Raw genomic sequence first — 66,478 nt, forward strand, 5'->3', positions numbered from 1 at the left:
GCCCGCCGGAGGCTGCGAGGCCATCGCGGGAGGGCGCTGGGGAGAGAGGTGAAAGATTTTCAGCTGTTAGGGATTTTGGTGATAGCCCATGTATTGTACTAACAGTGGATGCCAAGAGAAATTAGGCGAGAGGGAAGTTGACTCAAACTTGGAAGAAGATTGGGGTCAAAAACGAAGAAGCTATACCTGGTGACGGAAGAGTTTATGATCAGAAGACTTAAGATGTTTGGGACATTAGCAAAAAAATGATGATAGCACGACCTGGTTTCGATCCAGGGACCTCTGGGTTATGAGCCCAGCGCTCTACCCCTGAGCTACCGTGCTTGTTGCTTGTTGAAAACTTGTGAACCACAAGTGCCCTAAGAGGTGACCCAGTAGAGCGTGTTGTGACTCACCCGTGGGTCGGGTTTTGCTTGCTGACCGAGGACTTACCGAGCTACGCACCTTGGTAGCCTGGCCCGTAAATGGGAGAACCTCTGAGTGTCAATTCGTAGATAACACAAAGTCTAAGTTCCCATTTCAGAGATCGGTCGGAGTTATGAAAGAGAAAAAAACGATATATCGCGAGACGTTGCCGCGCTGAGTTGACGAGTAGAGGTGGAGAACATGCATCGGCCGAATCAATAGAACCCAACAGCTCGGGCCAAAGATTAAGACCCACCCGGAGAAGGCGACCCGGGTCAAGGGATCAGGAACAGGACGGACATCTTGTGGCCAAGATGACCCCGAGCCACGTTTTCTCCCCGGATAATTGACAGATAGTTACCTAATTGCCAACTCGTCTTTATCAATCTGCCGAACCACCTTTGATCTTGGACATGTGGGTTTGCGGGGTTTCCAAGGCCGACGCTTATCTTGTGCGGATCCGGATTCCCGTATTGGTCCAAAAGCCGATCGAATTTCCCGACGCCTTCGGGAATTGGCCATGATGACGGACGTTGACCGGAGAGGCATGCATGAGCGACATGCCAATCACACAAAGGAAACAGTGATGGAATTCTCGTGTTTATATCCGCTGGGCCAAATCAGGGGCCCAGAGATTCCCCTCACTGCATGCAAACAAACTTGCTTTCTTCTCTCTCCGTTTTGATAAGCTTTTTTGAGGTACTGGGGAAACTGCCAAGAAACGGTCAAGATTCAAGATGGTAGCACCGGTAAGGAATCACTTACCACAACAGTATTTGTGAGATTGTCTAACGGCAATGACCAGAAATGGAAGCGTCTGGTACGGTTCATCGCCGAGGATGACTGGAGGGAGTACATCGGTGAACCAGTCGATGAGACCGTTGATGGTAAGAATCCCCGACTCTCAATGACCGCCATCGTACTCACAGTTCGGAAGTCGGAGCGGCCCTCGCGGCGTCAACTCCCGTCCCTGTCCGTGTCTTCTCCGGCACATCAGCACTCGACGCCTCTGCGGAGCCAACGCAAAAAGTCCTCAACATCCAGAAGCTCCTGCCTCCTCTGACACGGAAAGAGATCGGCACCATCCGCTGCATCGGCCTCAACTACCGCAAGCATGCAAAGGAGATGAACCTTGAGCTCCCTGAGCACCCTACTCTTTTCTTCAAGCCCGCAAGCTGTTTGAACGCATCAAATGCCCCGCTGGTAATTCCTCACCAGGCAACCGATGCCCAAGCAGACTATGAAGCAGAGCTCGCTGTGGTGATTGGCCGTGACGCCAGGAATGTCTCTGTTGAGGATGCCATGGACTACGTTCTGGGTTATATGTGCTCAAACGACGTGACCGGAAGGAAACACCAGTTCGCCGGCGCGCAGTGGGGCTTCGGCAAGGGCTTCGACGGCTTTGCGCCGATGGGCCCGTGTCTTGTCAGCACGAGCAGCATCCCGGACCCGTCCGTCATTGAACTGAAGACGGTTCTCAATGGCGAAGTCATGCAAGAGGGTAGGGGCGACGACATGATTTTCTCAATTGCCGAGATCGTGGCATACCTGTCGCAGGGTACTACGTTGGAAGCTGGAACGGTGATCATGACGGGAACACCTCACGGCATTGGTGTGAGCAGGACTCCGCCTGTGTTTCTGGCACCCGGCGATGACCTCCGAATTGTCATGAGCCATGGTCTTGGAAGTCTTGTCAACAAGGTCGTGTACGAGGAGAAGTCGCAAAAGGCATTGAATGGTGTGAATGGAGTCAAGGCAGTCAATGGGGTCAATGGTGTTACTGAGGTTAAGGTCAACGGAATACACTGAGGGAGAACAGTCCTCAAATCGTGGATCGGCGGAATATGAGTTCCTTCTAGAATTACTAATATGATCTGGGTATGCATACGTGGTGGGGCTAGTCCGAACGAACCAGCCTACGAGGTGCATCGTGTGTCGACTGATGTTATGTCATAAGGCGGGCTCGTAGGGCGCTACAGAGGTATTTCTCCAAAGACAATGGAGCCTGAACTAAAGACAGATTTACGTATACAACACCTCCATACTGTTTGGTCCAAATCGGAAGCATCATCAAATTCGTCCGTCAGAATGGAATCGCCCAAAGTATTCATGTAAGTCATCTCGCTAACAGCACGACCCACGGCTGACGAGGCAAAAGAACCGGAGCAACCGGCTACATTGGAGGAGACTTCCTCTATGCAGCCTACCATTCTCATCCGGAATGGAGCTTCTCTGCGCTTGTTCGAAGCCAGGAAAAAGCAGCAATTCTACAAGAAGCATTCCCAAACGTCAGGCCTGTCTTTGGTGACCTCAACTCGACGGACGTGCTGCGGGAGGAGGCTTCGGCCGCAGACATAGTTCTTCGTAAGTCTTCCACTATCCAAAAGGTATTCTGTCTCACATGAAATAAGACTTCGCCGATTGCGATCACGAAGAATCTGCTGGGGCTTTCATCGAAGGCCTCAAGTTCCATCCTGCAGAGCGACCAGGGTGGTACATCCACACTTCGGGAACGGGCATCTTGACCGTTGAAGACGGTAGAGCCAACACATGTGGGGTGCACCGCTCAAAGGTCTATGACGACTGGGACGGTGTTTTGGAACTATTGAATCTTCCAGACGACGCTTTTCACCGAAACGTGGACAAGATTGTAACCGAGACAATCGCATGGCCCACAAAGAACTTCAAGACCGCCATTGTTTGCCCTTGCTGCATCTACGGGCCTGGCAGAGGCCCGGGAAACACCAAAAGCACGCAGGTTTACACGCTGGCCACCACCGTTCTTGAACGAGGCAAGGGTATTAGGATCGGAGATGGCGAGAACATATGGCATCAGGTTCACATCCAAGATCTCAGCAACCTTTACCTAGCTTTGACTGAAGCTGCAGCTAGTGGCGGAGGCAAGGCGACATGGGAAGAAGAGGGCTACTACCTAGCAGAGAATGGAAGCTTCTCGTGGGGTGACGTGGAGAAGGCTGTTGCGCAGGTGGCCTTTGACAAAGGATTGATCAAGACATCGGAACTTGATGTTCTTGACTGGGATGGCGTTGTCAAAGAGGATCCTAAAGGTCCTTACAGATGGGGCTCCAACTCCAGGGGTCTTGCGACCCGCGCCAGGAAGTGTCTTGGGTGGAACCCTGTTCAACCGAAGCTCATGGATCTTATTGGAGACATTGTGGAACTTCAAGCCAAGGACCTCAAATAGTCACGTTGGTGGGATATCATACATCGAGGCAAGAATAAACTAGATCGGTCTACATTCTCAGGAGTTGATGGTTTGCCGTCATCAGGGGTCTTTATCGGTTGCCTTTGTTCAAGTGAGGATCGTGTTTGACAATTTTGCTTCCGCTTTACAACTACTGCGATCAAGAAACAGAAAAATGGCATTTCATTGTTGTGTGTCTTAGACATGCTGGTCACTGCGCAGGTAATCTTATGCTGTTGAAACAAATGTTTTTGAAAAGTGATGATGGCATCTTCACATAAGAAAAGGTCTGATCAGCGGCCAACTCCGAACAGGTTGCCAACTCAACGACCTCACCTTAGGCACTACCATTCAATAATACCATCATCTTCGTGAGTGCCATACCCAACCCTCTCCCACTTGTTAACTCATCATTCTAGGCATGATGGAGACAACCTTGGTGGCGCGAAAGCCACGCCTCTTGGCAATCTCTTTGCTTCACCACGAGATCCATGACGAATACTGGCGCCCATTTTATCGTGAAGCAGCACGCCACGTCACTCTCCAAGTAGCCACCGAGCCAGAAACTGCCATCCAAGTCTTGCAGCAGAGCACGCCCCCGAAAGCCGTGCTTATAACCGACGGTGGCCTCGCACGTCCTGAGAACGGCCACGTTTGGTACTCCGTCTTGGCGTATTTGCACCAAGGAGGCACCGCGATCGCAATGGGGTTCTTCTCGTACGTCCTAGTCGAGGCGGAAGTGAACTCGTTCTTCTCGCTGGCCGGTCTGGATTGGCGGGCGAGAGCGTGTCCCGAGGGACTCTCTGCGATGCTGAACAGAGACGCAGACCAAGTGGGTTCGACGGTGCTTCCGAATGAGTACATATGCTGCCAATCATTTTGCTTGACAGATGTTGGCTTTGATGAGGCTTGGTATGTCGGGCAGCCTGAATGCAAGAGGCTCAACAAGGGGGAGACGTTCTTTGGGCCTTGCTGTAAGGGGATTCCAGTCGGTGTTCCTGCTGCCTTTGGAAAGATTGGAAAGGGTCGGCTGGGATACGTTGGAGGTCATGACCCTGCTTGTGGTTCGGGCGATACTGTTTGGGCTATGTGTGGCTTGCCTCCGCTGTACCGCAAATTCTTCAGAAAGCCGATGGTGGCATGGCGCGAGTGAGTGATGGGGTGCCCTGTATACAACGGTTGCGATTTCTTTCTGCTAGAGAAGATGACTTGATGCTTTCAATGCGCACTTAGAGCTCTAAATATTCGTTTGATCATGCATAATCGTGTTGATGACATGTTCCCATTGCGACAAGTCTCCACTCTCGGGTAAGAAGAACCCCGGATCATCCCAGGTCATCTGAGCACTTGAGGTGCTATACGGCAGCCCAAGGCCAACGAGCAAGGGGTCGAAGTCAGGGCTCTCAACCGGTAACTGGGGTTGCGTAGTCATCACGTTCTGGGGCCCAGCAGATGCCATAGGCCGCTCAGCTGGAGATGCCAAAGCCAAGGGTACCATGGGATTAGGCGCCGGTGGTTGAGATTGCCTTGCCTTCTTCACGCACAGCTCGACTATCTTGACTTCAGCGAGGGCGAACTCGTTGAGCCAGACGTCGTTTCGCTGCATCTCGCAGTATGCAGCGAGGTCTTCAAGGATGGCCTGAGACCTGCGAGAATGAGGATCTCTGACGGCAATGATGCCGAGCACCAAGGCGCTGTTGAAGAGATTATGAGGGCCCAAACTCCATTTCAACCTGTCGTTGAGAGGTTGGCTAAACATTTTAAGGCCCATGCCTAGATCAGCGCAGGCTGAAGCGATACAGACATCGTGACTGTGCTTGTATCGATTGGTGATGGATTGCCGCAAAAGAAAAGGTCGGTGAAGGGTGACTCGGGCAAAGTGATACATGCTATGAAGGTGAAGTCGTTGCCATGGTAGGAAAGGAAGTCGCTCGTCCTTTGATGTATCGGGGTCGTCGAGTTCGAAATATGGCGGCAACCTGCCTCTCCAGGTCTCGATCTCTTTGTCCAACGTCAAGACCGTCTCGTAGGATACCGTGAACAGCCCGAAGCATCGTTCCTGGATCTTTCCAACTACCACAGCCAGCTCATGAGCAAGTCGACTGAACACGCTTGGGGTAGGCTCGGACAGAGGTGCTTCGGTGACATTCGCCGCTTCTTCGTCATTCAAATCATCCAACCACACGTTAGACGGGGGCTTGACCATGCACTGCTGGTCGACAATGGCAAATGGTCTGCCGAGGGCGAGGGCGATGGTCTTGTCGAGCATGTACAGGTTGCTCCACAACCGTCGCCTTGTCTCTGTCTCCTTCCTAGGCAGCCTCCATCGTTCGCCGTCAATATGCATCCCCTGCGCCTGGGCCATGCGCATTGCAAAGCTGGTGGTGAGCCACGACTCGGGGACGCGACGAGTGTAGATGAGATAGCGAGTGACCAACACTCCAGCTCTCACGAGATCCGTAGATTCGCCATAGAAGGTGGGGGCGATGACGATGGCTCTCCTTGCAGCCCAGTAGAATCTTTGAGAAGTCTCATGAACCTCCCTTTGAATCTCTTTGTTCCGTGGTTTTGGACAGTCAAGAAGAATACCATAAGCCATGACAATGAATAGTAACGCCAGCCATCTAAGGTCAATGGTGGCGAAGTCATCGAACCCAAACTTCCTAGACCAAAAGTTCTCATATTTGGCCTTGAACGAGGTTGGCTGAACGGCGTCGATAGCCCAGTTGAGTTCATTCAGAAAGCAGTCCGTCAACCTGTCAACTGTCGTCTTCCTTCTCGGCAATAGTCCAAGCAACTCCCATATCTGAGAGAACGGGCCGCCTTCATCGCGGAACGAGTGTGTTGAGCTAGCCTGAGCTTTCTGGGACAGTCCCGAAGAGAGCTCAGGCGCCGGAGCCTGAATAATCTTTGCCGCTGCTTGAGGGCCGAAGTACGATGATCCAAAGAATGACGGCGCGTCGCGGCTTTTGAAGAGATTGCCGACGGTGTATTCAGTCGGCTGGTCTTGTCCGCTTTCGCCTTGCCGTCTTCCACCTCCGCTGCTAGAGGACCGCGACGGAATTGCGCCGGATCCTGAAGAAGACTCGTCCTGGCGTTCGGGCTCTTGTGTCGGCATTGAGGGCGTTGTCGTCGGCGAAAGTGGTGTCGTGAAACTGACGACCGGTGAAGTTATGATCGGAGGCCGGGATCGCTGAGCAGGTCTTTCGCCATCATCTTCCAAATGGCTGTATGAGCATGACGAGCCTACTCCACGGCGTTCGCAGTTGAAGCATGGTCGAGATCCATTGCACTTGAGATTGTTGAGTCAGTAAGAGACTGTCAAGACATCAAAATTCTGCTCAATGATTGCCGTTTGTCCAAAACCAAACAATCCAAGACCAACAAACACTGAGATGCGTATCGCAAAGACTCAAGAAACAGACCACGCCAAGACAAGGATCAAAAATAGCCTATCGACTTACCCTTTGCTTTCGCCGATGACACGACTCGCACGCGACAGCATGCCTCCCTCGCTTCCTCTTCCGAGAAATCGGACTTTTCGCGTTCGGGACGTTAGCCGCAGGAGACGACGTCGAATCCATCGAATCTGCTGAGCCGCGTCTGGCCGGAGAGAATGCCGAAAAGATGCGCCCGGTGGTTGGGCCTCCTGACATCGGGGAAATGGAGCCAAACGGGGACAGATTTTGGGTCGAGGCGATGTCGGCCTTTTCATAATTCTTCACGCGACGGCGCAACTCCTCCTTTGTTATCGCTGAGAGATCCCCCACACTTGACCGAGGGCAAATTCTTGGCTCCCTAACCCATCGAAAAGACAGGCCGGGTGATAAGCAATCCTGGCATGTTTCCCCGGCTTTTTGGTGGCATCCCCGCTAAACTGCATGGATCATCAGCCGACGCCATTGATAGCTGCGGGCAATTCCCGACGCAGAGGAGTGCGATGATAGCGCTAGCGTCGGGAAATTCGTGGGTTGGCTAGATAGGTGAATCCGGTGACCTCACTCCTGGCTTGGCTGCCTTTGACGATGCATGTTTGGGTTAGATATATATCTAATGCATAGCCGGTGGATTCGTTCAATTGAAACGATGTTGATCAGTCCGAGCTAAGTCTACACCATCGACGACAACATCAACTTGTCGATTCAGCGAGACTTTGGAGACCAGCTTCGACGACAATGTCCGTGGAAAAGATGCCCATGGAAGCCAAAGATGGCGATGTCGATTCGCCCCATTCGGTGGATGCGAGCTCCCACCTGACGATTGATCCCATCGCGGAGAAGAAGCTATTGAGAAAGTTGGACTTTTGGCTTGCGCCGATGATGATTATCTGCTTCTTGGTTGCGTACTTAGATCGCAGTAACATTGGTAAGTCGCCGTCAATTGCTTCATAATATTGATCTCAATTGCTAACAAGTTGGCTACAGGCAACGCCGCAATTGCCGGCATGAACGAAGACTTGAATCTGACCGGCAACAGACTCAACGTCGCGGTCACAGTCTTCTATGGTAAGTTCTCAACCTCAACCCCTTTCCCGCAAGGGGAATTAAACCTGACGCAACCCCCAGTAACCTACATCACTTTCGAGATTCCCGCGTCCCTCATCCTCAAGAAAGCCCGCCCGAGCCGCCTGATCCCCTTCTTCATCCTCGCCTGGAGCGCCACCGTCGTCGGCTCCGCTTTCGTAACCAATTACGCCAGCCTCCTCGCGACGCGTCTGCTCATCGGCATGTTCGAGAGTGGCTTATTCCCTTGCCTGACGCTCTACCTCAGCACATTCTACAAGCGCGAGGAACAGGCCCGCCGGATCTCCTACCTCTTCGTCGCGGCGGCTCTGTCTGGTGCCTTCGGTGGTCTTCTCGCATACGGTCTTACTAGCCTGCACGGCGCGAGCGGTCTGGCTGGATGGAGATGGCTGTTCCTCATTGAGGGTGTGATTTCTTTGGCTGTCGGCCTCGCTATCATCGTGCTTCTCCCCGATAGCTTCGAGACGGCGAAGTGGCTCACGGAGGACGACAAGAACCTGATGCGCATCCGCGCTGAGCAGGCGAGGGTGTACCAGGGCGAGTCTGAGAACTTCGACAAGACGGAGGTCAAGCTTGCGTTTATGGATCCCAAGGTCTGGCTCTCTGCTGCTTGCCAGTTCTGCGCGAACACCTGCTCCTTTGGCTTCGGCACCTTCTTGCCCGTGATCATCCGCGGCTTTGGATACAGCAGCATCAAGACTCAGCTTCTCACGGTTCCTGTTTACATCTGGGCGTCTGCGGTCTACCTCACCATCGCCTACATCTCCGATAAGCTCAACAAGCGCGCCATCTTCATGGTTCCCATGGCTCTTGTCACTGCAACGGGTTACGCGCTCATGCTTGGTGTGAGCATGAAGGCGACCGGTGTCCAGTACTTCGCTACCTTTGTCACTGCGACTGGCATCTACTGCGTTGTCGGTCTGAACGTTACCTGGATCAGCAACAGCAACGCAGGCTACTTCAAGCGCGCCACCGCTATCGGTCTGCAGCAGACTATCGGAAACAGCGCTGGTCTCATGGCAGGCCAGATTTACCGCATCACCGCCTCTGACGGCAGATACACCATCGGTCATGCCGTTTCGCTGGGCACAATCACCGTCGCATCGGTTGGCTACTTCACCATGTGGACTCTTTTGAACAAGATCAATAACCGGAGGGACAACATGAGTATCGATGAGAGAGCACGGGAGATTGATCAAGGCAAGAAGGGTGACAGACACCCTGGTTTCCGCTACACTCTGTAGACGCATGATATCAGGTCGCAACCCATTTGACTGGGTACATAATAATACTGCCTTAGTTCGTTCATAACTCCGTTACTCCTGGTGAAATTCCCATGACATTCGGCGCTCAATTTGCCGTCGCAAAGTCACCAGTAGCCCAGAACGAACTATCCATCAAGTCCCACCGTCCTTCGTCCAATGGGTCCTCGTCTCCAAACTCTAAGCCAGGTGGGTCGAAGAAGTTAGTCGAGGGCGGAGGACTCAGGGCCTTTCTTGCTTTCTCGTTCAGCTCCTTGCAGGCACCGTGGATCTTCTTCAGCCGGTAGTCATCGGTGGCCTTGATCAGCCTTTCTAACAACAGCAGTGCAGATTCCACATTGCTCTGGTCGGTAAGTCGGCATGGGTGGTCGGGGTTTGCTAGGTTGTTGACCGTGATGAACATGATGCTTGTCAAGTAACCACAGGACACCAACCTGTGGATGTGTCAGCGGTGCTTCCTTCCTGCGAAGGGACGGAAAGACTCACCAAGTCAGAGCTGAATCATTCTCAGGCGTCGCAGCATAGAGATGCATGCAGGTCCTCGCCTCCTCAACCAGCTTCTCCCAGCAATCCGGCAGCTGTAGCGCGAAAGCTTCGGGAAGGACTTGCGGAGCTTGCCTTTTGCTGCAATTCAAAACTTCTTGTAGCCACTCGAGATGATGGGAGTCCGCATAGTGCGTTGTCGCAACCAACTGCAACTGCGTGTAGTGCAGCAGGCAGAGGTACCGCATGTACTCCGTTGACACAATGCCGACCACGCTTTGCGCCATAAACTCCTCCGGGATCGACTTCTCCCAGTTCTCGAGCATCTCTCGCAGTCGGATCATGTTTTGGGTTCTTTCGCGATCCGGGAGTTTCAGGGCTCTGACGGACAGGAGCATCGAGTAAAGCTTGCCTTGGATGTAAGCAAGCTGCACTCGGGTCCGGAAGTAGTTGAATTCTTGCCCCAAGAAACCAATGATGATTCCTGCCTTGTCGGGTGGGTGCATTTCGGGGAGATCTACATCGATGTCTGCATCTTGGTGGATGGCCGGCGAGCTCGTTCTCATGGCGCAATCCCGGTCCAGGATATATGCGATCCAAAAGACTCTGTTCCTTTGAAGTATTTCGGCCGCATCATACTCATCTTCGGGGCGCAGATTCTTGGTATAAAGTCTGAGGCCGTGAACGAGACGCATCGCAGTGGCAATGATCATCGCGGCAGGTCGGACATCGGATGAGCCGTGAAACACGAGGACCAGGCCCAGCACAACTTGAAGCGCCAGAAGATTGGGTTCGCTGACGACCAGCTCGTTGATGACTGATTGCACATTGTTGATGTATCGTTGCATGTGTTGTGTGTCTGTCGGACTCGAAGCATACGAATGCCTCTGAGCTAGAGCAAGAACGATGTTGACAGCTGCCCAGGCGTCTGTCTTGCGGTATGCAGGGTATGTGTACCACACACGTAGCATCTTCATGAAGACGTTTTTGTCAAAAAGTGGTAGAACTTTGTTTGACTTCTCAAAGTAGTCTTCGACGATTGGGAGGACTACTCGCAGCGGTGGGAGTGTCCTAGAGTCGTTGCCCGGTACTTGTACGCTGTCGTGGTCGGTAGAGTAGCTCGGGGTTTCATTGGATATCGACCCAGCTCCTAGCCCCCAAAACTGCTCTTCATCGGAGCTAGAGAATGTCTGCAGTGCTGAACTCAATTCAACCCCAGCGATGGGAGACATGGACACATGCTTGACAGTCATGGACTGGGGTTGCCCTTTTTGAGCCTCGAGTTGCGCAAGCCGCGCTTCCAGCATCTCGATCTTCTTGACACTGTATCAAAGTCACCATGGAATTCCACCAACTCCGACAGAGGCCAACTTACTGGTTCGGCTTGACTGCTGGAGCTCTCGTGGGGCCAGTGTATGTGCACTCTGAGTTGTACAGCTTGCATCCTGAACAGCGAGGCTGTTTGGCGTCGCATTTGATCTTTTTGTGGTAACAAAGATCGCAAGCCTGTCCATTTTCAACGACGATGTTGTCAGCTCTTTGTCTCTTTCACGTGATGTTGAGCCTCAGGGGGAGCTTACCTTTCTTCGCCGAACCCGCTTGGTCTTGGATGTTTCCTCCATGTTGGAAGCTGATGCAATACTGCGATACTAGGGCAAGGAGCTAGATTCTTCTGCTAATAACGAGAAAAGACTCCGCTTTCTAAGTGCCGCCGATGACAGAACGCAACTGAAGCAGTTGCGATGTTAAGTTGGCCGCATCATTCCGAATGGGAGTTGCCTCCGTGGGGACGCTAGATTAGTAATAGGTCAGCCCTACGACTGAAATGGGGATGAGATGGATCCTTCGTAGGCAGCTGGATTCTTACGTAAGACGTACATAGTAATTCAGTCAATGTCTCATCGACAGGAATCGACAGGAAAAAGAGGTCGTGTCCTGGAGCGAAGGCTGCGCTATTGGAAAAAAAAAGTTGTGTTGGTTGAGAACAAAAGAGCTCGGAAGTCATGATACAAAAGGCCAAAAAACGACGTTGGCCTGATTCGAACAGACGCTCCCGAAGGAACAAGATTTCTAGTCTTGCGCATTAGACCACTCTGCCACAACGCCAGACAGGCTCCACTTGGATGCGGGGCTGTGGTTGGAGAGAAGTGTAAGGATACCATCTAGGTAGACGGTACAGAAGCCAGCAATTTTCGCAATTTGTAACTCGCTGTTGGAATCCAGATTAAGCAAATTCATTAACGACTGGATCGATTAGGCTCGCGTTTCATTCCAGATGCCATCTGAATTTTGCAGCATAAACTTCAGCGAGATCGGATGGGTGCAGGCGCCGCTAATGTGCTGAAGCTTGACGACGGGATGTGAACCTTACCTAATGACAACTTTAAAAACTGTTGTATCAAGATTCTTTCTCTAAGATTTATATAAGGTTTGTCTTAGATATTTAGCCTCTGAAAATACGCCTTTATATCTAATTAGAGCAAGACCTGGCTTCTGAATATTCTGTTTGCTAACTAAAATCTTTCTGCACCTGTGCACTTGAAGGAAGAGTTAACGCGGTCTTGCTGACCGTATGAGTGATGATTACGACGGAATATAAGATTCCAGTAATGATTCAAGCATTGCGGAACACTGATGTGTTGTCGGGGAGGCAATGTTCAACGGAAGCTCGGTTCGCAAGTGATGGGGAAAGGCAGGAGCGACCTGGGGACAAGGCAGCATGCTCTTTCCCAACTATCCAACCCCCTTTCACAGGCTGCACACATTCACTTTAGCTTGAGTCCGCTTGTCACCGTTCGCTACCTTACGTCAATCAGCAGGCACCTCTCTTATCTCGCCAAGCTCCGAAAAACACCCTCCTACCTTCTCACAAACAATCCGCGCACAACATTGACGTCGACAGATGCAATCGCCAATCATGGAATCCTGCGAAGACAATGAGAGCAAGGCTTCTGCCCCTACCTCGACCGACAGCGAAGACGTACCCGACTTCGAATTCGACATCAATTGTGAGGAGGCATGGACTTTCCTCGTCGAGTAAGTTCTTTTCACCAGGTAGGGATGGCTTCAAAATCTAACGCATCGCTTCCAGGACTTCCGACACCAGCCCTGGGCCCAGCCAAGTCTTCCTCATCGCCGAAGACAAGAAGTTCTCCGTCCGTGAGAATATCCTTATCAAGCACTCCAAGTACTTCGAGAGGTCTCTCCGAAACCCGCGATTCGTCGAGTCGCAGACCAAGACCTTCACCTTCGACGACATCAAAGCTGTCCACCTTGGTGTTTACTTGCACCTGGTCTATTGTCAGATTTTCGGGCAAGCTGGCGATGTCCCGTACTTCGGAGAGCCGGAGCGTTGCATATGGTTTCCCGGACACTTCGAGATCTACCAGCTTTGTGATCGCTTCCTGAACAAGGACCTCGCCGTCGCTGTCTGGGAGGGCCTTAAATGCTATCTCATCTTGGAACCGTCTATCTGGAACGATTCGTACGTGAGCGAGGAATATGAGACTTTCTCGTCGTTCTACATCAAAAGTCTCTCGCAGTGCTTCAAGCTGCTCGACCCAACGAACGACACGGACAAACGCCTGGGACGCGCGATTATCTACTCCCTCTGTCACTGCGTCCCTATCGCTGCTTCTCAAGAATGCCTCAGACTCATCCAGGGCAATCATCGACTGCTCTTTGAGGTGGCTTCCTGTTATGCCGGCATGCTTCAGGAGGCAAAAAAGGATCCGAAACCGCTAAAGAAGCCAAAGCACTGGGTAGCTCGTGGCATGTGGAGGCAAACCCTTCCGCTCAGGCAGTGACCAACTTACCTGGCAAAGAACAATCATGATTTAGTCGTCAGGATTGCTTCACGCTAGACCGCCAGGCTTGGGGAATGGAAATTGACAAATATCGGGCCTTACGGCTTTGAGAGTTTTCTGTATCAATGATCACATCGCGTCTCAGGGATGAGAGTTTTGGCCTTTTCGGGGACCAAGGGAATAGAGACCATGACGGATGAAGACCTCAGTTAGTCACTCAGCATCTGTATATGCATTGTCTTGCTCAATACAAGTAGCATCCTGAAACAGCATTATTGATCTCATCCGGTGCCGCCACTGCTTTTTCATATTGGTTTGCGGTCGTGCGGAAAGTCGGCGTCACTGCCTGAAGCGAACTTCCCAAGGCAACGTCGAAGGATGGAGCTGCTGATCCAAAAGTAAAATGATCTCCTGAATCACACTCAGATTTCGTTCTACTAATATTCGTCCTTGCTGTATCTAGTGTAGACACTCATGCGGAGTTTCCGCGAACGTCGAATATTCGCTGCCCATGGCTCATGCCCATAAACTTGGTCGATGGTAGATGAGAACTGGGCTCGGATTGAAAATCGTTAATTTTCAGTGTACTTTTGCAAGTGTGATCTCTGCGTCTCCATTGAAGCCTGAAGTAGATTCTGCTGCCTTTGGCCCGCCATTGTTTTGGTTCTGACCCCGAAGCCGCCCCTTCTTTTCTTTGGCCCTACGTTTCAGCTTTGGCCAACTTCACCTTCACTCAACTATCCCCTGCCTTACCACCCAAGCTCTCAGTTTCACAGTGGTCCTCCCAGGTGCTGAACTTGAACCCCTCTTATCACTTTCACCCTTCATCTGCGCTTCGCTACTTCCATTATCACTCACAACGCCCAGTCACCAGCAAACATGGACGAATGGAGCAGCACTCAGAACGAGAAAATTGCTGCCAAGGCCGAAGATGACACCGAAGATTGTCCAATGACGAAGCTTGCCGACGAGATGAGCATTGCGTCGTTGTTCCTGGCGCCGTTAGTACACCCAAAATCCCACTTTACTCTGCCTTACTGATGGCTTCGTAGCGAGCAAGAGGACTGTGTCACTCTCAAAGCCTGAGGAAAGACCTTCACCTTCAAGAAGAGCATCCTGATCAAAGACTCCGAGTACTTCGCTGCTTGCTTCAAGAACGAGAACTTTATCGAGGGCAAGACTTTAATTGTCGAGTTCGACGACATCGACCCCGACCTCCTCGGCATCTACCTCCATCTTGCATCCATGCACGCCATCAAGAAGTTTGTGAAGTTTGACCCCGGCTTGATGAAGGAGCCAAAGCGCCTGAAGCCCATGGTCGACCTTTGTGAGATTGCCGACCGCTTCATGAACACGAAGATGACCAAACTCGTTGGCTGCTCCATCCTTGAAATAGCTATGGATCATCCTATCAAAAACGTTACATACGACATGACTGCTCAGGAACGATCTTGGTCTATCAAGAACTACAAGGATGCATTCGAGGCCCTTGACTACGGAGATCACGCTCGGGAGTACATGCGAGCGAAGCTAGTGGCCGCCTACTGTCGTTGGGTTCCTCTTGGAAACTTCAGAGACGACCTCGTTGTGTTGGAGAATTCTCCAGACTTCGTCCGCGAGCTCACAATCTGTTTTGCTTCGCTCCTGACAGATGTCGATACGTCTTGGACCTCTCAACGCGAACGAGTCCGTGCGAAATATCCCCCTGGCAATTGTTCCAAGTCCTGGGATGTGGACAACGGAGTCTTGGATATGGGTGACTGGATCAAGTGGAGGCCCTTTCCGCTGATCACTCCGAAATCTCGTTACCACGTGAGCTCTCCCTCTGATGTCGGGAGCACTTCCGCCTCGACTCATTCTAGCGATGCTTGGGATTGGAGCACTGCTCTCCCTGGATTCTTTCACTCTTAGTCGGCTTTCCCCAAGTTCCTTGCCACTTGGAATTTTCCGGCTGCGGTTCTGTGGCGATTGGGACATGCGACGTTGTTTAATTCGGACAGCAGCTTGGGATGAAACAAAGCCGGGTGAGATGAACCCGCAGACACGGTGCGAAGATGATGGAGAGGCAGAATGAAGGTTGAATGGGAATGAGAAAAGCAAGGAGGCATCTGAAGACGGACTAAAAGACAGTGAATGTCCATCACGACGATAATCTCTTCCTCTAGCGCAGAAATAAAACCAAGAGCATCCAGATCCTTCTGATTCCTACCGTGTGTGCTTTCTCTCAACAGGCAAAACCTCTCGCTGTGGCCTCGACCCTTTTTGTCCTCGACGCGTCAGTCTTCGAGCTTTCCATGTTTCATTTTCTTCCCTCTTACACCGCAATCTCTGGACGCCTCGCGACTTGCAGCAAGCAATCGCCACCATAAGCGATATTTGTGATTGTTCTCATGTTAAAACCTCGGGCGAAAATATTCAAAACGCGGCATGAACCCTGGTCAAATTTCTCTCATGCTATTTTTGAAGCGAAAGGTTCTCCCGGCAGCTTTCTCTCCACTGTTGACTCTCACGTCTCAGCAAGAAGATCTTGTTCTTTAACAACACCCATAAGTGTTTCTTCCAGGCAGCAGCGCTCGGGACTGGAGAACAAGGACGGCGGCGAGAAAAGTGGAGACATAGCATGGACGCTACTTTACCTTAGATGATGGAGCCAGCTGGGGATGGAATGTGAAATGAACAGACGACAACTGTGAAATTCTATCAGGGCTCAGCAAATCTCACTGCAGCGCGAAGGAAAAACATACAGAAGACCCAGGCTTTTCTGCATTGCGTTTTCTCATAAGCAAAATTATTCTCCCAATCCTCCATCTTTCCCACAAGACTCGGTTCGTGTGACCACACTTTTCCAATTCACATCCCAACTGCCAGCCAGTGTGCAACACCGTGAATATGGCCAACCAAAGTCAACAAGACACCAACCTCGGATTGGTCTTCCTCAAACCGCAAGTTTCTTTTCCTTGATTTGAATAGACAATTTTTATTGACCACCGACTGCAGCGAACCCCAAACCTCGGTGACGCTCCAGTGTGGCGACAAGACCTTCGTCTTCAACAAAGCCATACTAACGCAGCACTCCGAATTCTTCGCCACCGGTCTGAAGGACGCCACCGCTGCCGAGTGCGAAGCAAACACCATAACATTCAACGACATCGAACCCGAGCATCTCGATGCGTACCTTCAATTCGTCTACTGCAGATCCGTCAGCGAGAGTCTGCTCAAGGGCGGATCGAGGCCCTGGGCGAGCACAAGAAACTCGTCTTCCTAGTCAAAGTCTGGCAGGTCTCCGATCGCTTCCAGTCCAAGGCCCTTTGCACTGCGCTCGGAGCCCAAATCGCAAAGCTTGGATATGATCGGGAATATTCGAATCAAAACGATCGCGAATGGTGGGTTAACAACGTCGAGGCTGCTTTCGAGGCATTCGACGAGCATGCCGACAGCCAGGTGAAGCTTCGGGGCCAGGTGGTCAAGCAGTTCATTCTCGACTTTCCGTCCGAGCATCTCCATTCTGTTGTCGGCCTGGCCGATCTCAGCCCGGCGTTCATTCGCGAGCTTTGGAAGGCCCTGTCCGCCCATGCCTTCGATACGGAGAACCAGCTTCGCGATACGAAGACGAGGGCTCAAAACCATCATCAGAGGATTATGACGTTGGAGCGCGATATTCAAGATTGGCGCAAGCGAATCGGCGAGCTGGAGGACCAGGTTGCAGAGTTAGAAGAAGACAGGGATTACTGATATCCAGAAGACACGGAGTCAGGCACAAAATCACCGGAGGATCGCGGCAGGCTTCTGGCCTTCTGCAAGATCACGGACAACCCGTTTGATTCACAATGTCACCTTGACGGTCTAGATAGATAATAGCCCAGGCAGAATATGGGAAATACTCGAGGTGTATACAGCTTTCAGGGTGAAGTCGAAACACGACATTATGTGTGGCCACGCTCTTCAGTCAGCATCCGTGAACTTCTGCTCTTCAGATTTGGACGAATTTCAAGTTCATGTGTGTCTGTTCAGTCTCGCTGAGCTTGTATCTTTTCGCAACTACCTCATTGAGAGCGTACTTATTTCATTTCAAATGAAAGAGAGCCGTGCTGTCAAGGTGGCAGCGCCACTTTGATAGCGTCGAGAGATCACAATGAGTGGCAGGTCAGGGTCAAGCTGAACAGCAACCCCTCGCGGAGAAACATTGAGGACAAAAGCGCAAGCTTTTTTCAACCGTTTTGAGTAAAGTTCCTGCCTAAAATGGATCCTCTGTAGTTCTGTGTCAATCTCCGAAGGGCTTTTCTGTGTTTGGGAAAGAAGTTGAGCGACCCATGGAACGCTCAGAGTTCATTAATACGTTAGAGGTTCAAGAGGTTTTGGTGTAAGACGCATCTCCGATGCCCTACTTCAAGTTATATAGATAGATGCCTCTGCGCTTTCGCATCAGGTTTGGTCTTTGTTCGAAATCATTCTTCTCAGTGCATGAATTAGTTCATCCATTTGCAGACACGTACTATCTCATTCATCCAACAACGCCAACATGAACGGTCCTCAGAACTGGTCTCGGGAGTCATTGCCCAACTACACCGACAACTTTCTCGTTAGCCCGGCCGATCTCGACGAGAGCCTCATTTATATCCAGTGCCAAGAGAAGTTGTTCCGCATTAGCTTCAGCACGATAAGAAAGTACTCGACATACTTTCAGCGCCCCGGGACCGTGTATGTCATCGACGACCAGACCCCGGAGACCGTCGGCGCCTACCTCTACTTCAACGAGCGCTTGGTCTTCTCCCCCGACCCGGAGCACATCACCCCCTTCAGCAGCGTGCTTCCGGACTCGTGGGAGATTGAAAAATACCCTGGCACAGAAGCTGCACCTGTGGAATATCTGTGGCCAATTCGGAAACTACCTGCTCAGGCGCTACGTGGAGCAGCACATCGGCGACATCCTCACCGACTGGCGCCACTACTACCGCCACCCTGTTGACCACGACAGGCTGGAGAACCCAGAGTGGTGCGTCCTTGACAACTTTGGGGCGGCGTACCAGCTTTGCGTCGACATGAGATGGGACATTCAAGCCAGCGCCATTGTTCAGTCGTTCGTGCGGAACATCAAAGATGACGAGTGGGACGATTGGGAGGAGAATCTAGCGGAGGAGTCCCTTACATTCTTTTGGCGCGCTGAGAACGGGTTAGCAGAAATCAGGGAGGCACAGCGCCTTGCTGAGGCCAGGGACGCTCAACAACTTGGTGAGGTCAGGTCTGCCGTGGACATATATGTGGATGGAGTTCTGGCGGGGGAAGCCCTTCGCAACGGTCGTTAGAGTAAGGCATCGTCAGTCATGGACGAGCAGCATCGACAATCTGAGCCACACGGCGGACACCGACTTTGAGACTGACGACTCGGGCACTATTGGGGACGGGAAGAGTGATGCTGATAGTGAGGGTCTTGGGAGTGGTGAGCGCGGTCGCGGAGATCTCGCTGGCACCTTCTTCGAGGCTCACGAACGTGAAGACTGGGGATCTTGACTTACTTCCAGCGGAGGTTTCGAATCCCTCTTTGTCTCCTGTTCGCGCTTTGATATTGACTAAGGTCGCGCTGAAAGCGTGAGGAAGAATATTGGTCAGCGTTTTCGTTGTCTTTTACCCACATCAAAGAAAGCTTTTGGGAAACAGAAACGGGCAGGTGCGAGCTTTCCACATATGGCAAGTTCAACAGATGCCTGATTCAAAAATTTCACCGAAAATCTCTTTGGCTTTCCTTTCTCTTCCCACGCATCCACCCCACCCACCCGCAGGTTGCCTCCCGGCCTCTGCATTCCGAAGATGCCAACCAACAACGACGACCCGCGACGCCGTTGGACAACGCAACCTACGCCGACCAAAGATGGAGTCGAACGCGAACGGCGTCACCGAGGGCGACAAGCCGGCTTCACTCGGCATGGCAGCGATGGATCTCAGTTGGCTGTTTTGTTCCGCGTGAGTACCTTGGTACACGACCTGTCTCGTAATGGCTGAATTGCTGACCAAATGTAGCGAAGAGCAGCTATTGATTACTATCAAATGCGGCGAAGATGGCGACGAAAAGACTTTCACGGTCTTGAAGCCAATCCTGACGAAGCACTCAAAGTTCTTCGAAAAATGCCTTCGGAACCCGTGCAAAGAGTCGGCCTCCTCGACTATCGAGCTCCCCGAAGTGAAACCAGGCAGAATGATGCTCTACCTCACACTTGCCAATCGACAAGCGCTCATGAGAGGCAGTTCAACGAACAAGACGTTGGTCGAGCTTGACGACTTCTCGACTGCTGCTGCTCTCGAGTCTCACGTCAAATTTTATCAGCTTTGCGATTTCCTTCAGAACGATGCCCTTGCGAAGGGCGTTAGGGACATGCTTGTCCGCTACGTCAAGGATCGAGACAGAGTCCACGACGAAGACGACGCCCCCACCATCTTCAGAGTTTATGCTGGGGCTTTTGATCTTCTCGAGCCTGGTCATGTCGGCCAAGCCAAACTTCGCCGCATTTTGGTCAAGACCTTCTGTCGTTTGGCCGTTCCTTCTGTTTACTTCAGGCATTGTTCAGTTCTGTCAAACTACCCGGAATTCCTTATGGAGGTCGGCAAGCAGTACGCGCTCAATGCCATGTGGAATGATCCTTTCCTCAGGAGCACCGCATGCTTATCGATGACGAGTCAGAGACGGAGCAGTAGAAAACAGAGCCGCCGGCAACGAGGATGAGTGGCGATGACGGGGACAAGGTATGACGACCATGGACAACGAGGGTGATGGAGAGCAGTGAGGACGATGGGGTCGAGGAACAAGGGAACGAGAACAATAGGACAAGGTGTCAAGACTGTGACATATTGACGAGAGACAATGGGTTGTAGATATCGAGCATGCGGACAAATGAGACAAATGGACCATCAATTGCTAAAACCTTTCGTGAGAGATGAGATCGAAGTAGCAACCTTTTCAAGGTAACTGGATTGAGTCGAATCGGAGCAAGGTTCATTGCATTGAAATTGATTTGGCGGCATAATTGCTTGAGCTTTGGGATATTCAATGTGAAGGCGAAGCCACCGACAACATCACCATTGTAGAAGTTGGGTGTTGGGCGTCGGATGCACGCTTCTGCAGCTCAGCAGATCGCAGATGGCGTGCAGGAGCTTGGACGTGCTTTGAAAGCTTTGGCGGTGTTTGATTGGCTTGAACGAGGACGGGTGGAGAATCGCCAATCGAAGCCAACCATTCGCAAGTGTTTCCCCGCATCGGAGCTGCGACACTCTGCAGCTGGCCCTGCCACTTCCCAATTGCCCTGCCCAGCTCCAGCAGGAAAGAGCACCGGAGGAAGCTCCTCCTTGTACAGTGCTTCTCTGGGACACACACGGTCCTGCCTTCGTTTTGCGCGAGGAGAGGGCGGACTGGCTGGACTGGACGCCAGATTTGGGAGGCACCGCACCAAGGTTGAGACGGACCTGCTACACCGTTGCCCGCCCGTGTTCAGTGCTCCTGCCACCGACACCAGGGCTCTGTGCCATCGTTACATGAGGTTGCTCGCCTATTTCCCTCAAACTTCGAGGAAACGGCTCACCGGATTGGGCCATTTTCCTAACGTTGTCGTCGAACGGCTTTGGCCGGCATCTCAGCCAAGCTGTGCAGCTGTGCCAGCTCAGGTCCTCCCGTCGCGCCACCTCGTAACACTTCTTGGGATTAACCGGCTCTTAACCGGGCCAAGCTCCCGCCCTGCAACATCCAAGATGGCAAGCTGCGTGGAGCTCTCGTCACGTCAGATTGACATGACGGCCCAGCAGCTGAGAGGTTCGTCTCCACCCAGCCTGCCGCGAGGAGAACCTTGCACTGCCGGCCTCTCGCCTGCAACCTCACAGCTTCACTCTCACTGATCGAGGACCGCTCCCTGTTCGATGGCCTGGTCAGCTACTGAGTAATGGTCAGCAGCGCGGAGAAAGAGGAGGGACGGAAGCACTGGACGGGCTGTCTGCTGGACCGAGCGAGCCCAGCTGCACCCGCTGCACTGCACCACTGGACCTCACCATTAACGCACAAAACAGCCGATGGGAATGGCGTGTCCCGAACGGTGCGCGCCCTTGCCTCGCCCTCGCCCTCGCCCTCCCGCTGCTGATTCGCCCCGTGGAACCCAAGCAAGGCCCCGGGTCCTGCTCCCCAACCCCATGTTTCTGTGCGATGACCTGCTGCCACCGCTGCCGGTGCTCTGCTTTGCACCTGCAGCGCCTTAGCAGGCCCATCTGTTGTTGGGGAGGAGGAGAGCTCCATTGCTCTTGCTCCTGCTCCTGCCTATGCTCCGACTCCAACCTCACTTCTTCTTCCCTCTTCTCTCCCATTTCCTCCCACACAACTCCCATCTTGGATTTCCAGCTTTCCATCGTCAATCAACATCCCAACATCTCACCCCTACCAAATTTACGCCCTTTTACGCCCAACCGCGGCCATTGAGCACCTTTTCCTCGCCGACTGCGACCACCGTCATCGCGCACTGTGCGCCCATACCAGCAACCCCCTTACGTCATCGCAATGGATCCCAATCCTGCCCCCGGAGCTGTCCCAGCTGTCGCTGGCGTCGACAAAGGTGAGTGTTTGTCGCCAAATCGAGCTTCATATCACGGTCGCATGCAATAGATAGAGTCCGCCGAATAGCTGCGCTTTGCGCTGGCTCGATGCTACTCTTGCGCCGGCCATGCCGCTCGCCGTCGCTGTACACCCATAATGTCCGAAGACCGATGCGCTGACATTATGCTCCTCGCACCGCAGCCGAGACAAAGCCCAACGGCATAGAGGCAGTTTCTGTGCCGGAGATCGTGGAGAAGCCTGTCGAGGAGAAGCCGGCAGAAGTCAAGCCGGTCGAAGAGAAGTCAGCTGAAGAGAAAAAGGAGGAACCCGCGCCTGCCACAGAAACATCAGCCGTTCCTGCCGAGGAGCCGGCCAAGGTCGCAGAGCCTTCTGCGCTCGCCCCGCCAGCTGATGCTCCAGTCGCAAATGCTTCTGCCGCCGATGCACCAAAGCCGGCCACTGTCGAAGAGGTCCCCGACAAAGACGGGCCGGCTGCGACGACCGGCGTGGAGGCTCCCAAGGCCATTCCTACAGAGCAGCCAGCGGCCGCAGCTCCAGCTCCAGCTGCGACGACTGCGCCCGCAACCGAGACTGTTAAGGAATCAGTCGAGGAGCCCATCGCGCAGAAGCCTGCTGAGGAACCCGTAGTCGAAGACGAGCCGGCCAAGGAGCCCGTCATCGAGAAGCCCGATGCCGTTAATGGCGCGGCCTCCAAGGACGTAGAGATGACGGGCGCCCTTAACGAGGCCGAGCCCTCCGGTTCTGGAGAGCGCGAGGCGGCACCGCAGGCCAAGCCCAGTAACAAGCGCAAGGCGGATGATCTCGATGCCGTTGATGCCGCCGACGCCGCCAACGGCACCAACGGCGTGGCGGAAGCGAAGCCGGAGCCTGAGGAGAAGCCGGCCGAGAAGAAGGTCAAGACCGGGAAACCCGTCCGGCCTCCGAAGGCTACCAACGGCGCAGCCAAGAAAGAATCCCCGAAGAAGGACAAGGAGTCTCTGGGACACAAGATCTCCGAGAAGGTCAAAAAGGTCCTGCCGCCTGTCGGCCGTACCGCGCGCAAGACTCGCTCGCAGGGCCCCGCCTGAAGACCATCGCCGTTGGAATGTCACTGATTTAATTTCCTATTGTTCTTACTATGGTCCAACAGACCAGTAACACGAGACCATGATGGTCAAGGCCGGGGTTCAGGCCGGTCTGGCGGGTTTGCTCTCTTTGTCCCGCGGGTTTTGGACAGGCAAAAAGGAGGCGCGGGATTATTGTTTTTGCCTTTTCGTTCTTTGGTTATCATTTGTTCCTTCGAGTAGGCATTCGATCAAAAGGTGGAGGAGCTTGTACATATGATGATGCTTGCACATGCAGCTTTTCAATCACGAATCAATCCTTTCGATCCTTACCACTTCCGACGTTCACCCTGACTTTTAGACGACGCATGGCTTACGAAGATCATTCGCAAAAGGCCTCAACGATTCGTGGCATGGTGAAACAGCTGACTAAACGACGCACCCGATTGACCTAGCAAAAGACGTTCGTTTCTCAACATCTGTAGCTGTTCGACGGGCGGGATGTGGGATCATCAGCCCCCTACAGAAAAACATGACGTATCTCAGGGCCCTTATCTCGGTCCAGACCGCACGTTCTCCACCAAACTCCGCGTCACCGATGCCGTCGATCGGCTGCGCTGGGCTCTGGGCTGGGAGGGATTTGCAGAGGGTCGTCAGTCCTAGGGCAGCAAAGCTACTACGACTCTCTGTCCTAGGGGTTTACATAGACATGTGAGCTCGAGACAGCCGCGACATCAGGCGGCGGATTGCGCAGAGATTGAGGCAAGGACATGAGCTTGCTGGTAGGACAGGTACAGTAGCTCCGTGGCTCCCTTAGGAATGTGCAGGCCCTGAAGATCTCTTTTTTGGAGAGTGAAGGTAAGGTGCTCGGCCGCGGTCTCAGGAGCTTGCGAGACGAGACAGTCGCGCGCGAGGCAAGGCTATGGAGAAACACAATGTTTATCCGAGCATGGACGAAACGGCAAAAATGCCGAGAGAAAGTTTTTTTTTCTTGGTGTCTCTTTGGGAGGGCGAGTCCTAGATTTGGGATAATGGTCTCGAAAGGGATTAAGCTGTGAAACGGCGCTAAGTTACTTTGGGCCTGGAAGACGACGGCGGCGGCAGTGGAAGAATTGGGAATGCGCAATTCGTGTTACGAAGAGAGGCCGCTTTGGCTGTGACGTAGGGACAGGAACGCCGTGGGAAACGGGGCGGCGGCCGGCGTGAAAGCCACAGTGGAAGCACCGAGGAAGGTTTGTTGTCGCTTCGCCTTCGGTTTACCGTCAGGACACCGATTGCTCCCGTTGTGGGTTAAGCGCCGTTTTTCCGGGTTTCCGTTTCGCTCGGTGCGCGGGTTCGTAAATGGCCGTGCAACTTGTGCAAAGGTAAGGTAAGGCGTAGGCGCCAAGGGTTGGTGTGTATAAAAACTGTTCTGGAAGTTGGGGTGGTGGGCTTGGCGATGGACGGGGCGGCGGCGGGACGCTTGAGGAAGAAGGCAGAGGCTTGGTTCGGATTTGGAGTTGTTGATGATGACGGGCTGTGTCACGAGACGTGCTATATCCTGCGATGATACGTTGCTATGCTGTGCTGCTCTATCTCTCTGATGCAAGGTACTGAAGTATGCCATGCGTTGCATGCAGGGCTCTCTTCACTTTGAGTAAGGGACTAGAAGAAGAAGAAGGAACGATGCTTATTTCTGGGAGGCCAGGGAGTGGTTGAAAGAACAGAACAAACCGGAAAAGAGAGGTCTGAGCCACCTGCGTGGAGGGACGGCGTGGCTGTGTTTTCTTTTAAGCGATGGAGGTTTTCCGACGGAGGGTTTTTTCACTTGGGAGGAGAGAGAGGGTCCTTATTGCTGTTGTTAAGATGGCAGGGGAGTTGAGAGGTTTGTAAGAGCGAGAGAGGATTGGAGATAAGATGACTGGCGGTGGCATTGGCATTGGCTTCAATCCCGTCATCAGCGACCGAGTCCAATGGATGGAAACCAACTTCAACTCGTCCCCGCAAAGGGGTTCTCGGTTGCTGGGTGCCAAAGGGCCCCCAAGGAGTCCCCCTCAATGCCGCCCGCCCTGTCCCGGGGGATCTTGCTTGACATTGGAACTGCAAGCGCGACTTTTTTGTGCCTTTTGCTGGGTCCTTCCAAGGTCTTTTGTTGCGGGGGGCGCGGGCTGTGCTGGATTGCGGGTTCACCCCTATTTTCCTCTACATGACACGGGGGACGCGGGATGTGTTTTCTTCCATGCGAGAGGGTTTAGGAAGAAACGGTAACGCTGGGGTTTTTGCGTGATGCAGGTTCGGGGACGGGAGGATTTTTGACGTGATGCACACTCGCTGCATGTCACGGTTTTTTTTGTGTTGGTCGATGCGTGTGTGGAATGATGGGCGTTGCGAATTGGCGGCTTCTTCTCAGATTCCGCGGTCTTGGCATGGGACACGCGAGCATCCTTTTCTCTTTTGGGCGGGGGCTGGAATCTTCAAATGTGCAGATCTGATTGGTGTCTGGTGTTGGGAAGAGCTGCATCGATTCGTATTGATGCTGCAGTATTTCTCGCATTAAACCAGCGCATACAGCGTACGTTTGCGTGACTGTATCAAGTATAACCCGTCTTACAAGAGAACAAAAAGGACAGAAAGGATTCTGGGGGCCTCCATCTCGCCTCGTATTCAGCAGAAGCCTTCGCAGAGAGAGATGTGCAGGTGGTCTTGGAAGTGGTCAAGTGTGAAGTGTCTGTGTGGGGCCGGCCTTCTTTTGGGGGGAACGGCGTGGAATGCAGCAAAAAATGTGGTTGCAAAAATAGACACAGCCACGGGTTGGCGGTTTTGCAGGCGGCCCTGCCGATGCTAGCGGCCCACGCTGCTACGCGGCGGTCTTGCTCTCTCCTCCAGTGTTCTGTGAGCTGTTCCTCTTCCCCGAGACTTTGGCCACTGGCCAGAGCCAGCCGGTGCCGGTTCACTCTGCGGGGCCCTTGCCTTCTTCGCTTGGGATGGCAGCTGGGCTTGGGCCAATGAGAATGACGACAGAGCAGGGTCTCCCGGTGCGCGTCCGTCAATGGGAAGCCTCCGTTTTGGAAGAGACGGTAGGTACGTACCCGTTTGTGTTACTGCACTGCTTTGGCAGGACTCCCATCAGGACTGGGACGAGGTAAGCAGCTTATTGTGCGGGCTGTTCCTGCAGCTGCTGACTCTGAGACCTGCATTGCTGGATACAGCATGAGTAAAATGGACGGGTGAGAGATTTGAAAGAATTATCATTGGAGTTGTAGATGACTCCCAGTCCGAGATATCATCATTCCATCAGTCCAAGCCTTCACAAAAAAACCGAGGTCAGCAGCAGACGGGCGAGCAGCCACCACCGCCAGAAGGAGCAGTGAGTGACATGACCACCGGGCGCTCGGTACGTAGCTTTCGTCCGTCTTGATGGTGGGCCGGGACGGTGGAGCCCACGCCTCGAGACCCCCCGGTAGCGCAGAATTGCAGGGACCTGAGGCGCGCCAATCCCCTAAACTGGGTTTATTCGATTTTTTTTTTATCCGTAGCTTTTTTTTTTATTGTTGTTTTTTTGCCGGGTCGTCGTGCTTGTGCAGCGCTACCACTGGGTAGCGGTACCTAGCAGCAGCGGCAGCTCCAAGCCATGTCCCGGGTATCGGCGCACTCAGCAGTCCATCAGTCGTGTGTGCAGTGTGCAGGTCCAGTGCTGGACGGGATGGATGGCAGAAAGAAAAGACTGGGATGGCCCAGAGTGACATACGCAATCCTGTGATCTGGTCCTGGCCTCCCGCTCAACAAACTTCGTCGTCCTCCTCCAATCCCTTCGTCCCTCCTCTCCTCCTTATCCTCCTAAAGGTCCCCTACCTCGCCTCACACTCGCTTGACATCAATTTTCCGTCCATCTTTCCTCCTCTCCCTTCCGACCTCCCGACAGTCGTTTTCTCCTCACAACCGCCGCTCCACTAATCGAGACTGTAACTGCGCGGGCCCTCCCCCCGACGATCGACTCAGTCTCCCCCCCCGTGTCTCTCGCTGCCGCATTCCGCCTTGTCATTTCGAAACCCCCTCCTCTTTGATCCCGCCGACAGGAGACAGACCTTTGTGTGCTTAATATCACCGCGCGAAAGAGCAGGGAAACGACGAATCGCCCCCTATTTGCGATTTCTAGATAATCCGAGCTTGTATCACGCCTCCCCCATCCCGCACGATACGAACCGATCGATATCTTCCTCAAACGGTTACCCAAGAAATCACTTGACCTCGTGCCAAGATAATATCGCCGACGAGGGTCGTTGACGCATCTTCCGCCGAAAACATCTAGAGAACTTCCCTCATCCCCCTCGCCCCAAGGGGGCTCGACAGTCAAGATGAGCAACGACGATGCGGGCAAGAAGATCTTGGACCTGCTGGCCGACCCCTTCAGCAAACAGGTTAGAGAGCACCCCCTCCGCGGCCCCAAACGAGGCAAAGGACCTGCGTAAGGTATCCCGGGAGAAAAGCTGACGCTCACACTCTACAGTTGCAAAGTACCGCCATCTGGTCCGCCTTGGGCACATCGCTCGGCGTCACAGTCGGCATCGCCGTCACATTCTCCTTCCTGAGACCGTACAACCAGTCCGTCTACGCCCCGAAGCTCAAGCACGCCGACGAGAAGCACGCGCCCCCGCCCATTGGCAAGAAGATCTGGTCCTGGATCCCGCCATTATGGAATACAGGCGAGGCGGAGCTCGTCCACCACGTCGGCATGGACGCCACGGTCTTTCTGCGCTTCGTCCGCATGTGCATCTTCATCTTTGCCAGCATCTCCGTCTTCTGCATCGCTATCCTCATCCCCGTCTACCTGAACAACGCGGACAAGCAGGCCCTCGCGAATAGGGATTGGATCGAGGTCATCACGCCGTTGGCGGTCTGGGGCGAGAGCGCGTACTGGGCACAGGTCGCCGTGGCCTATCTGATTACGTTTACTGTGATGGGCTTTTTGTGGTGGAACTACCGCAAGGTCATGCTGCTGCGTCGCAACTACTTCCAGAGCGAGGAGTACCAGAACAGCCTGCACGCGCGCACGTTGATGGTGAGTGGGGATGAAATTGAGGGCCCAGAAAGCTTGAGAAGCTCACAATTCCTAGATGTACGATATCCCCAAGGACCGATGCTCTGACGAGGGCATCGCACGAATCGTCGACGAGGTCGTACCCGACTCCTCCTTTGCACGAACCGCTATTGCTCGCAACGTCAAGGATCTCCCCAACCTCATCGAGCAGCACGACCACACCGTCCGCAAGCTCGAGTCCGTGTTGGCAAAGTACCTCAAGAAGCCCGACCAGCTCCCCGCTGGACGCCCGATGTGCAAGCCGTCAAAGAAGGACCCGTCATTCTCCACGTATCCGAAGGGCCAAAAGGTCGACGCCATCGAGTACCTGACGCAACGTATCAAGGAGCTGGAGACAGAGATCAAGGAAGTCCGCGCCAGCGTCGACAAGCGCAGCACCATGCCCTACGGCTTCGCCAGTTACTCGGACATCGCAGAGGCGCACAACATTGCCTACGCCACCCGCAAGAAGCACCCCCGCGGCACCAAGATCAGCCTGGCGCCGAGGCCGAACGACGTCATCTGGGACAACCTGCCCCTGAGCGCCGCGAACAGGAGATGGAGACGCTTCATCAACAACGTGTGGATTGCGGTGCTGACCGTCGTCTGGATCGTGCCCAACGCTATGATTGCCATCTTTCTGATCAACTTCCAGAACCTGGGAAGCGTTTGGCCCGCCTTCAAGACCGAGCTTGCTACTAACCCGACATTCTGGGCTATCGTCCAGGGTATTGCGTCTCCTGCCATCATGTCGCTCGTCTATCTCGTGCTTCCAATGATTTTCCGCCAGCTGTCCATGAAGGCCGGAGACCAGACCAAGACTGGTCGCGAGAGGCACGTCCTGGCTAAGCTGTACGCCTTCTTCGTTTTCAACAACTTGATCGTCTTCTCTCTGTTCGGCACCATCTGGCAGCTCGTCGCTGCCGTGGTCAAGGAGACTAGCGACAACCAGGACACCTGGAAGGCGATCATCGATCAAGACATTGCGGCCGCGGTTTTTGCTGCCCTGTGCCAAGTCAGCCCCTACTGGGTTACCTGGCTTCTCCAGCGCCAATTGGGTGCCGCTATCGACCTGGCCCAACTGTGGAAGCTCGTGTACAGCTTCTTCGTGCGCAAGTTCTCGAGCCCGACCCCCCGCGAGTTGATCGAGTTAACCGCTCCCCCGACCTTCGAGTACGCTTCTTACTACAACTACTTCCTTTATTACGCAACGATTGCGCTCGCCTTCTCGGGCATCCAGCCTCTGGTTCTCCCGGCTGCCACGCTGTACTACGCCATCGACTACTGGCTGAAGAAGTACCTGCTCCTGTACACCTTCGTCACCAAGACCGAGTCTGGCGGCATGTTCTGGCGTGTGCTCTTCAACCGTTTTCTCTTTGCCGTCTTCGTGTCGCACTGCACCTTCTTCCTCGGCGCCTGGGCTCGATCCGACTGGGCTTACCACAGCGTCGCCATTGCCATCATTCCGCTGCCCATCATCCTGATCATCTTCAAGATCGTCTGTGCGCGCATGTTCGACAACAAGATCCACTACTACTCCACGACCAACGTGCGTAAGCACCCCGAGGCCGGTGTCCAGAAGGAGCAGCGTCTGCGTAGTGAGCGGTTGGCTTCGCGCTTCGGTCACCCGGCTTTGTACAAGCCTCTTATCACGCCTATGGTGCACGCCAAGGCGCAGGCTATCCTGCCTGCTGTCTACAAGGGCCGTTTGACGGACGGAAGAGAGGCCGGTCCTGGCGACATTTACAGTGTCTCTGGATACTCTGATGCATACGTGTTGGACCCGATGAGCAAGGGCCGCCCAGGAAAGTCAGCCGGTGGCGTTCCTGGCTTCGAGTTCGTTTCTGAATCTCACATGGATTTCGAGTACTACAAGAACAGGGCCGAGTTCGCGGAGGAGCATGGACAAGGCGACATCTTCGGACGCAACCCCGACATCATTCGCCCCGGCACCCCTGGCTCGATGACCGAGTACGGCTCCGACAACGGCTCGCGTCCCGGAACACCTACCGGGCGTCCTCTGCAGGGGGGTATGACCGGCAATCCTGCCAATGGCGGCTTCCAAGCGTTTACCCCGCCATCAGGCTACCAGTCGCCCAACACTGGCCGGATGTCTCCTACCGGCGGACTCCCGACACCGCAGGCGGCCTTTGCCCAGCAATCAACATACGGCGACCGGTCGCGTAGTCCCCTGTACAACATGGACAACGGCAGCGACTCGGCGCTCGTACGCAATGCCGCGGGGATGCCGATGGCTCAGCCCTCGGGCCCGACTGTAGGTGCTCTGGGCGGCGGACCGAGGGGATACAGCGGGCTCCGCCAGGACGACGCCGAGACGCCTGAGCAGGACCCATCATCCTACGACTACTTCCGCGGATCAAGGCGGCGCAACGACAACAACGGGTGGTAAACCCGCGCGATGAAGAATTAATGGGTTTTCTCTATATGTGTTTGTTTTGTGAGCGAAATAATTTAGAGCAAAGGGTCGCCTCGCGGTCCGGGACCTGGTCTCCAATGAGAGGGCATTGCATTCGGCGTTGTAAGTATGTGAACGAGGGTCAATAACCTTTGGAGAAGAAGGTTGGGCCTTGGAAATGAATGGTGGGAAAGGGCTTTGGAGATGATGGCCGGGTTTGCTTGTCGACCGGGCCGTGTGTTTCGCGTTCATTGAAAAAAATCATAATGACCAAAGATACGAGATATAGACTGAAACTGCATGGGACTTGCGGTGCTCCCAGGTCCTCGGCGACGGTGCTGAGGATTTAGATTATAGGTTTAATGAGAATCTTGACCACCATCTTCACTACGATTTGGGCCGTATGCGAATTGGTGGTGTCTGGAGCTATCGATTGAGGCTTCGTATTGAGCAGTAAGCCACAGTATGCCTACCTGAAGATGATGAGAGGGTTCACCAGCGCTGAATCCGGGTCAGCTCGCGCAATTACTTCGTTTTGATATTCGAATGCACGAATTCATTTTTGGATTACTTGATCATTGGAAGAAAGCTCTATGAATACATCACAATCGTAAGCCAATTGATCTCGGCAGACGTCGTCGTCACAGCTCCAGCGTCCCGCCCTGCAACTCCACCACCACCCCCTTGGATTCAGGGGCTGGACCGGGCTTAGTCATCCGAACCACTCAAGGTTGGCATTCCACCAACGCCAAAGGACAGCATCGCTGGAAAGCTCCCTCCTGACGCCTCCCGCAAATCACCACCACCACACCGCGCCAGCCAACTTGACCACGCTCCTTTCTCCTCGCGCCTTCGATCCCACGCGGCTTTTGCTTCTCCTGTGCTCGTGGGCTTTTCTGGTGCATCCCGAGTCTCCCTCCCGACACCGCAAAAATGGCGGCCAACAAGTACTCCGTCATCCTCCCGACCTACAACGAGCGTCACAACCTGCCCATCGTCGCTTGGTTGTTGAACCGCACCTTCACCGAGCAGTAAGCAGCCAACGTCCCTCATACCTGTCTCTCCCATACCCCCATCGATTTCGAATCGAATCGAATCGAAGAAGACAACGCCGCTAACCTCCACCCCCGCAAAACAGCAAGCTCGACTGGGAACTCATCATCGTCGACGACGGCTCCCCGGACGGCACGCAGACCGTCGCCGAGCAGCTCGTCAAGGCGTACGCCCCGCACGTCGTCCTCAAGACCCGCTCCGGCAAGCTCGGCCTCGGCACGGCCTACGTGCACGGCCTGCAGTTCGCGACGGGCAACTTCGTCATCATCATGGACGCCGACTTCTCGCACCACCCCAAGTTCATCCCGCAGATGGTCGCGCGCCAGAAGGAGGGCAACTACGACATCGTCACGGGCACGCGCTACGCGGGCGACGGCGGCGTCTACGGCTGGGACCTGAAGCGCAAGTTCGTCTCGCGCGGGGCGAACCTGTTTGCCGACACGGTGCTGCGCCCTGGAGTCAGCGATTTGACTGGCAGCTTTAGGCTGTACAAGCGAGCTGTGCTGGAGAAGGTGATTGGCAGCACGGAGAGCAAGGGGTACACGTTCCAGATGGAGATGATGGTGCGCGCCAAGGCGATGGGGTGCTCGGTGGCGGAGGTGCCGATTACGTTTGTTGATCGGATTTACGGTGATAGCAAGCTGGGCGGTGATGAGATTGTGGAGTACGCGAAGGGTGTGCTCTCGCTTTGGCTCAAGGTTTAAGGCGGGAGAGGAAGGGGGGAGGGTATGATACCGAGGTGTTTTGATGTGTGCGGATATTTGGAACGCATGCCATGGGCGTTGGGGGGAACGGGAAATCACAGAAGAGTACCGATACCTAATTATTTGCAGGACGATGGAAAAATTACACAGTTTTGTTCAGTCTGCTTCTTCGTGCTTCACATGTTGCGTCCGCCGGTCACCATGATGGTCTGCCCCGTCACATAACTAAACAGCGGACTCGCCACAGCCAACACCGCGGACGCAGCCTCCGTCGGCGAGCCGGGCCTGCGCAGCGGGATATCCGCGTGAGCCTGCTGCTCGCCACCCGCCGCCGCCGCCTTCTGCGCCTGCGGGATGCCCAGCGCAATCTTCTCACCGCCCGGCCCAACGATGAACGCGCCCTTCTCCTTGGCGTCCGTCAGCCGCGTCTTGATGTGCCCGAACGCCACGGTGTTGCTGCGCACGCCGAACGCGGGGCCCCACTCCTTCGCGATCGTCTTGGTCAGCCCCGTCACGCCGGCCTTGGCCATGGCGTAGTTGGCCTGGCCGGCGTTGCCGTGCACGCCCGAGGTCGAGCTGATGTTGACAACACACCTGTTCTCGCCGTCTTTCACGCGGAAGTACGGCGCGGCGGCCCTGACTAGACGGAAGGGCGCGGTCGAGTGCAGCGCGAGGATGGTGTCCCACTGCGCGTCGGACATTTTGTGGATGACGCCGTCCCAGGTGTAACCCGCGTTGTTGACGACGTGGTGGATCTTGCCGTTGCCGAAGGAGGCCGCCTGCGAGACGAGGGTGGCGATGTAGTCGGCCGAGAGCATGTCGCCCGGCACAGCGAGGGCGCGGCCTCCGCCGTGGGTTGAGTTGATTGCGTCGGCGACGGAGCGGGCTTTGGCGCCGTCGATGTCGGAGATGATTACTTTGGCGCCCTCGTTGGCGAAGAGGCGGGCTGTCTCGGCGCCGATGCCTTGCCCTGAGCCGGTTATAATGGCGACCTGCCCGGCGAGGAGGCCTTTGGGGTGGTTTAGGTGGGAGGCGATTTGGGAGATGCGGTCTGTCATTTTGGCGTTGGTTTCCTGTGGTTTGTGGTTTGAGAGGGGGATTTGGTGGTGGTGAAAGGCTTGGTGTTGTATATGAAGATGAGCTCACTCAGCGTTGCAGTTGGAGCTCTGAGGTGAGAGCTCACCCTGGCCTGCCGAGGTTCCCCGCGGCTTCACCCTCCCGCCCCCGGGAGGAGGGTGCGGTGGTGGGGGAGGGGTGTCGGCATTGGGTAACCAGATCGCCGGGCCTAGGCTCGAGTGTGTGAATGCTTCAACTTGCTTCAATTGAAGGTGTGTGAGTTTCTCGCAAGCTTCCTCGGGATTGAATGACCCTCATGGCTTCCACTCAGAGTGGGAAAGAGTACCCCGGATTTCGCAATTGACTCGGAAGCTGCTCTGGCCCGCTCTTGGCACCCATCGGCGATTAGATAAGATACGCAAGTGGGATGGTACCTCTAGTCTCTTGTTTTGACGACATGTCACTCCCTGCAGCCAAACACACCCCGCCATCCCGGCACAGCAACCCCCTCTGAACGGAAACCAAGATGTCGACCCGCGGCGGACGAGGTGGACGAGGCGGTCGGGGCTTCAGCAGAGGGCCCGCAGGCGGCGGTGGACGCGGCAATCGCGCACCTTCAGGGCCATGGGGGAGGTTGAAGCCCGTCGACCTGGATCCGCTTGACAGCATCGGGTTGCCGTCTAAGGGTGACACCCGGTACGTCTGCCACTTTCCTCGCCAGAACTCCAATGGCTTGCTGACAGAATGCAATGCAACAGACTGCTCGACTTCAAGACCCAGGAACGGTACTACACCAAGATCGTTGAGCGGTACATGACATTCTGCTCCGACGCAGGCGAGCGCGACGAGCTCCTCCGCCGCTTCGCCTCCCTCGACATCAAAGACACCATCTCCCCGCCCTCGCCGCGCCTCCTCCCGCCCGACGACCCCGCCAACACGAAAGCCCTCTCGGACGTGATGATGGCGCTGCGCAAGCTGCGCGAGGGCATCGTCGCCTCCAAGCGCATCGACGAGTTCGCCATCCAGGCGTACCTCTTCAACATCCGCCTGTCCGTGCTCGTCAAGCACCCGGAGTCGTACCACCCGGCCATCCTGCACGTCCTGCGCGTCATCCATCCCGCGCAGAACCTCACCAGCGTCGAGCTGCAGGAGGTCCTCGGCTACCTCGTCCTCGACGCGGCCTGCCGGCGGGGAGACCTCGCGGAGGCGTACGCGATCAGGCAGAGGTACAGGTTGAAGGATGCCAAGGTGGACGCGGTGCTGGCGGCGCTGGCGCATGATAACTTTGTGGCGTTCCGCAGGGTGCAGAGGAGCGTGGACGGGCACCGGGCCAAGTTGTTGGAGTTTGCGGACGGGGAGATGCGGACGCATGTGTTGAAGTGCTTTGGGAGGACGTATTTGGGTGTAGATCTGGAGTGGTTGGAGAGGTGCGCGGGCGAGAAGTGGGATGTGTTGACGGGGCAGCGAGAGGTCGGGTGGGAGCTTGACGGGAAGAGGGTCGTTATTCGGAAGGTTAGGGCGAAGTGAGGTTTATGGTGCATTTGATACCCCCAATGAATTCAACAGCGTTTGTCTATGTTAGAAGGCTGCGTGAGTACTTTCATGATCTTGATTTTATCTGTCTCTCCTGATTTTGAGGCGTGGTTGATCTACTCTACAAGATGTCCATCCCATAGCCGCAGTCAGGCCAGTGTGAAGATTCCTCCAAGCCCTTCATCCAAAGTCATTTTCTGCCCATCTGTCTGGCTCCTATCAGTGTTGCCATCTTCGCTGTTCCCGCAATCATCTCGGATTATTACGAATAGGCCAGAGGCGCTCAGTTCGGCTACCAGGACTCCGGGTCCCATCCTTGCGGTTCCTTTCTAATGAGTCCAATGATGAGGCACAGAGTCTTGTTCGATATCGGGACTCCTTGTTTCGATATCCATTCAATTCGTCCAAGAATAGAGCGCCGGTGCCTTTCCGTCCCTCCCCATAGAGAGTAGCTGGCATCTCTCAAGCTCTGGAACGCTTGCGCGCCGATCGTGACCCCATCGGAAACCACATCGGAAACCACATCGTCACCCGGAGGTGCAGTATCCTCGGATAGAAGCTCCATCAAATCGATATGGCCTATGTAATGGATCAATTCGTCGAGAGCCCTAACGGGGATATAGTAATTCAACAGAATGGACCAGAAGAGGTCCATCTTCTCCCGCTTTAACTTCCGATGGTGATTCTCGTCGTACTTGGCAATAGAACCAAGTATGAACCTCTCCAGCCATCCATTGTAAGCATATGTAAAGTCGTATCCCGGCAACCAGTCGGTGCACAGGTTGATCGTCATGGACATTTCACCCGGTTGCGCCATGTCATTGCGTCGTTGTGTCCACAGAGATACGCCGCTGTCCAAGAGCGCCTGCATGATCTGGTCCAAGTGATTTGTTGCCCACTTTCGTGAATAGTTTAAGAATAAAACCCATTCTGCGGCGTTTCCAAATCTGTCGAGAGGTACATTGGGGTTTGCGCCGAAAGACAAAACACACCGTACCGTTTCGACACTTTCGGTCTTCAGGGCGTAGTGCAGAACAGTAGCTCCCAGTCTGTCCTTCTGGTTGATGTCGATGTTGTGATCCAATACGAGACGGCGAAGAATCGCCTCATTCCCGTTCGCAGCTGCAGTGTGAATGGCGTGGCCAATTTCGCCTACATCATAATCCCAGTCATCATCCCTGATTTCAGAGTTGGACTCATCCGAAATATCGGCGTCAGAATCATCCAAGATATCAGCGTCAGATTCACTGTCTTCGTGGTCGGTTTCTGAGTCCGTGTCCTTGGCCTCCACCCTTTCAAGCAGACCAAGACTGTGAATCAGAGGGCCTAGTCGCTTCCTAATGGTGGCTGCTTCCTGGTTATCGACGGATCCGACACCAAAGAGTGATGCGATGCCGTTTCCGCGGGGGATCTGACTCCGGACGGGGTATCTCGTATTGGTCAACGAAGCGCCGTAGCTGATGAGCAGACGCGCGATGGATGTCTTCTTGCGACACAAGGCGAAGTGAAGCGGGGTCCAGACCCCAGTATAAGAAACCGCCTCAACCCAGGGTGGACCAACCGGCGACCTAGGAGGTGACCGCCAGTCTTCAAGGATTTCGTTGGCGATGTGGCACTTGCAGAACAACTTGCTTGGAACGTCGACGTCAACATGGAGAGTCATGAGGTACTTGACAACATGGTAGTGGCCCTCACAGACGGCCATGGCCAAAGGTGTCGCCCAGGCAAAACCAAAATCATCGCTGGCATCCTCCGACATCTCCCAACGGTATGTGACATCTTTTCCATGTGCATCCTTCGTATGTGCCCAGGAAGGAAATGGCACCCAGGTAACGGCATTCAGGTCGGCGCCGTACTCTCGTGATTTTGTTTGCTTGATGATCTATTCTACAAGTGAAGATACCCCGTTGCCTTGTCCAGGTTCCTATCTCCTAGTCTTCGACCGCTTTCCCAGATCCCAAGAGCGTTGCTATTTTGGCGTATACCTCGAAACGTCCGGGCGACGTCAGCAATGACGAAACGGACGACAGGGACGACAGGGACGACAGGGACGACAGGGACGAGAGAGACGAGAGAGACGAGAGAGACGAAGATGAAATTAGAGTATCGCTGACATCCGCAAATCCCGCTCAAGTCGCTCGCTTCCTTACGCGTATCATATCTTCGCTGCGTACGCTCACCTGACGCCTGAGCGCTCTCCACAACACCTGTTTGTATGAGTCGTCCGGCGACACTTCTCTCTGGTCATGTCATTGAGGTATCGCAGCACTTCCGGCGTTATGGTAGCGCTTTGCGTCATCAGCCATCCAAGCTTTGCGAAAGTCAACGTCAACCTTCTGCACCCCATGTCTTCGGGTCGACTCTGCATCTTTTCAAGCGCCTGGAAGCAAACTGTCCCCAAGGATAAGTGATCATCTTCAGAGGTGCGATAATGGTCCGGTATGCTATCGTCTACAGTGGCGGACAAGTCGATCGGACCTGCCGCGTTGACGATGGTGTCGAGAAGTTCGATAGTGTTGTCAAAGTTTTCGCAAATCAAAATCTGGAAGAAGAGCTCCATGACCGATGCTTTCAGATCCCAACATACCGCGGAGTCGTACTCCGTCATTGCACCCTGTAAGAATCTCTTGAAGCAGCTGTCATAGACATGCTTTCGGCTGCTACGTGGCGCAATGTCAGCCTGGGCTTGGTACAGCGCTAGGCACTTATAACTGCCCATGTTGTCTCCCGCCCAGCAGGAGACGCCGTGGTCAAGAAGCGCTGCGAGAGCTTGAGAAATGAATTCGGCTCTTGTGAGCCGGTTGCCGGCGCGCTTAAAAGTCCAAAGAGGTATGGAAGCTCTCTCGTTTATAAACACTAAGGACCTATCGTAGGACACAAGCCAAGCTGCGGCACTATCGACTACAGGATGGCAGGCGATGTCGAGATAAGTGTTGGGATCTGCACCAAGAGACGACACGTAGCGCACAGTCTTGATACTATTCGCTGCCAGACTGTAGTGGAGAGCAGTAGCACTGCCACCATCCTTGGTGTTGATGTCGAAGCCACAGTCGACAACGAGGTGACGAATCATTGATAGGTCGTTGACAGCCACGGCCGTGTGAAGAGCCGCGACGCTGTCTGCGTGGGCCTCCCTCCCGCCGTAGCCATCACGAAAGACCTCTTCTTCATGATCATTGAACAATGGCCCCGATGTTCCAACACTGCAGATGAGTGTACCGAGACGGTCGCGGATCGATGCCGATTTCTCGGGTTTGGTGAGATTGAGACCGAAGAGCGAAGCGATGCCGTTGTCCCGTGGAATCTGGTCGCGTAAAGGATAGCGCGTGGTGTCCAATGATGCTCCTTGAGAAATAAACAAGCGAGCAACGGAGCATTTCCTGCGGCAGATGGCATAATGAAGCGGGGTCCAAACTCCTGACGCGATGGCCATTCCATCCCATCGTTCTGGGACCCAATCTATATCCAACCCGGCCACAATTTCGCCCATGGATAGACAGCCGCAGAGAAGCTTGCCCGGAACGTCGACATCAACTCCGATGGAAAAGAGGTATTTGACAACGTCGTAGTGGCCTTCGCACACAGCCGTGTGAAGGGGCGTTGCCCAGCAGATGCCCCAGCTTGTGTCTTTGCATTCCTCTTCATTTCGCAAGTCCGTGCCAAAGTCGCCGCCGGGGGACCAGTTTGGAATTGGAACCCAGCTGACAGAGTTCAGATCTGCCCCATACTCGACGGCTTTCTTCAAGGTGTCCAGGTTACCATCTCCAGCGGCCAGAGTGGTGATGGCGTTATTCTCGGTTTCAATCGCGGCTCGGTAAAGGAGAGGCTCAAAGATATTGTGGAAGCGACGATTGAGTCGAATCAGGCTGCTGAAAAGATGCTGACGGGTTTTGCTTTTGACATTGTCGCTGTTGTGGTGGCCATCGCTAACGCCATCGGTGCTGTCGTTGCTGTCGCTGTCGCTGTCGCGGTTGTTGTTGTCATTGGTGGCATGCTCCACAAGTAGCAGGAGTACCTCGACAGGCAGGTCTTGGAGTCTTGCAACAGACATCTTGGGCTCAGTTTCGAAGACACGAGACAATCCGGCCCTACGGAAAGTTAGTGAGGCTTGTTTTGAGAAGAGGACTGACAGAAGTCATGTATGACACCGGGAGGCAGCGACGGCAGCAAGGACGACAGCAAGAGTATTGACGACGACGACCGAAGACGACGACGACCGAAGACGACGACAGACAACAACAACAGTGACACTTGCAATGACGACCAATACTGCCGCCGATATCCAGGGTTGGATCGAAATATTTTTCAGAATAGCTTGCCTACCTTGGTATTTATTGACTTCTGTGAGATGAGTTTTGCCAGAGGGTAGAGGTGTTCTTTCGTGAGGAGTCGCGAGGTTGTTGCCAGCTGGCTTTCGGGTGTTGTAAAAGCGAGTGTGGAAGTGAGGGTGAAAAGAACTGGGATTCTGAGCGTTGCGAGAAGACTCGAGTAGGCGCTACTGAAAATCCACTTCACGTCCTCTCTAACATCCACAGGCTCCATTCTGCTTGGAAATGGAAAGAGCAACCAATACGTACTTCTGGCTTTGGAAAACAGAAGAGCCGAGACTTTGAGGAATGCCCATGCTGCGATGATAACCTCCAGCAAAGACCTTCTCACATTTTTCGGGGTCACTGCTCCGACTGCCGCCAAAAAGCACAATATGGAGGTTTCCTTGCAGGCCCCTATTTTCCTGTGCTAGAGCAACGAATTTTCCTGTGCTCGCTATCGTTCTCTGCGGCGAATTCGCTATTATCGGTACTCCTGTCGTTGCTGCTATTGTAAGTACTATTGTTACTATTATTATTGTCGTCTCTCTTCGTCGTCTGTCGTCGTTGTCCTTATTCAAGTTACCCATCACACACGAAATGCAGTCTTTTAGACACATGAAAAAATTCTGCTTTGCATCTTTGTTGTACATCTATGGCTTTGGCGGAGTGGCGCCGTGATCCAGAAGCCAGTCAATCATGTCCCTCGCCCTCTTCAGTCTTCTTTGTTTCCAATCAGTTTGAACCATTGAATCAGTGACGTTGACCCATTCGTTCAAATCCTGAATCAGTAATGTTCCAAGTTCGTTTGCAGGCTCGACCTGGCCCTCTCCGAGCCTTCTCCAGACAGGCGTATTGGGAAAGACGACTTTCTTCATATCAAGCTTTTGTGAATCACCGTAAAACAACGCCCTTAAGGAACCGGTCGCGTCCAAGATCATGTCAAGGACGTCTGGCCCGCTCGTAAGACTTGTCGCGTTGATCGCAAAGCAGAGTAAGAGCTCTTCCTCCAGGTTGCCGGCGTTGCTCAAGTCGCATGTAAGGATGGCACCTTGCAAGAACTGGGAAATCCATTTGTTGTACTCTGGCTCCATAAGCTCATCATTGTAGCAGCCGAAGTCAAAAATGGAGCTTATGACCATAGTCTTGCCGGAACCCTCGTCGACCTTCCAAAACGAATCTCCTCGTTCGGCGATGTGGGAAAGAGCACGACTGATGACCTCCGTTTTGCCTGGGCAATAGTTGGCCGCCCACTCAACCACACTCACGATGGAACTTCCGTTCATATTGCGTACCGCAAACTCAATCGGCGTGGCAGTATCGGCTCCAAGACCGACGACGAGCTTGCACATGTCGGTATCGGACTCGCTGAGTGCGTAGTGCAAGACATTTCCGTTGGATCCGTCAAAGGTGTTGATATCGGTTCCCTTAGCAATGAGATAGCGAAGAATCTCCCTCTGCCCCGACGCAGCCGCACTGTGAGCAGCATCCATGCGATTGTGGTCTTCGACTTCTTCCAGGGCCATTATGGTCCCGCGATGGTCGAGATCGTCGTCCGAGCTATCCTCGATGTCGACTGATCCAAGGTGCGTCATGCGGGTGAGAAGGTCACATGATTTCGAGAAAAACAGTGTCGCCACACCATGAGACCGCAGAATATCCATCCTTCGATTGTATCGAATGCACAGGGAAGCACCGCGGGAGACGAGAAAACGGGCGATTGACTGATTGCCACGGCAAATGGCGAGATGAAGCGGTGTCCAGGTACCGGCAACATGCGGCACGTAATCCAAATCAATCCATGATTGCCAAGCATCTGACGAGTTGGCGTAATACATGTGCATCTCGTGAAGGCTCAGGCAACCACAAAGGAGCTTTCCTGGAACATCGATATCAACGCCCTCGGCAAGAAGCCACTTCACGACGTCATAATGCCCATACGCGGCTGCCACATGAAGCGGAGTTGCCCAGCAAACTCAACATCCTGTCTTGGGGGCTGTCGATTGAATCTCCTCTGGCTTCGCCCAGGTCGGAACGGGTACCCAGTAGACTCGGTTCATGTCGGCCCCGAAGGAAGCGGCCATCTTGAGGGTGTCAAGGTTTCCATCGCGAGCGGCGAGAACCGTGATGTCGGGTGCTTCATCCTTGACAGATTGCGCGTAAAGGGTCGAATTAATGACGTCGTAGAGGCGCTTGTCGGCCAGGGCGAGGGCATGCAGGGCAGCTTGCGGGAGCAAGTCTGTGATAGCCAGGAGAATCTCCGGTGGCATTGTCGTGAATCTTGTCGTCATCTTGAGTGTATTCGATCGGTGTACCTGAAAGGGGAAAGTTAATGCCTAGCTTGAAGAAAGCTTCATGGGTTCTACAGAAATTTACTTACTGTGAGTTTGAAAGGGAAAAGTGGTGAAGGGAAAGTGGTGAAAGAGAAGAAGTCGCGAGAGAGGTTTCTGGAGGATTGGCTTTGCGGTGGCAACGGAGGGAAAGCGCTCTCCACTGCCGCCCAGGAAGGTAAGGTAGTTCTGTAATTAAAAGGGAAAGAGCTGATCAACTCAGGCAAAGCAGCAAGAGGCCGCTAGAACGTAGTTGCCAGATGAACTGCCAAGGACGACGGATGAGGGTAAGGATGGTGGAAAAAGGTAAGAACGATGGAGAAAATTAGGACGACAGAGACTCTGAAATCATAGGCGTCGGGGAAAATGCGAAGCCGTTCAAGTGACCGTAGATTACATTATTTGTCCAGAATGACTCTGATGTTGTGCTTGTGATTGCGTTCGCATTGAGTCGTTACTTTTGCTCTCGTGCCTATGGCTCTTCCCACCATCTCTGCCTTTCGTTTACTTCTGTTACCAGATCACACTATTTCTCGCCCATTGTGTCTAGCATTGCAGACACCCTACTGGGCAGAACCATCTCTCTCATCACCTTTGCAGTATCTCTACCCCAGTACGTAATCTTCCGGACGAGGTTGACATACGTCCTCACAGCGTGTTGTGTCTCGCTTTCGCTCAATTCCCAAGCACCGTGCTCCCCAAGAATCCTCATAATGTCCGCAACACCCGAGACAACCTCAAGATTTGAGAGATCCCACCCGTCACGGGCGTTGAGATTACTCAGGAAACAAGGCAGGGCAGCGAAGTCAGCCGCGCGATGAAATTTGTCGATTGGGTCTGCCCCATGCCTGAGAATCCAGGCCACCTTGTCCCGCGCCGCGATGTCGCCTGCATAATCGTACGGATCGAGGCTGTATTCTGTCAATATCATGTGAAGTGCCACCGTGCCAAGTTTGCCAGCATAGTTCGTCGCTTTGACGTCCCTCGGGGGCAAGTCGCCATCGATTAGCTCAGTTAGGTCGAGGGAGTCGTTAGACTGCAAGATCATATCGAGAGAACCTGCTCCACAACTGCTGTCACCAATCACATGCCAGAAAAGCGCCATAATCTCCTTCTTGAGATCGTTGAACGCCTCGGTGGGCTGGTAGGTAGCGATTGCTCCTTGCAACAGCTGGGAGACCCAGCCGCGTTCCGCGAAATCTTTGAACGGGTTGCGAATGTACTTGGCTATGACGTTGATGGCCATAGACTTGGCGCGACTGAACTCGAATTTGACATCTTCACCTTCCGTGTGACTGCTCTCTTCATCGAGCCAGAACACGGAATCGCCTCCACGTTCGGCGAGCATGACGATAACGGCATCAAGGTAGTGGGGACTGTTACAGCTGGAAAACTGAGCCACCCACTGGCAAATGCCCTCCACGCGGTGCTTGTTATGCATTCGATCCACAATGTAAACTGATGCAGAGGGGTTCGTCTGGAGTGTAAGAGCGTATTGGACCATTTCCAAGCTCCTGCTTTCCACGGCATGGTACAAGATGTTCGCCCCGCACCCATTTGCGGTGTCAACGCTGATCCCAAGATCTACCAAGTGGCGGAGAACCTCGGGCTCATTCGAAAAGGCGGCATAGTGGATCGCCGACATGTTGTATTGTAGGCATAGCCTCTGGGATTGCTCTCTGGTGAGTTCATTCTTTTTGCGGCCTTTTCCCTTCCCGCCTGAGTCTGGATTGACTCCCAGGTGGTACGTTAGGAGGTCACCGAGACTTTGTCGGATCTCAGAAGCTGACTGGCAAGGGCCCAAACCGAACAATTTGTCAATGCCGTGTGTGCGTGGGACGTCTTTGCTCCAAGGGTACCGAACTTCCATGGAGGCACCATTGTCGACAAGAAAAAGAGCAATCTTCTGGTAGCTGCGGCAGATGGCGTAGTGCAATGGGGTCCAGGCTCCCGAATGCAGGATTGACCTTCCAGATCCTTCGGCTAATATTTCGCTGAAAGAAGAGCAGGGGCATAGCAGCTTTCCCGGCACGTCGAGATTAACGCCTTGTGAAAGCAGCCACTCGACCATGTCGTAATGTCCCTCTGCAGCGGCCAAGTGGAGAGGAGTAGCCCAGCAATATCCGATGTCGCGATCGTTGGGAAGTACAGAACCTTCTCGAGCTCCATGGATGGAGGTGAATCCGAAACGCTGAAAGATAGGGTACTCGAAATCTGCGCAGTCAGAGTCGTCGCTATCCGAACAGTCAGGGTCCTCATCGACGCCATCCCAACAGAGTAGGGACCAAGAAGGCGCAGGAACCCAGTAGACACGATTGAGGTCGGCGCCGAAGGAGGCTGCGACCTTGAGGGTATCAAGCTTTCCATCTCGTGCGGTAACCGAGAGGAAGTGCGGTGTATTGATGGAAGCTCTGTACAATGATGGGTTGATGATTTGGCGGAGCCGTTTGCTAGCCTGACAAAGACTGTTCATCGATGACTGAGGAAGTTCCTCCGCGATCGCAAGCACGATCTCTGGTGGAATAATCTCCAATGGAGACGTCGCCGGCTTCAGCAGTTTCATCGTTCCGAGTCGAGAAGTGCTTGTGAGGGTGGGCGCTGCGCTTTACCCTGCGGGCGTTAGATGGGCTTCCGAAAGAATAGCCAGAAAAAACTTACGATTCTGTTGGTATAAGAGAAGGCCAAGGACGACGGCAAGGACGACGGCAAGGACGACGTCAAGGGCGACGTCAAGGACGACGGAAAGGATGACGGAGACAGTCAAGGACGACGGAAAGAATCAAGGAAGATTGGGGAAAGGTGAGGATGTTGGGGATGGGCAAGAACGATGCGATGGAAAGCGAAATTCATACTTTGAAGTTGAAGAATATTCCATCGTGATTGTGAGTGGGTGCCTTAAATTTCAGCCTCGGACGTAGAACGAGCCAAAGCGAGCCATACCAAGATTCTTTATTCAAAAATTGGCGACCGTTTCTGCCTTGTTGAATTCCAGTCGGGAAGGCACTCCAACTTCTACTCTCACGGAACGCTACAAGCTCAGTGATGCTGGATCCATCTATCATGAGAGATCCTGAAGTGATGTCTCACTGCGTGGAAGCCCTGCGAAATGGCAACACACGTGACTTTTCTGGACACACAGTGACAATGACAGCTCTTGAAACCGCCGCTTTGCATGGCACAAAGTCACTGGTTACCCATCTTGTGCAAGCTCGCGAGATGGACATCAACGAGAGCCATTTCTATTGGGATGCGTACCAGCCCATACATTACGCCGTTCTCTCTCCAGATGAGGCGATGATTAAACACCTTGCTTCGCTGGGTGCCGATCTGGACGGGACTGATGCGAGTTGGGTTGACGTGAAAGACACTCCCATCTATTTCGCGATTCTCCACAGAGAGTTGAAGGGACTTTTCAAACTGCTTGAGTTGGGCGCAAAGACCTGGCTTGATGACGGACAGAAAAGAAAAGCAATATTGAGCCATTACGATCTTTTGGACATCATCCATTCAGTTGGGAGCGCAGAGCAGGTCACGGCAATTATGGTGAAGTTAATCGACAAGACTTTGCAAGATTATGCAACAGACAGCACTGGATGCCTTCAAATCGAGAGCGAAATACAGCGTGCCCTCAAAGCCCTGGCGCAAGTGGCCCTAGAAGACTGGAACCCATCGAATAAATTCTCCAAAACCGCCAAAAGACTTCTTCGAAATGTGCTTGGAGCACGACGAACAACACATCACCCCACAATCTAGCCAACCATTATCACGGCAGAGAGTTGACGAGATTCGCAAAGAAAGTTTTGTACTGGAAGTACGACTTGAGCGGGGAGGAGGAAGAGGAAATCAGGCGGTAGATACCAACGACAGCCGTTGACACCAGAGCAACAATGACGCGTGTAAGGATATAAGTCCGGGCGGACGAGCGTCGCCGAAAAGAGGCGGGAAATACGTATATCCTCAAGCGTAAAGTGAGGAGGAGATAGGGGCACAATGAACAAATATCATTCAATATTCTGAGGTAGCCAAATGGACCTAACAGAGCAGTTAGATCTGGCCGTGGATGCAAGCATCGTCTTACGAGCATCAAGCAGAATATTGCCGGTCTCATAGCTGATTCCCTCGTGATATCCACATCCAACTTCGCTGTGTCTCGCTCTCTACAGGGACCATAGTGTGCATCTGAAAGAGAAGACAGTGCTCAGAAATCCGATATTAGCAACCTTTGAGTGTCAGAATCCTCAAGGAGTTCTGAGGGAGATTCCCAAATGCATTGCTAACGCGAGCCGTATTTGGTTGCTTCAGAGTGCAATCTGGGCTAGGTTGTGCGTACTTAAGGGCATTTTACATTGAAATCTGGCGGCAAACCTTTGCATGTCTCACATTACACAGCTAGCGCCTAGCATCATCGATGACTACGTTCAGATTACGATTCCAAGTGACATCTGTCTCATCAGACCTACTCGAGAGACAATTCATGCCTTGGAGCCTTGGCACCACCTCCGACCGAGCTTTGCAGGATCAAAAAAGAGACCAGTTTGCAGTCACCTTCACAAGAATGATCTTCTCCTGGACGCACAAAGAGGCGAGAGGGAGAGGACATCAGAGACCCATAAGGAGTCTGGTGAGGCTTCAGAGATGGATCGCGATTCCAGCGGCTCTCATCCAATCGCAAGCAGCGACACATCATCGCACGCCTCCAAGAGCCATATTTCACGTTCTTCTTTGAGCAGATAATCCACTTCCACCGACCTCGTTCCCCGGAGACTTTCTCTAGAGACGGAGGATTTGCGGAGAACGAGTCTGTGTTCCCCCCACCAACTCATCCTCCCAAATCAAAATCCAAGACATGCAGGGCTGATGGCCCCCAATGAGATCCCTGAAGTGACACTCCCCCGCCCCCATTTATCAAGTTCTTACGACACTACCCGAGCAGCGTTTGCATCGGCTCCCCTTGCCACGATGATTTCACGCGACACCTTACCCCGCTGTTCGCTCGCCTCTCCTTTCCCTCCCCCCCAGTTTACAACAGGCGTTCTATTACCGTAGATTAAGTAGGATTTGAGCTGCGTTAGCGCTTAGGACCGGGCCGCGTGTCGATCGGTCTGGATCGGTCAGGTTTGGGGCGTTGTCTTAGACTGCGCGACGATCTCCTCCCCATTCACCATTGGTTGCCTTGCGCGGCCCCCAATCCTCATGGCCAGTAACCATACTCGAAACTCCCTCACTGCGGGATTTGATGGTTAGGCAGCTAACGAAGGATGCTGGTGTGGGACCCCTTGACGATACTCCCCGATGACAGCCACCTGTGGCGTCTCCACGTTTGCAAGATAAGTACCGTACAAGTCAAGACCCAAGACGTCCGGGGTGTCTCTTCGGAGCCGAGCCATCGGTGTTGGTTTTAGGCTTATTTCGTGGTGGGGGAGGGTGAGATGGAGAGACACTCACGATGCTTTTGCTAGAGGATGTGCCGCCTACCGACGTAAAGGGTTATCTCATCGTTAGACTGACATTAAGCTTTAACGTCAAAGGTACAAACGGCCATTAGCTTTCCAGGTTTCAACGAGCTGTTCATGCTACATGAGGAAGAACCGAGGAGCTCAATGTTCATCAACCCCACATTGACGTCCGCGAGGTGCAAAGGCATCCCGATCGCGTATGCACAGCGAAGTAGGTGATGGAAAAAGCGAGTAAGAGTCCATCAGACTGATGACTCCCTTGACTAAGTTGCCAGGAGATACCTGGTTCTTCAAGGGATAGACATGCTGCCTGCCCTTTCTCCCACGACCATCACCTCGGCCAAGCCCACACTGGTGGTGGGTGAAGGACACATCCATCTGAGAAATTCTTGAAACCAGCCTCATCCAATGTTGGGCTGTCGGCTCTTCCGATGAAGTCACTGGCAGCAATGATGGGTTGAACTGGCATGACTTTTCTGTCTTCGACACCCATCCCAGAGGGCGATCCCGCTGCACGTGTGAGTCTGACGAATAGGAGCAGCGCTCCGTGCAGTAGCAGGACATGCAGGCGCAAGCGTGTCATCGGAGGCGCCTACCACTCACAGGCTTCAATTCTGTGAGAAGCTCAACGCAAAACATACGATGGCAAGACATGCAGTACTGAGCATGCCGGTATTAAAGCAAACGGGCGTCATCGAGTGCAGTAGTTCATCGTGAAGCATGGCATCGGGAAAAACGTGAGTGAAGCCTGTGATCGGAGCACCTCGTCCGTTGAGGAGGACTGGAACGGCTGTAACGATCGACACAGACAAGGAAATACCAAGACATACAGGATTCGAGCCCAACATTTGGGGGCCTTTTTCCTACCCACATACCGGATTCATCATGCATTCGAAACGATCGAGGCAGTGATTGAGAGCGAGACACGCAGTTTGATGCCTGACATCGTGGCTGTTCAACCAGCCGATGGGTAACACCGTCGGACAAGATCACCACTACGGACGAAAGACGTACAGGCTCAAGTACTACCTAACACGGCATGCCGACACATGATGCTTGATGCCTGTCAGACAATGCCGTTGTCAACCAGATGGCAGAGGGCCTCACCCTTTGTCGGATGTGACAGTCCTCCTGCCAAGTCACGAGCCACCCAACCACCTACCACGAGATACTCTCACCTCTCGACACGATCGCCGCACCGGGTTATCACGACATGTAGTTTGATGCCCAAGATCGGACCAAGATGCCTGTCAGTCGTTTCTTTCGTCGATGGCGAGACTCTAGGGGGAAGCTCTCGCCCCGTTTTGAGATTGCCGTCGACGGGCGCCTAACGACGAAGCTGGATGCCTGTCTTCCGATACCCTCGTCGGATGGCGATGGCGAGAGTAGTCGCCTCCTCAGATGTTGCAGTAGTCCATCGTGACAAGTGATATTCATCGCCTCCTGAATACCAGACCCAGCCATCGAGATGGATATTTATATGGGAGGAACTACTCACTGGAAAGGCTGTCATTCCATTCGGATCATCATCGCAATCTCATCCTCAACACCATCAACGCACTCTTTGAGTCTCTATCTTCTTCAAGATATCCTTCAGCCATCTCAACCATGACTGCTCCGACCTCCCACAACCCGGTGAAGCAGGCCGTTGACGCGGTACATGCCACCCAGGTGACCCCAGCCAAGAGAGGCTACCCGTACAATTTGCCCTCTCGCAACCTCATCGTGGTCGTTCTCGGCGAGTTCTGTGGAACATTCATGTTCCTCCTACTCTCCTTCATCGGAGCGCAGACCGCCCTCGTCACCAACTCTCCCGATGACTCCTCCGCTCCTCTCTCTCCGGCCAGCTTGATGTACATCGCTTCTTCCTTCGGTACTGCCATTGCCGTCAATGTGTGGATCTTCTACCGCGTTAGTGGTGGCATGTTCAACCCTGCGGTTTGTCTCCCCAACCCCTCTCAACGTCCTCCCCCCTCATCATACTAACACCCATCCAGGTCACTCTAGGTCTTCTGCTCGTCGGTGCCGTGAAGCCCCTCGCAGGGCTCTGCATTATCCCCGCCCAGCTCGCAGCCAGCATCGCCGCCTCCGCCGTCGTCTACGGGGTCCTCCCCGGGCCCCTCCTGGTCAACAACACGCTTGGCAACGGCGCCACCATCGCCCAGGGTTTCTTCATCGAGATGCTGCTCACCGCCCAACTGGTCCTGACGGTGTACTTCCTCGCCGTCGAGAAGCACCGCGCGACCTTTCTGGCCCCCATCGGCGTCGGCATCTCGGTGTTCATCGCGCACATCACCGCCACAAACTGGACCGGGACATCGATCAACCCTGCTCGCTCCTTCGGACCTGCCGTCATCGCCGGCTTTGTCAACTACCACTGGATCTACTGGATCGGCCCCTTCGCCGGTGTCATCCTGTCCTTCCTAGTCTACGCCATGTTCAAGTGGCTCGAGTACCAGACGGCGAACCCCGGACAGGACGATGACATGGAGAAGGCCCAGAAGCCCGTGGACGAGCGACCTCCGTTGGTTCCCAGGGACTCTGGCTTTGAGGTGGCCTCGCCTTTGGAGGGCGGCCACGGCCAGCCATGAATATTATGATCACAAGAGCATCACAATGGCTTGTCCGGGCTGACAGCTTACATTGTGTAACACAACCAAGGTAGAAGGGAATGGACATGTGCCATTCACCTGCTAATCGTAACGACAAATATTTGCTACATAGATTGTACGCTTTGAAATATGGGGATGGGTACTTGAGAAGGGGGACAGGACGGTGGTTCGGGTTGCAATTTATTCGCTGTTATATCCATGTCATAGAAATCTCAACCAATCATGCATTTCGATTCATCGAAGATCGTGACCGATTTAGTGTCACCTCAAAATGGGATGACATGCAGGGCACTAATTGCCTAGTTCAAAAAACGGCTCGTTACCAGAGCCATGTTTGAGAGCTTGTGATACGCTGGCTTGAGCCAATGATCGGGCTTTGGCAACGTTTTTGGCCGTTGATGCAAGCTGTGCAACATCCGACAGGATCTATATTGCTTCCGATATGACTTAACACGTGGCGAGGCGTTGCCAATAATACTGCAGGCATCAGATGCAAGCTTCCCGCACCATCGTTCGTTCTTGTGCGTTACCACATACGGCTGTGCAAGCTTGCAAGCATAGAAGAACCTCCAATTTACTCCGTGTCTGAACGATCCACTTCTATCCTACTAATTAATTCTATCATCTCTTTTGACTTCCACGTTTCTCGTACCTCCTTTGGCATTACTTCTATCACGGAGTTTTCCCACCTCTTCCCCGCTTCTGCGAGGTCTGAGACTGCTACGTAAAACCTTTCCAGGACAAAAAGCTTCTTCTCTATGCTCGTTTTGCCAAGGGGGAACCATTCACCTGCCTGTCCAAGAGTTCTGATGGCAGGGCATATATCCAGCTCTGTAAAGGATGCTACAACAAGGTCTGATCCATCAGCCAACCGCTTCACTGACTTTGCCATCCTGTCGAACAAGCAAGTCAACGGGGATAAACTCGCGTTGTTCCAGACCAGTTCAGATCTTTTTCCAGGTGTATTCAGGAGATATTCGAATCTGCGGCTGAAGATATGCCGGTGTTGAATCGATTTCAGAGGAAATTCGATGGCAACCAGGCATAAGGCTAACTGTCGGAGAGTGCAGCGGCTTTCGTTTACACGATTCCTGCATACAGTAATCATGAATTTGTAACTAAGACCGTGCAGCAGATGTAAATCCTCAGCAACCATTTCCGGTATCAGTTCCATGTCAAGACTGATACTGCTGGTCTCGAGAAGGAAGTGCAGATCTGCATCCGAGAGACTTGCTGCGGGGCAAGCGTACAACAAGGCGATCGCGAGCTCCATGTCGAGGTCTGGAAATCCTGCGCCTGGGACATGAGTCTCCCGGGTGCGTCGAATGATTGTTGGAATAGTTTTCCGGAAGATTTCTGATGCGTTTGAGAAGTTTTGATGTTCCAATTCGAGGTTGGAGTTCAATGAAGATGTTATCGTCTTTAGCCTGGGCCGTTTTATCCGCTCGGAATCCTCAAACCAAGGCGAACCTTTAACGGCAAGAATTTGCATTGCCAGATAAGGTTGCTGGAAGGTACTTGCCCAGTCAAATGCATCGCCACAGACTTGGACCCGATGATCCGGATTTGCTCCTAAAGACACAAGGTAGTTTGCCGTGGCTGCGTCTGAGGCAGCGATTGCATAGTGAAGAGGCGTTGAATCCGACCGGTCCTTGATATCAACATCCATGCCATGATTGTTGATTAGATCCGATAGCAAAGTGTGATTTCCGGCATACGCGGCAACATGAAGTGCCGAGGTGGCCTGTATATAGAAACGATAATCATCGAGTGATAGTTCAAGTGATTCGGTTCGCATCTCGTCTATGTCACTCAGTGCCCGGGTGGCCCACGAAAGAGACTTGGCGGACTCGGGCGGGACAACCAATTCCGTAGAACAAGCACCGGCGGCGAGCAGAAGGCGTGCAACTGACGTCTGTGTATGACATATCGCGTAGTGCAGCGGTGTCCACGCAGGAAATTCGCACAACTGCGGGTCGTTTTCCCCAAGTGGGGGGACCGGCCGATGGAGAATAGGGAGGCATCCGCAGATATGTCGCCCAGGATTCTCGAGGTTAACGCCTTGCGCTATGAGCCACTCAACGATTTCGTATCGGCCTTGCATGACTGCAACGTGTAGCGGAGCAGCCCAAGCCCAGTCGTGCTCTTTGTCTTTTCATCAATGTCCGGGCCCCGGTCAATATGGTGGGCTCTATCCCAAATACCCAGCACCTGGTCGCAGAAGGGTTGAGGAAAGGCTACGTCCAGGTCCGCGCCGTACGCCGCTGCGACCTTCAAAGTATCCATGTTCCCAGCCTTCACAGCGCCGAGGGTGAGAGGGTACAGATTCTCCTCCATGGCGGTGCGATAGAGCTCCCGGTTGATGAGGCTGTGCAGTCGACGGTTGGTGCGCACCAACGCGGCCAAGTCGCGTCGCTCGCTGAATTGCGCGACTTGTAGCCACGTCTCGGCCGGAAGAGCCATAGCTCCAGCCATGTTCTGTGCTGTTGATCAGTATCTCATTGCTTGATCGGATGGTCGCCCCGGCTGTCACTCACGCTGTAAAGGTAGGTATCTTGTGATGAGCGTCGAAGATGGTATGAGAAACAGACAATCTTAGCGCGAGGTGCACAGGGACAGAGAAGCTTGTCAGGGGTCTGCCATCTGGCAGACACTCGGCATCGCCTGGCAGCGAGGGGTCAGGCCATTCTTGTCAGTACCTACCTTAGGTCTCGCTGTTGGCGGTCTTCCTCAGCATCACTTTTGGTTTCGCATTCTACTGTTACTTGTAATAAATGATTACTTGTGCACTTGTTAACGCTAGACAGATGCTCAGGAGATTAAGACTGTATGAGGAAGATTTTCGACTCAACACCTGTCGATGGTACGATGACAAGATTCAGATTGACGATTTTGGTCAAGAAGAACAGACTCAGACGCTCTCAATTCACTGTTGCTCAGCCTGTTGGCAGATAGGTACCTAGTAGTCTGGATGCTGTTGCCCTGTGTTCGACAATCTCCAACAACACCCAGTCACCGGTCATGAGAGCCGGCACGGCGACCAGAGACGCCCCACTCTGAATCCTGACCCGAGGATGCAAGCACTAAGAGAGAATAAAAGATGTTGGTTCCTCTTCGCAGCTGTTTGGAGTTGCGTCTTAAACCTGCGCGAAACTGAGTTCAGGGTTGGATCACGACGGCCCGAAACAGTTCTAACGCGAGCCTAGAGGATTTGAGACTTCCTGGAAAGGACTTTGAATATGTGGCTCGATTACGGTGGTGTTTCAAGACTATCTACATTACGATCACCTGGGACGTTACTCGGGATCAAGTTTGGCCCCGAAACTAAGTCCACAGTCGTGATTTGACCTCATGAGATTACGGCTACAGTGTCTTTAAATTAAATCTAGTCATGACTCCTCAACTCCCCTTGGTTTCAGTACATAACTCAAAGTATCGTTCAACCTATTCAATACTAGATTCCGCGGAGGGCAGTAGATGCCGAAATTTACGCCATGTACATTCCACAATCCTGCTCAAACTGAGATACCGCCCTTGTCAGCGCATCGTGGACACTAAAGCTTCTAGCTCTCATGTCATGAGGAAACAGACGATCTAGGGCATATCCAAATTCCCTTTTCAGATTTTTGGCTGTATGTTCATTTCGCTGTAGTGACCAAGCGCCTCGGTCTCGGAGAAGAACAATGGTACGTGCGATATCGCGAAGCGGGTTTTGTTCCCAGTTGATAGGTGGCTCATTAAGGTGCGCAACCCAGCTTTTGTCAATCTGTTTCAGCAGAATTGCGAGAATAGAGATCTCGACACCTCCTTGCAACTCTATAGTTGGGGCCGCACCCTTGTCGAGAAGCCAACGAACAGTAGTATATGCGTTATAATGGGGTCGTGCGACCCTTATCGTCAAACACAGCGCCAATGACGCAAGTGAATTTTTTGATGTGTCGAAGTTTACCAGTTCCCAATCTTTACTGGCTGTGGTGACCCTCTTGATTTTATGTGGCGGCAGACTGAGTTGCAATTGCAATGCCTTATTCATGGGCGTGCTTCCAAGCTCCAGCTCTCCCTCATCAATGAAGGCTTCAAGGTCTTGTGTACTGAAAGCGAGAGACTGGCAGGCTCGGAAAAACGTAGCCTGAATCTCTTCCTCGGCGAGACGAAATTCGAAAGCAGCCCAGTTGCTCAAACTTCGTCCGCGTTCTTGTTGTCGCGTGAGTCGGAGAAAAAGGCGGAGATCCAGAGGAACAGCGTTGACATCGTGATAGCAGATGATGTTCTTCAGAGAAGATTCAATGGGTCCAGACCTAAGCCTTGGATTCCACACCGAAGCCCCGTGCTCGAGGAGTATGCTTGCCATTCTTGGGTCATATCGAAGAGCAAAGTCAAGCGCGCCCCAACGCATGCCGCCCGTTGGCACGCTATGCTGGAAATGATTCTGCTGACAATCTGGGTCCGCACCCAATGATAGAAGATGACGAACCATCATTTCGTCCTTTTCGATGATGGCGTAGTGAAGTGGTGTTGCGGCAGTCGCATCCACCGCATTCACATCTCCGCCAAGGTCTCTGACGACGAGTGTCATGATGGCCTCGGACCCTGACAGCGCGGCAATATGGGGTAGTTTGGCATTGGGTACTGACTTCCAGTGATCCCTCGCGTACATTTGTGGTCTGTAAGCCCGATCAGGGACTGACAACACCTTCCAAGCCCCATTTTCGAAGGGTGGTAGGTTTTCACGAGCGATGAGTGTGTCGTGGGAGCCGCCATTCTCAAGAAGCTCGCGAGCTATAGACTCATGGTTCTGACAAATGGCAAGATGAAGAGGCGTCCAGACAGGATGCGACGACCATGCTCCCATGCTAGTTCTTGGCCCACCGTAATTCATGCCAAGGCGGACGATTGCAGGCATGCATGGACACAGGAATCGACCAGGAGAGTTGACCTTGACTTTCTGCACGTGCACAAGCCATCTGACAATTTCTTCGCGTCCATGTTGAACAGCAAGATGTAGTGGGGTTGCCCAACACTGATCGAGTGGGATTCTAATCGGTTCTCGGCTTCCGTCGTAATTCCAAATAGGAGGTGGGATTCCGTAGACTTTGTTCAGGTCCGCACCGAATGCCGCAGCGACTTTGAGAGTGTCCAGATTGCCCTTGGCAGCAGCAAGAACCGTGATTTCCGTACGTGACTGTCTGACGGCTTTGCAGTATAGGTTGACTTGAAATATTCCGTACAACATTCGGTTGACCCGTGCAAGAGCGGCCAGCTCATGAAATGAGTCGACGTAATAACCAATCTCAAGCCAGATTTCCGGACTGGCTTTGCTGGCTGTAGACATCTTATCCTCAGGTCCTCGATCAGTGCGTTCTTCGGTCTTGGACATGTGATTGGCCGGCAGCCCAATGCAAGAGGTGCCTCCATATACTGAGCTTACAGTCTGCTTGATGTCGAACCAGTTGCATGAAACGAGTGGTTCCTACAGCTCCCTACCAAAGTTCCCTGTCAAGTAAGAGATAGGTTATTCGAAGAAGAAAGAGAAGGAGATGAAGACGCGCAAGTTGGAGATCAAGAAAAACGAGTACACAGGGTGAAATGGTATCCGCTCTTGTCCGAGGCGAAACCCTATCACCTGGCAGTGATACTCAAAAGACCTAATTGTATAATATCAACAAAGACTCATGAGTCGGGTCGCAACTCGTAGTCCGCTGACGGCCTCTGTCGCTATGCGCTCCAGGTCAGTTGGTCAAGGGCAAGTAGGAAAGGAGTTTTTTTCTCGAGCGCGTTTGCTACCAACACGTGTTGCCAATGCCAACACCAACAACACCCCTGGCGGCTGGGATCCCCTCGAAATGTAGAGCCCGCCGAAGTGCATCACAAACTTGACGCCTCACGTAACAGGTAACAGATACTGCATCCGAGAATACCAAGTTGTCGCATCCTTCTCAATAGTCCCAACTGAGCTCAATATGCCAAACTTCAATTCGAACCATGACCTGGTACTGTAAAAATCGCTGATTGCAATGTTAAGTTCAAGCAATTGATCAGTATTGCTGGAGTCTGAGGAGATCCATTCTAAGCCCGGTGAACTTAGCATCCATGTCACATGTGGACTTGGGCCCAACGACCTCAAAATGATAATTAAATACCTCTGCGAGAAGAAAAAGAGTAAAAGAGTCACCAAACAGACCAAATCGCTGTTTGAGAACTAATGAGTGAACACTAAGAACGCCTAAGCGCAATCACCAACTTCTAAAGAGCGAAACCAGGAACGAAAGGTATAAGAAAAAACATGTTCTCTCGGGCTCCCAATCTATGACCCCTGACAGCCGCTCACACCTCTACTCAATTGACCAGTTGAGCACTCTGTGAGACTCTGAGGCAGGCACCGAGAAGGCCCAAGGGGGCTACCTATGAGGTTCGAAGAGAAAATTCCAAGACTGACTCGATTTTTCCTTCGATGCACAAAACGCCGTCTCAGCTGGCACACTGGGTGTTGTTTGAGCCTCCAACAAATCGACGGAAGAAACGCGTAATCCCCGCAGTCCATTTCCCTGGAGCCTTCTGCTTTTGTTCGCGTGTCACTTGAGGCGCGCAATAAATAGGCAACGTCTCCTCCGGCTCGTCAAATTCATCATCGTCATCGACATCAAAATCGAAGTCCGGCCAGGACGGCGATGTAGCTGGCACCACCATAGAATACGAAGCACCAGCCAAAATGAGATACCGCGCAATCTCACCATTCCCTCCACAAAGCGCATGATGCAGCGGCGTCCACGCAATACGCTGGCTGAATATTTTCTTCGTCATGGTCCATTGCGAGCTCTGCTGATTCGAGACGCAGTGGCAAAGATACCGCGCCGGAGCATTGATGTTGACGCCGTGATCGATCAACCACTTCACCACATGCATGTGGCCGTTTCTCGCAGCCAGATGGAGTGGCGTACCCCAACACGTCGTCGAATAAAACGAGTCAATGCCGAATTGTTCGAAGCTGGCCAGCAACTCGACAGACGGCTCGACGGGACGCACACGCCCGAGATCGGCGCCGAAAGCCGCGGCAGCCTTCAGCACCGCGAGCTGGCCATTTGCTGCAGCTGTAGTCGCGATTTCGGGAAGATCTCTCTCAATCGCATCGCGGAAGAGTTCCCGCTGCAGGATACCGCAGAGTCTATGGTTGACACGACAGAGAGCGGCGATACTTGAGGTCGAGTCAAGGTGCTCGGCAATCTGAAGCCAGATTTCGTCAGGGAGGCTTTGGACCGACATTCTGCTCTCTCAATTCAATGATGAGGAGCGGCGGTGGCTGGAGAGGTGTCAGCCGGCCAACTCGGATATCAAAAAGAGATATGCGCGAACCTATCAAATGAAGAGAACTGGGGGTGATGGTAACTTGCAGGAATACGTCGGGCCTTGGATGATGGCTGAATCACGTTTTGCGATGGAAGGAAAGAGAACTCAGGAGGCAGCTTCCATTCTCAGGGTTCATCGCCAATGTTGGCGGTTAATTGGCCATGTCTCGGAAAACGCGTCTTGCTTCGGGACTGGAATGTCGAACTGGCCATCTTCACCCGAGCAACTACGTGAACGGAATGCTAGGGCAGTTGTCGAGACTGTCGTTGGAATGAATGATCCAGTAAACAATGTCCCGGCCTGCGAGCCCACACGGAGAGAAATTCTGCCCGAAACGTCTCCCTGGGTAGCCGCCCCGGTTTGTGGATTCATGGACCGACATAGTGGGCCAATGCCCGGAGTCGGCGCCGGGGCGCTTCGGTTCCGCATAGTGTTTGGCACTTCAACGCAGACAGGTACTACACAAAGCACGAATTTGACATCTCAGAAGTCGGCTCATTACAGTGAACTCTTAGAGTCAGTGGTTTGCGGCTTCCAGACAGCTTGTCCGTAGTTGACGGCATAGTTCAGCCGTCCGCATGTAGTCCGTGTTGAACTCCGACACACAGTCGCGACTACAACAATTGAATATTCAAGATACCACACCCGGCAACTCAATAACTTGGATGGGAACAGAAAGCCCGAAATGACAACATCCTCAAAAGGTAAACTCGTACAGCACTACACTCCGGACTAGAGAACACGAGATTTAAAGTTCTTCACCCTCGACATAACTCTGGCTAAATAGTTGCCTGTCAATGGTTAGAAACTAAGCGATGTATGATTCATGTCAAGGCAGCCGAGACTTCACGTGGAGTTGCGACCGAACTCTATCATATTATCCGTCCATGCTCGTTGTGGGATGCCGAGCGCAGGACCCATCGTTCTCTCAGAAATCAACTCATGGAGCTATTTGTAGCCACGGACTTTAGTATCGTCTCTATGATCCTTCTCCTTGTTGACAAGAAATGCGCATGCCGAAGAATCCGGACAGATCTATAAAGAGAGGCCAAAATTCGCGTTCAGTCGACTTGCAATTCTGGCATCACACAACTCATACCATCCAACAACCTCTACAACCCAATCTTCACTCTCAGTCTTCGTCTCTCGACACCAAAAATCTTCAAAATGCAGATCAAGTACATCTTCGTCGCCGCCTTCGCCTCCATGGCCATGGCCGTGCCCTCTTCCAACGTCAACGAGGGCAACATCCTCGCCCGCCAGAAGGGCCCCGTCAACCCCTCCGGCCCCAGCTGCTGCACCTACGTCGGCAACTGCCAGGCTTCCTGCGTAAGTCAACATCCTCTAAGTACGCTTCGACTAGACTTGAAACTAACAAAGTCATCCAAGTGCCCCACTGGATGCCCCAAATAAATGTCCGATCGTATGGCAGGTCGGCGCTGCAACTTGGCAAGACGGATATGTTTTAGCTACTTAGGAACTGTTTCATCCTTGGTATTTAAGAGGGAAGTTGACTTTAAGGTCTGAATAGAGCTGCATAGCATAGCAAACATCAATCAAAAACCAAGTCAAAGCCAAGATCATTGCAGCGTGAAGGTCTGCGCCCCTAAGTTGCCATGAGTGAATCCCCAGTTTGTCTGAACTCCAGTGTCCAAATGACAAGATGAACCCCACGAACCCCAACCCCAACTCCTCTACGGCTATTCGATGGAGCACGGAGACTTCATTTGTCAATCTCCGCCGGCGCATTTAATCAGTCCGGCGGGTGGGCACCTTGGGGGTGGGATGCCGAGCCGACTGGGACCGGGGCTCCGCACACCGCCGATCGACGGCATCGTCGCAAGCCAAGAGGATCCGTAACCGTGGCTTCGGGAATGAGAAGACGCCGTAGTCCGCCAGGAGATCGCTAGCCTGAGTTTCATCGTCGCTATATGACAGCGCCGATATGATCTTTCAGCAATGTGGGTGGGTGGCTGTACTACACCACCGGATGAACATGGTTGCATGAACGTACTCAGCTCGCCCCAATAAAGGTCTAGACAAACCCATCAAAGGCCAACGTGAAACACACGAGAAGGACAAAACAGCATGATTGCAATGATTTAATTACCAAAGGAGTTATCCCCTCCTCAAGGCCCTTATCCAGCGTGCTATCCCGCGAAAGCAAGCTATTTCGTGTTATTTACACAATGTATAGTACAACCACAGCCAGAGGGCGCGTGTAATTACATCCTCACACCCTCTCGTCTCCGCCCATGCTCTCTTCCTCGTCGCTGATATCGTACCCCATCTCCCTCGCGTCCTGCACCCTCTCCCTCGCCACGCGCGCCTCGTGCCATGCATCCCATCTCGCCTTGTCCTCCGGCGACTCCTCCGGCCGCTTGACGAGACCCTTCTTGCGCAGACGGCGACGAAGCTGGCGCTTTTCCCAGAAATCGAGTGTTCTGATGTCGACGGTCGCGATGTCCGTGCCAGTGAGGTAGTCCTCTAGGTCGGCCAAGAGGTCTGAGGCATCTTCGGTGAGCTGGTTGGCGACTTGGCGGCCCCAGCCGTTGGTCGTCCACTCGTCGATCTTGACAGGAATCGCGTAGCCCCATGTGGGATCCGTGGCCGACCAGACGCAAGGCGTCGATGAGCATGTCGTCGGGCGACAGTAAAGCTCACACATGGCCGACTCGGCGGCGTACCAGACTGCGCTGATGATGACGAGCAAGCCGAGGAAGGTGATGCGCAGAGGGTTGCGGTGCATGAGTTGGGGGATGGGAAGCTGAATGACGTTGACCTTCTCATCGGAAGAGATGCTGGTGTGGTCGGCAGTGTTCTGGGTGGCGGTGGATTGCTGGAATGCAGTTCCCTTTGCCTGCTGATCTTGTACCATCGCAATCATCTTCTCCATCTCGCTGATCTTGTTCTCGTTGTACGTGGGGTCGGCGTGAGACACCTTGTCCTCCAGGCGTTCGATGCCCTGCTTGGCGGAGCGAATGCTTCGAAGCCCATCTGTGAGAGTCTTGGTCATTCTGTCGATCTGCTGCATCGTGTGATCACGTTCGTCACTGCTCAGGTTGGCGCTGTTCGCAATTTCCTCACGCTTCTCGTTAATCTCGTCAAGCATGCTCTCCACGGTCTCCTCGGTCTCAAAATCGGGGGGCAGAGGCTTTTGCAAGTTAAACATTTCCTCCAAGTCGTCCAAAGTCGAGTCCTCGATTTGATGGCGGCGCTGAAGCTCCAAAAGGTCGTCCTTCACGGTCGGTGGCTTCACTGAGTTCATCAATGGTCGTCGAGGTCTAGATGTGGATTTGCGCCGGCGGAGCACAGAGGTCGTGGTCGTGCCTGCGGTGTCTTGCTCCTTCTGCTCGCTCGATTCGGATTCGGATGCGTTGGCATTGGAGATTGATCGCCCTCTCAAGGAAGCGCGGGAGTTTCTTCTGCTTGATGCTCGGCCATGGCTCGTAGAAGGTCTGGCTTCAGACTTGATGGCTGACTTGAGCTCCTTCTCCTGTATCTTGTCGACCCGAACCGTTGCGGGAGTGTCTACGTATGCGCCTGTAACCTTTGGGGTAGGGAGAGAAAGTGGGTCCGTCTTGACCGGGCGAGGAGTTTCCTCAGCGAGGAGGTCCTTATCCTCCTCAGAATCAGGCTCGATCGATGGCGGTCTGGTAGAGCCACGTTCAGATTGGCCGTCTGTGGGCGCAAATAGCATGATCTCCTGCTCGATGCGATCTGTCGGATCGCCATCGGAGGACGCCATGCTCTTCCTGCTGTCCTTAGAAGATTCAGTCGAGCGTTGGCGTCGTACACGGCGCAGACCAGCAGACACTGGCCGCGCAGCTTCGATGGTTTTTGGCTCGTCTTTGGAGCTGCTTGAGGCCTCATCCGACTTGGGAGTTTGGTCCAGCTTCTTCAGAGTGTCGTTGCGGTTACGTCTCGTGACTTCTGCCTTTTCTGATTCCGATGTCTTGGGACGATCTTCGTTTCTGCGACGAGGGACGTATGGCTTTCTGGCGGGTTCCTCAGCCTTCTTCAGGTCCTCTGTCTTCTTCGGTACCTCCTCGACCGGCGCTGTCTCGGCGGATGGCTGATCCTTTGTCTCCTTTTCCTCGACCACCTCTGCCGTCTGCTTCTCCTTGACCAACGGCTCGGCGACCACTGTCTTAATGGCCTCCTTCGGCTCTCGCCCCGCAAGCCTGTCTTGAGAGTTACGCTCAATATCCTCCGCAAAACCCTCGCGAAGTCTCTCAATGGTCCTAGCCGGGTTTACTGTCCGTGACGTTGGTCTCTCCTCCTCGTGCTTGGTGGTGTTCGGCGGTTGGGTATCCTTCTCGGTCTTTTCGTCGGTGGCTGCTTGGGGCTTGACCGTCTCGGGCGCTGGGCTTCCAGCTGGGCTACTGCTAGCAGCTCTGGAGAGCCTTTGCAGCAGATCTCTTGAGTCTGTTCGGGTGTGCTGCAATTGAGGTCGGCCGGGCGACTTCGGGCTCGCCACTTTCGCCTCCGGATTCGTCTCTCTAGGCGCGCCGGCATTCTTGTAAATAGTGACAGGGGTGTTTGCAATGTGTTCGCCTTCGTCCTTATTCGTAGGCTGCCAAGCTTCTCTCTTGCTCTCTCGGATAGGTGTTGACTCTTTGTCGACTCGTTCGGCCTCCGGCGAGAACTCTCTGGACATTGAGTTCCGCTCTCGAATCTCTTCCAAGCGGCTTTCAGCCAAAGCCTTCTTCGACACGGATTCTGCCTCTCGCACTCGGATAGTGTCGAGTTTGGAGTTTTTCGGTCGGGGATATTCCCTGACAGGCGGCGCGAGATCATCCTCGTCGGGTGTAGGATAGTATGAGCGTGTCTGGGCCTTCGTCTTGGCCAGCTCCTCCTCAGCCTCGGCCTCTCTCTCGCGAATCTCCTCCAGTCGGGTGTTCCTTCCCCTCGATTGGCTCCTGCGCAGCTCTGCCAACTGCTCGTTTGCCTTCTCTTCACGTTGGCGAATCTCGTCAATCTTACTGTTGGTCCGCGCTGCCCGTGATGAGAGGGGTCCGGCAGATGCTTCCCTCCGGAAAGGGCTTGATTCGGGCTCTTCTGCGTATGCGCTGCCATTGGAGAATCGTCGATTGGAGGCATCGTCGTATCCAGAGCCGCTAATTCTAATGCGCGGGCTGTCCGAGATCTGAAGGTCTCCGGCAGTGAAGTCGGCATCCAGCTGCCAGGCGAAGCTCTTCTCCGGCGATCGCGCCTCAGGGTTCGTAGAGCCCGGTCGCGAAGTTGGGGGTGTCGGTTCGAGTGCTTCAACGGAAGGCAGTGGCGTGTTGGCAGCAATTTCCCAGTCCGGTTTGGGTGTTCTCTTGATGCCCTTGTCGTCCTCATCGAGAAGATGCTTGATCCAACCTTCCGGGACTGAGCTCTTGGCAAACGCCCTAGCACCAGGGCTGCTACCCAAACTGCCGTAGCTTGTCTTTCTACCCAGGTTTGGGCTGGTGCCATTCAAGCTCGAGTTGCTCGTTCGCTTCCCGAGTGTCTGGCCTCCATTCAAGCTGCTGTTACTCGTGCGCCGCCCAAGCCCGGAGCCACCGTTCAGGCTGCTGTTGCTCGTCTTCCGCGCTAGTGTTCGACCGGTGTCCGCGATGTACGGCCCGACTCTCGTGTTGCCGAAGAGGTTTTCTGGCTGGCGGGCAGCGCTGGGCGACTCGGCCATCTCGCGTTCGTACTGGCTCAGTCGGCGGGTGAAGCTGCCGGAGCTAGAGCCGCTCTGCGACGCTGGACTTCCGCTGTATCCACCATAGCGGGCGACGTAGCTGTCGCGCAGCGAGTCGCTGGACAACCTGGAGAGGGGTCGGGCACGGCCGAAGTCGTTGGGTTCCTTGTTAAGGTTCTGTCGAACTTTGGCCTCTTCAGCGACCTGTCTGTTGTGGAAAGGGCGGGGCGCAGGGCTCGGGGAAGCGTCGACGGCAGGAGACGTTCTGCGCGTTCTCTCGAGAGGGCTGGGGCTGGGTCGGTCTTCTTCTCCCGCCAACGCCCAAACATCGGCTACGGAAGGAACCTTGCCCTTGGCGAAGACTCCAATTGTAGATTTGGGGCGGGGAAGTCGGGATCCAGGCGAAACAACATCGGCCGAATGGTTGGAACCGACTGACGGCGTCTGGGACATCGAGCTTGAGGGTCTGGGAATGGCGGCAGCAGCAGCTCGTGAAGGTGGTCGCATGGAGGCAGAGCTTGGAGGTCGGGGAATACCAGCTGCGCGAGAAGGTGGGCGCGCGTTCGTGGGGGAGAAGCCATAACGGTTTGTTGTTGCTGACGCTGCCGGGGCAGTGTCTCTTGGGTTGAGCGTCTCGCGCGACGGCTTGGAGAACAGCGGCTTGCGGCCCTCTTGGTCGATAGTCAATTGGGCTGAAGCACGGCGGTTCGGTCGCGCCCCGAACTGACCCGGGGCGGCTGTATCGTGGTTCATGGCGGGTAAATCTTGGGGCCACGTTCTTTGGTTTTTGGTGGTGTAAGGCGTCAAGCAGCGGGAAGCTGCATGGTTTTGCGATGCGATGCGATTCGGCGACAAGTCGCGTCAAACACAGTTGACGCGACGTGAAAGATCAAAAATCGAGTCGCGGGTATGCTATGATTCGGTCGAGGTCATGTTCGTCGCGGCGATTCGCAGTCATCAGGGGAATATTGATCGCGCAAAAGGAGAAGGATAATAATTTGGGACGGAGAGCGAAAGTGATTAACCGCGTCTCCCACTAAGCAGCGACCGGGGGGTGCTCCCCTGGGCAGGCGTGAGCCACCGTGGGACCTCTTTCCTCCTTGAGCTAAACCCCACACGGCCCCTCCCAAATATCGGCGCGGAAGAACCATTTCGGAAATGACTAATCGGAAGCTGCCGGTGCAAGTGGGGCTCGTGCATGCGGTTCCTGAGTTCTGGACCCTGATGGCCGATTTTCAAAACGGTGCAAACCGTTGAGAAACGCCATGACCGTTTGGCTTTTTCCTGTTCAGCTTCTGCAACGGCTGCCTTTTCCTTTTTTGTTCCGTAGGATCCGAACCATGTCTGCAAACCATGGCTATGCCCCAGTCTTCAGCTGTTCAGCTGGAAAGGAGAGGCCTCCACAACTCATTGCAGCTCATATCTCAAGCGAACATTGGAAGATTGCGCGTCGTGAGAGACCCGGAGGCCGACTGCCCCTGCATCAGTATCAATATGAAGACGGCACAACAGGAAGCTATGCCTCTCTCAGTCGGGGACCCCTTGCATCAACAATGCCCGTGCACAAGAGCTTTGTGCTCACCAGCGCGATAAAACGGAGGGATGTCCACGCCTGTTTTTATTGACACTGCGTGAGCTTGGACCAATCGCGACTCAACCTCCCTGCTGTTCATTTTTAGCAATTCAACTCAGGGTCCAACCGCCATTGTCTGCAACTTGAGAGCTTGAAAGACCGCTCCAAGTTGCCTGCCATGAAGCCTCAACCCACAGTGGCCCGGCCATGTGGCTACATGTAGGCGCCACAGACATACCCAATGCATTGCGAAAGCCTCTGACGTCTGCTACTACAGGGAGAAATACTCCACGGCACGCCACTCTCTGAATTTCTACCATTGTGTCTCCGTCACGGGCCGGTACGCGGTCCCACCTGGCACTGACAATGCCACGCTGAGAGACACTCTTCAGCGGGCTGTTGCACAAGTCGTCCTGGAGCAGCCCATGTTGCGGGTCGGAATCATCGATCAAGACAAACAAAGCACAAGCTTTGTTCATATCCCACGTGTCGATCTGTCGGAACATATCCAATTGTTCGGGCCATCGAGGCCAGACGCAGTGGACACTACCCTGAGCAAACATCTATCATACCAGCATTCCCAGCTATGGCCAGATATCGAGCAGCGCCCACCGTGGAGGGTCTCCATCATCCCAATTTTCAATGGCGAAGAGACGCCATCCGAGGTTGAGATCATCTACGCTTTCCACCATGCCATTAGCGACGGCACCAGCGGCTCCATCTTCCATCAAAGACTCCTCGAAGCGCTGGGCCACCCCATGAAAGACATTCCAGGCCTGGAAGGGAAGACGATCGCATTTCCAGAACTGCCTGTGCTACCGCCACCGCAACATGAACTCGTCAGCTCGCGACTTAGCTGGACATTCTTCCTGGCCACTCTTTGGGACGCCTTTGGCCCTTCGTGGCTGAAGAACAAACCCGCTATTCGACCGTGGAAAGCGCGCCCGATCGATCTTGCGCAGCCAAACGAGACCAGCACCCACATTTTGCGGATTCCTCCAGCGCTTGCGACGAAGCTGCTCGCCGTAGCACGAAGCCATTCTGTTACGCTGACACCGCTACTTCATGCCCTCATTGTCGCATCCGCAGCCCGACGGATCCCAGAGTCCGAGGCACCGGCATTTGAGCCCTGTTCCCCCATCAGTCTGAGGCGGTACCTGCCCGCCGGTTCAGACTTTGACGCAAAGAACCAGATGCTCGTGCTCGTGACATCAGGAGACCATCCAATCCCGCCTGCTCTCGTCACCAAGCTCCGCTCGTCGTCAGGCAAAGAATACGAAGATGCCATTTGGGAAGTCGCCGCCTCCGTCAAGTCTACCATGAACGACAAGCTCTCGAGTCTGCCACACGACGACCTAGGATCCATGCTGAAATACGTCGGCGACTTTCACGACTTCTTCCGCCAGAAGGACGGCCAGGAACGAAGCAACAGCTGGGAGCTCAGCAACCTGGGAGCCATCGACGGAGGGAGTGGGAGCTGGAAGATGACGCGAGCGGTGTTCTCCCAGTCAGCGTCGGTCTTGGGTCCTGGATTCAGTGCCAACATGGCGGGTGTCGTTGGGGGAGAGATCACGGTCACGTTATGCTGGAACAATTCCGTTGTTGAAGGTTCTTTGGTTGAGGGTGTGATTGCAGATCTGGACGTCTGGTTGCCAGAGATTGCCAGCCGTAAGCCACTATCTATCTGATCACTTCAATATCCGCCTTAGGCTCTTATGCCCATACATGGGGAGTTTTCGTGTATTGTGTGAATTCCACATGGTCCTCCCAGAAGTCCTGTACCATCAATCCAAGATCATTCTCCCATATTCAGAATCACCGTTCCAGTGCTTGCATCACCCTTTGTTACTAAGATTCCCACCTGATCTTTTTGAAGATGTGCCAATACTTGGACGGGATAATCTTCAACTCGTCGGACCTGATCTTGTTCCATTTACCGGAGAGCTCTGGACAGTTCTCGCCCTCCACAATTGTACCAGCAAGGCTCCAGGAGCTCTTTTCCTCCATGGAAAGTCTTCCAGGTGGTTCTCGGGCATCCTTCCAAGCTCCTTGT

At 53.7% G+C, this 66,478-nt stretch overlaps 22 protein-coding genes and 2 non-coding genes across 24 annotated transcripts; 14 read left to right on the forward strand and 10 right to left on the reverse strand.

Annotated features, from left to right (window-relative positions):
• Positions 1–252: 252 nt before the first annotated feature.
• On the reverse strand, positions 253–324 carry COL26b_012951. Its single transcript has one exon. It is a non-coding gene; the product is annotated as a tRNA-Met (tRNA).
• An 818-nt stretch (positions 325–1,142) lies between these two features.
• Positions 1,143–2,214, forward strand: COL26b_012952 (uncharacterized protein; the record flags this gene model as incomplete). Its single annotated transcript, XM_053185582.1, has 3 exons — positions 1,143–1,154; positions 1,211–1,292; positions 1,343–2,214. The coding sequence occupies 3 exons, from the start codon at positions 1,143–1,145 to the stop codon at positions 2,212–2,214; spliced, it is 966 nt and encodes a 321-aa protein (XP_053030452.1).
• Positions 2,215–2,493: 279 nt separating this feature from the next.
• COL26b_012953 (uncharacterized protein) lies at positions 2,494–3,610 on the forward strand (the record flags this gene model as incomplete). Its single annotated transcript, XM_053185583.1, has 3 exons — positions 2,494–2,516; positions 2,564–2,769; positions 2,817–3,610. 3 exons carry the CDS (start codon positions 2,494–2,496, stop codon positions 3,608–3,610), a joined length of 1,023 nt encoding a protein of 340 aa, XP_053030453.1.
• A 1,237-nt stretch (positions 3,611–4,847) lies between these two features.
• Positions 4,848–6,728, reverse strand: COL26b_012954 (uncharacterized protein; the record flags this gene model as incomplete). Its single annotated transcript, XM_053185584.1, has 1 exon — positions 4,848–6,728. The coding sequence occupies one exon, from the start codon at positions 6,726–6,728 to the stop codon at positions 4,848–4,850; it is 1,881 nt and encodes a 626-aa protein (XP_053030454.1).
• Positions 6,729–7,785: 1,057 nt separating this feature from the next.
• COL26b_012955 (uncharacterized protein) lies at positions 7,786–9,377 on the forward strand (the record flags this gene model as incomplete). The annotated part of the gene is made up of 3 exons (XM_053185585.1): positions 7,786–7,975; positions 8,035–8,115; positions 8,176–9,377. The coding sequence occupies 3 exons, from the start codon at positions 7,786–7,788 to the stop codon at positions 9,375–9,377; spliced, it is 1,473 nt and encodes a 490-aa protein (XP_053030455.1).
• Positions 9,378–9,483: 106 nt separating this feature from the next.
• On the reverse strand, positions 9,484–11,500 carry COL26b_012956 (uncharacterized protein; the record flags this gene model as incomplete). Its single annotated transcript, XM_053185586.1, has 4 exons — positions 9,484–9,829; positions 9,882–11,201; positions 11,254–11,336; positions 11,459–11,500. 4 exons carry the CDS (start codon positions 11,498–11,500, stop codon positions 9,484–9,486), a joined length of 1,791 nt encoding a protein of 596 aa, XP_053030456.1.
• Positions 11,501–11,902: 402 nt separating this feature from the next.
• On the reverse strand, positions 11,903–11,984 carry COL26b_012957. The gene has a single exon. It is a non-coding gene; the product is annotated as a tRNA-Ser (tRNA).
• An 811-nt stretch (positions 11,985–12,795) lies between these two features.
• On the forward strand, positions 12,796–13,684 carry COL26b_012958 (uncharacterized protein; the record flags this gene model as incomplete). The annotated part of the gene is made up of 2 exons (XM_053185587.1): positions 12,796–12,914; positions 12,970–13,684. 2 exons carry the CDS (start codon positions 12,796–12,798, stop codon positions 13,682–13,684), a joined length of 834 nt encoding a protein of 277 aa, XP_053030457.1.
• An 879-nt stretch (positions 13,685–14,563) lies between these two features.
• COL26b_012959 (uncharacterized protein) lies at positions 14,564–17,416 on the forward strand (the record flags this gene model as incomplete). Its single annotated transcript, XM_053185588.1, has 4 exons — positions 14,564–14,685; positions 14,797–15,496; positions 16,710–16,868; positions 16,916–17,416. 4 exons carry the CDS (start codon positions 14,564–14,566, stop codon positions 17,414–17,416), a joined length of 1,482 nt encoding a protein of 493 aa, XP_053030458.1.
• Positions 17,417–18,203: 787 nt separating this feature from the next.
• Positions 18,204–18,987, forward strand: COL26b_012960 (uncharacterized protein; the record flags this gene model as incomplete). The annotated part of the gene is made up of 2 exons (XM_053185589.1): positions 18,204–18,502; positions 18,582–18,987. 2 exons carry the CDS (start codon positions 18,204–18,206, stop codon positions 18,985–18,987), a joined length of 705 nt encoding a protein of 234 aa, XP_053030459.1.
• Positions 18,988–19,550: 563 nt separating this feature from the next.
• Positions 19,551–20,399, forward strand: COL26b_012961 (uncharacterized protein; the record flags this gene model as incomplete). Its single annotated transcript, XM_053185590.1, has 2 exons — positions 19,551–19,642; positions 19,700–20,399. The coding sequence occupies 2 exons, from the start codon at positions 19,551–19,553 to the stop codon at positions 20,397–20,399; spliced, it is 792 nt and encodes a 263-aa protein (XP_053030460.1).
• Positions 20,400–22,211: 1,812 nt separating this feature from the next.
• Positions 22,212–23,335, forward strand: COL26b_012962 (uncharacterized protein; the record flags this gene model as incomplete). Its single annotated transcript, XM_053185591.1, has 2 exons — positions 22,212–22,266; positions 22,449–23,335. 2 exons carry the CDS (start codon positions 22,212–22,214, stop codon positions 23,333–23,335), a joined length of 942 nt encoding a protein of 313 aa, XP_053030461.1.
• Positions 23,336–27,645: 4,310 nt separating this feature from the next.
• COL26b_012963 (uncharacterized protein) lies at positions 27,646–30,777 on the forward strand (the record flags this gene model as incomplete). The annotated part of the gene is made up of 3 exons (XM_053185592.1): positions 27,646–27,708; positions 27,798–28,349; positions 28,405–30,777. 3 exons carry the CDS (start codon positions 27,646–27,648, stop codon positions 30,775–30,777), a joined length of 2,988 nt encoding a protein of 995 aa, XP_053030462.1.
• A 939-nt stretch (positions 30,778–31,716) lies between these two features.
• Positions 31,717–32,540, forward strand: DPM1 (dolichol-P-mannose synthesis; the record flags this gene model as incomplete). The annotated part of the gene is made up of 2 exons (XM_053185593.1): positions 31,717–31,814; positions 31,922–32,540. 2 exons carry the CDS (start codon positions 31,717–31,719, stop codon positions 32,538–32,540), a joined length of 717 nt encoding a protein of 238 aa, XP_053030463.1.
• A 176-nt stretch (positions 32,541–32,716) lies between these two features.
• COL26b_012965 (uncharacterized protein) lies at positions 32,717–33,598 on the reverse strand (the record flags this gene model as incomplete). The annotated part of the gene is made up of 1 exon (XM_053185594.1): positions 32,717–33,598. The coding sequence occupies one exon, from the start codon at positions 33,596–33,598 to the stop codon at positions 32,717–32,719; it is 882 nt and encodes a 293-aa protein (XP_053030464.1).
• A 524-nt stretch (positions 33,599–34,122) lies between these two features.
• COL26b_012966 (uncharacterized protein) lies at positions 34,123–35,123 on the forward strand (the record flags this gene model as incomplete). The annotated part of the gene is made up of 2 exons (XM_053185595.1): positions 34,123–34,292; positions 34,355–35,123. 2 exons carry the CDS (start codon positions 34,123–34,125, stop codon positions 35,121–35,123), a joined length of 939 nt encoding a protein of 312 aa, XP_053030465.1.
• Positions 35,124–35,421: 298 nt separating this feature from the next.
• Positions 35,422–39,180, reverse strand: COL26b_012967 (uncharacterized protein; the record flags this gene model as incomplete). Its single annotated transcript, XM_053185596.1, has 2 exons — positions 35,422–37,011; positions 37,585–39,180. 2 exons carry the CDS (start codon positions 39,178–39,180, stop codon positions 35,422–35,424), a joined length of 3,186 nt encoding a protein of 1,061 aa, XP_053030466.1.
• A 909-nt stretch (positions 39,181–40,089) lies between these two features.
• COL26b_012968 (uncharacterized protein) lies at positions 40,090–41,727 on the reverse strand (the record flags this gene model as incomplete). Its single annotated transcript, XM_053185597.1, has 2 exons — positions 40,090–41,381; positions 41,418–41,727. 2 exons carry the CDS (start codon positions 41,725–41,727, stop codon positions 40,090–40,092), a joined length of 1,602 nt encoding a protein of 533 aa, XP_053030467.1.
• A 565-nt stretch (positions 41,728–42,292) lies between these two features.
• Positions 42,293–43,411, reverse strand: COL26b_012969 (uncharacterized protein; the record flags this gene model as incomplete). The annotated part of the gene is made up of 1 exon (XM_053185598.1): positions 42,293–43,411. One exon carries the CDS (start codon positions 43,409–43,411, stop codon positions 42,293–42,295), a length of 1,119 nt encoding a protein of 372 aa, XP_053030468.1.
• Positions 43,412–48,830: 5,419 nt separating this feature from the next.
• Positions 48,831–49,813, forward strand: COL26b_012970 (uncharacterized protein; the record flags this gene model as incomplete). The annotated part of the gene is made up of 2 exons (XM_053185599.1): positions 48,831–49,160; positions 49,220–49,813. 2 exons carry the CDS (start codon positions 48,831–48,833, stop codon positions 49,811–49,813), a joined length of 924 nt encoding a protein of 307 aa, XP_053030469.1.
• A 2,088-nt stretch (positions 49,814–51,901) lies between these two features.
• Positions 51,902–52,309, reverse strand: COL26b_012971 (uncharacterized protein; the record flags this gene model as incomplete). Its single annotated transcript, XM_053185600.1, has 1 exon — positions 51,902–52,309. One exon carries the CDS (start codon positions 52,307–52,309, stop codon positions 51,902–51,904), a length of 408 nt encoding a protein of 135 aa, XP_053030470.1.
• Positions 52,310–58,345: 6,036 nt separating this feature from the next.
• On the forward strand, positions 58,346–58,591 carry COL26b_012972 (uncharacterized protein; the record flags this gene model as incomplete). The annotated part of the gene is made up of 2 exons (XM_053185601.1): positions 58,346–58,507; positions 58,559–58,591. 2 exons carry the CDS (start codon positions 58,346–58,348, stop codon positions 58,589–58,591), a joined length of 195 nt encoding a protein of 64 aa, XP_053030471.1.
• An 820-nt stretch (positions 58,592–59,411) lies between these two features.
• COL26b_012973 (uncharacterized protein) lies at positions 59,412–63,605 on the reverse strand (the record flags this gene model as incomplete). Its single annotated transcript, XM_053185602.1, has 1 exon — positions 59,412–63,605. The coding sequence occupies one exon, from the start codon at positions 63,603–63,605 to the stop codon at positions 59,412–59,414; it is 4,194 nt and encodes a 1,397-aa protein (XP_053030472.1).
• Positions 63,606–64,850: 1,245 nt separating this feature from the next.
• COL26b_012974 (uncharacterized protein) lies at positions 64,851–66,113 on the forward strand (the record flags this gene model as incomplete). The annotated part of the gene is made up of 1 exon (XM_053185603.1): positions 64,851–66,113. The coding sequence occupies one exon, from the start codon at positions 64,851–64,853 to the stop codon at positions 66,111–66,113; it is 1,263 nt and encodes a 420-aa protein (XP_053030473.1).
• Positions 66,114–66,478: the final 365 nt, after the last annotated feature.

The sequence above is a fragment of the Colletotrichum chrysophilum genome (genome assembly GCF_026319265.1).
Source record: "Colletotrichum chrysophilum strain AFK26 chromosome Unknown scaffold_198, whole genome shotgun sequence".
Classification (NCBI taxonomy): Eukaryota; Fungi; Ascomycota; class Sordariomycetes; order Glomerellales; family Glomerellaceae; genus Colletotrichum; species Colletotrichum chrysophilum.